We start from the raw sequence: 72089 nt of genomic DNA, 5'->3' as shown, positions 1-72089 counted from the left end.
AAAGTATTTAGGCCATGTGGTGGGTAATGGGGTTATTCGAACCGATCCGGAAAAAGTGTCCGCCATCACTGAGTTTCCTGCACCGAGATCGGTAAAACAAGTTCGCAGGTTTTTAGGCATGACAGGATGGTATAGAAAGTTTATCAGGGACTATGCATCTATTACTACGCCTATAACTGATTTGTTAAAAGGTAAAAAGAAATTTGTATGGACCGAGGAAGCCCAAAAAGCTTTTGAGGTTTTAAAGTCTCACTTGTGCTCAGCACCTGTTTTACATAGCCCCAATTTCTCGCAGCCTTTTTATATACACTGCGATGCCAGCAAAACAGGTATAGGAAGCGTACTGGTACAGAAGAATGCGGAGGGTGAAGAAGTTCCTATCGCCTTTATGTCGAAGAAACTCAACAAAGCCCAACGTAACTATTCGGTTACCGAACAGGAATGCTTAGCAGCAATGCTAAGTGTTAAAAAATTTAGACCATATGTCGAAGGACATGAGTTCACTATCATCACTGACCATGCGTCATTGAAGTGGCTCATGTCCCAGACTGATCTAAGTACAAGGTTGGCTCGGTGGGCTTTAAAACTTCAGGGATACAAATTTAACATTCAGCATAGGCGCGGTAGTTTGAACATAGTCCCTGACACACTTTCTAGGGCCAATACGGAGGACATGTCCGCTCTAGGTCTGCAAAGTCTGTCTGCCATTGATGTTGACTCTGGGTTCTTCGTAGACTTAAACTCTACGCATTTTAAGTCGGATGAGTACCGACACCTGCTGGACCAAATGGGAAGGAATAAAGAACAATTTCCCGACATTAGAATTGTGGACGGATATTTATATCGACGGACTGAACATGCGACTGGTGAACAGATTCACGATGATCTTGTATGGAAGCTTTGGGTACCGCGAGAATTAGTATCTGATGTGCTAAGGAGAGCACACGATAATCCGTTGTCGTCACATTGTGGAATAAATAAAACTCTAGCCAGAATCCGTCAATTTTTCTTTTGGCCCAACTTGGCCGTTGACGTTAAAGAGTACGTTAATAGTTGCGAGGTGTGTAAATCTGTAAAGCATCCGAATATAGTTCTTCGACCTCCAATGGGTAAGACCCCTGAAACCTGTAGGTTTTTCCAGAAACTCTATGTTGATTTTTTAGGTCCGTATCCCCGAACAAGAACAGGTCATATAGGCATCTTTATAGCTCTGGACCACTTCTCTAAATTTCCATTCCTTAAACCAATCAAGAAGTTTACCTCAGACATTGTCGTGAAGTACCTTGAGGGTGACCTTTTTCACACCTTTGGGGTACCAGAAACCATCGTATCCGACAATGGTTCCCAATTTAAATCGGTTGGTTTTAATCAGCTATTGAAAAGATATGGCGTTAGTCATGTTTATACGGCCATCCACTCCCCTCAGGCCAACGCTTCGGAGAGGGTCAATCGCTCTGTATTAGCTGGTATAAAATCCTACATTGAACCCAACCAAAGGAACTGGGACGAGTTGTTAAGTAGCATATGTTGCTCATTGCGTTCATCGAAACATTCGGCTATTGGTACCTCCCCCTATTATTTGGCATTTGGACAGAACATGATCACCAATGGTGCAGTGTACCCTTTACTTCGCCAGCTGGAACTGTTAGAAGACCGTTCTGTTAGGTTTGATCGGAACGATTCAAGGGACATCAGGGCTAAAAGGGCTGCTGAATCTGCTCAGAGGCAATTCTTGAGGAATGAGAAGGTCTACAATCTGCGTTCAAGGGAACTATCTTACAATGTAGGACAGGAGGTGTACCGTAGGAACTTTAGGCAAAGTAACTTCGAGCAGGGTTACAATGCGAAGCTCGCTCCTACGTTTCTTAAGGCGCGTGTAAGGAAGAAGATCGGTAATTCTTACTATGAGCTAGAAGATCTCAGGGGTAATTCAGTAGGAACCTACCATGCCAAGGACATCCGTCAATAGGTCGCTTTTGAATGTATTTGTTCGGCAAGTGGTATCAGCTTCTGGTTGAACACCCCGAAGTCTGATTTTGGCTGGGGGGATTGTAAGGGGTTCACTTGCCTGCTTGATTTTTCTTTGAAAAGGCCCAATCAAACTGGCTTGAATTGTTTCTATGATTGTGCTATTTGCCATCATACACGGCGCCATCTACATTTGAAGTTGCTAGCGATAAATCGATTAGATTTTTATGCCATTGGGCTGTTGAGTTTTTTTTCTTGCTTTGCTTACCACTAGCCTGGAAGTTCGTAGATCGGCTTCCGCGTCGAGAAGGTTTCATTACCTTGGAATTAACTTTACTCGGCCATTTTGTCATTAGATCCACACCAGTGAAGTTTTCTTAAAATTTAATTATATTTGGAGGAAGTCACAGTAATTTTTTTTCCTTTGTGTCTTAATATTTTTTTATGACTGATTCGGTGAATTTGCCAGCCAAATTAGTCCTATTCGGTGGTGGGAAAAAATTTCTTTTGATTTCTATAATCATACCGGATCTGATTGGGCAATTTTCCATTAAAAGTTTTTTTTATATAATTGGTATCGGTGCCATCTCGCAGAAGCGGTGAGTCTGTTTAATTCTGCCTGGCAGAGAAAGGGAATAATTTGATTTGTGTCTTTTATTCTCTCTTATTAGGATTGGCACCAAACTCTGAATAAAACTCATTTATAGAAAGGTGTCAAGAAGGCACTAGTTTATGTATTTGGATCACGCATTGAGTGCAGAAATACAGGAATGCCCAGCACTGGTAACGGCTCCCCACCATTCAGTCACATTAATTGAGCTTTAAGTATCAGATCGACCACATTGGAGAGTACATGTCATACAGTGCTATAAGATAAGAAGCAACAAGAATTAAATTTTTATGAAAGCCGTGTCTAGAACTCCCCGTGGTTTATTAAACTCGTTTGAAATTTGTGGGAGCTTGTGTAATTGGCCGCTAAAGATTACGAGAACTGGGAAAATTGTGATTTAATCTTGAACCATCAAGTAGTGCAGCAATTTGATGGTATGAAGGCGAAATTTGTAATACGAGAAGTACCCAAGAAATTCTGCAGACTGGCGTAAATATGCTGATTTTTGTGGATTTTTAGAAATGAGGAGGTTTTCCTATTTTCTTTTTTTTATAGTTTAATTAATAATTTTGGTCTTAAGCTGTTTTTTTTATTACATGTTAAACAACGTTTTGCCTCTTATATCTAAAGTTTTAAGTGCTTAATTAAATAACTTTTTATTTCCCCTTGCCTTATATCCATAACATATTAATAACATACATTACATCTGGTTACAAGCAAAACAGGTAAACGCACGAATGCACATACATATTTTTTTTTGTATCATACATATGTACATACACTCTGTTCTGCTTGTAGCTAGACTTTGACAACAATTGAAACATACAGTCAATAATAATTGTCGCTTTGCAGGTCAATGTCTATCAACATTGTAGCCGAAACACAAGCCAATAGATCGATATTGTCATATTCTGTAAATTACTCCCCCATACACAGCCACCAGCGCTCATCGAAAGGCCTTTCGACGTTGGAGCAACATTTTTTTTTGTATGGCATGCTGAATGTGAGTAATGTTTATTTATTCTCTTTATATTCTATATTGCAACTTGGGTGACAATATCTGTTTCTTGATGAGCGTTTAAACACATTAGAGTGGGTAATAATTTTCGGTTATGAAACATTTGGTTGAATATTTTTGCATATAAATTTTAAGACTTTTAGATGCTAATAAGTTAATTTGTTTTTTTTATATACTGGCACACTAAGTAATTTTTTTCCTGTTATAAAATTTAAGAATATGATTAAAGCCCAACTTAACTTACTAGTAATAACTAAAATACCATGAAAATTACTTATGGATTTAATAAACCTAAAATGGATTTGAACTAACTCGTTTAAGCATCCTGTTTGATTTGCCGATGGGCTAGATAGTTAGGCCACTGTGATGTTAGGGGTCTTAGGAACAAATTTGCATTTCGGTTGGCATTCCTATGACCAGGCTGGGAGGGCAATATGGACGAATCACCACCTTTACGTCTGTCCAAAGAAATGGACCAACGAAATCACTGCCTACATTTTCCCCCTTTATCCTCTTTCCTTTTTGCACGTATAAATAAAGTAATTTAATTGTAGCGAACAAATGGCTAGAGAAGCATCGAACCTATCCCTCCGACGAGCTAGTAGGCCGGTCCCATATACGTGCGCTAGCTTCTAGAACCACAAACTTCCTTCAGACTTTCGGTTATATGCTACATTTTTTTAAAGCATGTGTACTTTTGTGGAAGTAAGCCACAAAAGCGTCCGTAAACGCTTTTTAACAAGTCTTCAATACTGCCTAACGCTGATTGTACAATTAGGTTCAGAGTATGAGCAAAGCACCCTATCCATCGCCAATGTCCTACTCGAACAGCCGCCACCATATTTGCCGCATTATCTGTTGCTACAGCAGCTACAATATTTTATTGGCGACCCCAAATTCCTCAGCAAATCCTTTAATTAAACTTGCCATATTGTCGGCCGTATGTCTTTCGGTGTACTCCTCACAACCCAGAAGACTCGAATTCAAAACTGAATTTTTGTCTATATAGTGTGCAGTTATAGCAATATAACTAAATAGTATGCGATTTGGATGTCCATCCATCTGTTGTCAGACAAACTGCACAGGCGTCTTTTATATCTGTTTCGACTTTTTGAAGTAGTTCACTGTATTTGGCGTTCAGCATACCATTTGATAATGTCTTTCTGGTTGGTAGGTTGTACCCAGGACCAATGAGCTGTATCAATTTAATAAACTCTGGCTCTTTTATGTCACGTACCCCCATAGGAGGTCGCTCCACCTTTTCTCTGGAGTGGCAATTGATGCTGGCGGGCGCTGGCTGCTGGCGGTTGAGCTCCGGCTGTGGCTCAGTGGATGGGGCGCGGTTCTTTGCCAACACCTATTGCCAAAAAGGAGGGACAAAATAATTAAAATCAACCAGCTTGTGGATGGACAAATACAGCGGGTACGTAAACACTTGGAAATTAAACACACAGGACAATGTCTTTATCGGTTCGCTGGCATGCCGGTCTTCCATGGCATGCCTCGGCCTAACCCTCCCCAAACCATGGTGCTCCCGTGGCCCACTAAAACGGAGTACCCCAAAAGCTTACTCACCTGTTCATTACACCATTCCTTCCCCTTTCTTTAGTTTCCTATCCCCTCATGGGAAAGAACAAAAGCCAAAAATATTTCATTCTAACATTCGTACAAAAATTCGGCACTGCTTTATTTGGAGGTCACAACCTCCCTGATACTCTCAATTTTGACATTTATAACAAAGCTTGTAATGAGCAAAAAAAGGTAGTTAAGAAATTAAAATGCAAGTTATCAAAACTAACAAATTCTTCGAGAAATATTTAGTTTAGAGCAAAATCAGAAATTTGGATCAAAACTAGCAAAATAATTTTCAAACAAAATTTAAGGCTTTCAAATTTAATTTCTCAATCTTGTGTTTTTCAGGTTCCTGGTTCTAATGGCGACTGTTCCGGATAAATGCCAATGGAGTCCCCGGGTATTGTGGTCCTGGTGGCAGCCTCTGCGGCCAATAGGGTCCCTTTTAGGTTCTCGTTTGTCTGTCGCAGTCAGTTCTTATCTAAACAAGTAAGAAGGCGTTAAGTTCGGCCGGGCCGAACTTTGGATACCCACCACCTCGGGTATATATGTGAACCACATTTCGTCAAAATTAAGTGAAACATGCATACCTTATGCCCTATAGCAGCTCTATAGATATCATCCGATTTAGACCAAATGCTTATAAGTACAAGTCATTGTTCAACCGAGAGATCGGTTGCCCAACACAAGTCATTGTCCCAAATTTCGGCGACATCGGACAATAAATACGCTTTTGATGGGCCCAAAACCTTAAATCGAGAGATCGGTCCATATGGCAGCTATATCCAAATCTGAACCGATCAGGACCAAATTGACGAAGGATGTCGAAGGGCTCAACGCAACTCACTGTCCCAAATTTCAGCAAAATCGGATAATAAATGTGGCTTTTATGGACCTAAGACCATAAATCGGAGGATAGGTCTATATGGCAGCTATATCCAAATCTGAACCGATCTGGGCCAAATTGGCGAAGGATATCGAGGGGCCTAACATAACTCACTGTCCAAAATGTCAGCAAAATCGGATAATAAATGTGGTTTTTATGGAACTTAGACCCTAAATCGGAGGATCGGTATATATGGCAGCTATATCCAAATCTGGACCGATCTGAGCCAAATTGACGAGGGATGTCGAAGGGCCCAACAGAACTCACTGCCCCAAATTTCAACAAAATCGGATAATAAATGTGGCTTTTATGGGGCTAAGACCCTAAATCGGCGGATCGGTCTATATGGGGGCTATATCAAAATATAGTCGGATATAGCCCATCTTCGAACTTAACCTGCTAATGGACAAAAAAAGAATCTGTGCAAAGTTTCAGCTCAATATCTCTATTTTTAAAGACTGTAGCGTGATTTCAACAGACAGACGGACAGACGGACGGACATGTCTAGATCGTCTTAGATTTTTACGCTGATCAAGAATATATATACTTTATAGGGTCGGAAATGGATATTTCGATGTGTTGCAAACGGAATGACAAAATGAATATACCCCCATCCTTCGGTGGTGGGTATAAAAAGTTTTTTTTTTTTTTTTATTATTTTCTAGGGGTTTTCTGATGTGCTGCTTTCTCAGCACCGTAAGGTCAACATTGGCTGATGGGCAAGCAAATATCCTCTACTATGCACTACCTAACATAACTATGAGCTCATGCTTACATTAATGTATAGAACCCAACCAAAGGATAAGTAATAAAAAAAAGCTCGATTTTGTCCCTACCTAATTTTCTTTTTTTTCTCTTTTTTTTTTACAGAAAAAAACTTTTTTAACAAAATAAATCTGTTTAGAGTCAACCGTCTGTATGCCTGTCGGTTTATGGTCGGAGAAACTTTTTGGACTACCTTATGGACACTGGGGTATGCGACAGCGTCTAGGTCCCTCGGTGGAGTAGCGACAGGGGTTGTGGATATGCCAATTGCAGCAGCTGAAGTCTTTTATGTGTGTGGCAGTGGAGGTGGAGGAGTCTTGGCTTTAGCTTTTTTTTTAGACTTAAGTTTTTAGCTTTAAAATTTGCATTATTTGATTTGATTTTTTCCTATTTTCAGTGTTTTCTTCTTTAATAAATGTTTCTTTTTCTTTTAGGTTTTAACAACTTTACTTTCTCTTTTTAATTTTTCGATTTATTTTATTGTATTTCTTTTATTTTTCAGGTTCTTTTAAATCACTGAAAAATGTTCATAGGTATATATATATACACATATATATTGTTTTTAGAACTTTGCCTTATATTTTTAACTTTTTCTATAGCTTTAAGATTTTCACCAAAACCTTACATTTGTTGTTTTAAATTATTTCTTTAGTTTAACAACTTTGTTTATCTTGTGACACAGTTCAATAAAACCAAGTTAATTTTTCTTTTATTAATTCACTTGTGTTTCATTTTTTTATATTTACTGATGGCTCCACCTCCGTTTGCTGCCAAAACCCAATCGAAAAAGAACTTGTCATCCTCCACATACTGACCATCATGGTTCCCCCAAGCCATCATGTCCACCGGGGAACCATCATGAAATTTGCTTTTCCAAAATAGCAAAAACAAAAAACATATGTTTCTCTGAACTGTCGTTGTAGTGGTCACATTTGTATGTGGAGGTAACATATGGTGGTAACGCAGAGTTGTATTCCCTAGTTGCCATAAAAAACGCGACTGTTCAACACCAGATGTCGCTCTACTCCAATCAGACAAAGGGTGACACGCTACAAACCCAACCATCCTTTAGTCATCACTGTCATAGGATGGGAGAGAAAAACAAATTTCTTGCAGTGTATATTGTGACAAAACGCGTGAACGTACCTTTAGTCAAACCTATCTCAGTGGGTGCAGCCCCCTTAAGAAAATGTAATTTTCTTTGACGATTAAAAATGTCATCATATAGGAGAAAACGTAAACAAAGAATGAATGTAAAAAGAGAACAAGTTGACATCCTCAAAAAAAGTATATTATTCAGTGAATCCTGAGCTACAAGTATTTATATATTATTTTATTTATTAATAGATTGATTAAGAAATACAAAATAATACATGCATGTATATAATATTGATTCTTAAGCATACAATCTATATATGGCTTAGCACATATGCTGCTTGCCATGTTAAAATATTTAATCATTTATATAATTTTCAAACATCAAAACAGTTTATTATTAATTTTCTATATTTGATACAGCTTTCTAAATAAGAGTACAGAGAGGTAAGATTCGTGCCATTTAGTATGTTTAATGTTTCATTTTCTTCGAGACTTATTTTGTTAAAATAAAGTTTCCTAAATTCTTTCAAAATAGGACATTTTCCAATAAAATGTAAAGTATTTTCAGGTTCATCTGTGTTACAGATAGAACATATGCCAGTAGTGTTACTTCGAAATGCCCTGGAATTCAGATCAAGCAATCCACCTCTGGCTTTAATGATCAAGCTGGTAGCACGAGCAGAAAGATTCTCTGTCAGTGTTGGGATCATATTATAATCAAGATATGGGTAGAGATCGTGAAACTGAGAATTTCTGGCTGCCGATTCAAAACTATATCGTTCCTTTACATTCAAGGCATCAATTATTTCCCTCCAATAGGCGCATAAGGGCAATCTATTGTTGGCGGGCAGATAGTTCAAATCCTGACATAATTCCGACCACACTTTTGCCCAGGAAATATTTAGTTTAAGGATTTCCTCTGCTAGAATTCGAGGAAGTCTACTAACTTCTAGTTGAAGTACCCTCTTGATGTAAAGAAAATGAGTTTTAAGGGTGGAGGAGTATAAGGAGTATAGTCCGGATTCTAGATACAACATATAATTAGGTGTGTTGTTAGGTAAGTAAAACATCTTTTTAATGAAAAAACGAAACAACTTTTCAACATCATCATATTTTTCGTAACCCCATACTTGAGCAGCATAACACATGATAGACTTTGAACAAGAGTCAAATATTTTTAATTTATTATCGTGAGAGATTCTTGGGTTATTTATATATTTCGACCACGTGGAGTTAATAGCAATTTTCGATGCCGATAATTTGTTCTTTAAATGGTCTTTGAAAGACAAATTGTACGCGATTTCCACACCGAGATAAGTATATCTGTTAACTATTTCTATATCTTCATCGTTGTAGCGGAAACGAAGACCGGACGATATCCTAGTACTCTTTCTAAAAACCATAACTTTCGACTTAGTAAGGTTTACTTTTAAGCTCCATGTACTGCAATATTCCTGCAAAGTGTCAATCATAATCTGTAAATCTTTAGGTGTATCAGACAAGATCACAATATCGTCGGCATAGAGTAGTATCTTCACGTGTGTGTTCGCGATATTTATTCCTCCAGTTAGAGCATCGGGTAAGTCATTTAAATATAGTGAAAAAAGAACTGGGCTAAGAATACATCCCTGTTTCACTCCCGACTCTACAGGAAAATATTCCGAGTATGTATTTCCATCCCATACTCTGCTTTTAGTATTCTTGTACAGTAATGTCACTATCGATACAATTTTCGTTGAAAGTCCTAAAGATGAGAGTTTGTAGAACAGACTGTTTCTTGGGATAAGATCAAAAGCCGCGGAAAAATCAACAAAAAAGGCATAAGTGGTCTTACCTTTAGCCTGGTTCAACTTCACAATGCTAACTAAATTGAAAATGTTGTCAATCGTAGAATAATCCTTTCTGAAGCCAGCCTGAAATTCATTCAAAATACTATTCATTGACAACCAATTCGTTATCCTATTCAAAAGAATAGAGTTGAAAATTTTACAAACCGAATCAATAAGCGATAAGCCTCTGTAGTTGCTTGGTACGTTTACATCCCCTTTTTTGTGTAATGGAATCAGAATGGATTCAGTGAATGTGATTGGTATGTCTCCCTTAAGGAAGATTTGATTGAAAACGTATAACAGTTTTTGAAGGAAACATCTGGGAGCATGTCTGTAGAACTCATAAGGGATACCATCCTGCCCTGGGGACTTATTCGGTTTCAACTTCCTTATAACATTATATAATTCATAATATTCAATAGGGGAATCTAAGAGCGGGTCTACGAAAAACGGCATGCACCAACTAATTTCCTGGGATTGACCAGACTTATCCAAAAGCGAGCTGAAATATCGTTTGAACTCATTTGCATCAATGTTTCCTTTCATGCTGTTCGAACTGGTACTTAATGATTTAGATAGTTCCCACCATTCCTTGCTACACTTTACTTCGTCTAACCTCATCAAGTTGTTTTTTTTTTTTTTTTTTTTTTTTTTTTTTTTTTTTTAATGCAGTTTTATTACGACTGAGTTTGCACTCATCTAGTAATTTAATGTTAACAATACATATTCAATACTAGAATAGTTAACCTAGTATATAACATTTTAATGAGAAGTAGTTCAATAACTATACTCTAATTGTGTACAATCAAGGGAGTTTATGTGGCTAAATCTAAGGGTAAAGTTCTTTGAAGTCGCCTTGTGCTGGAATAGTTGCTGACAATATTGTTCAAGTCACTGTTTATATGACTTTGTAGCTTGAGGACATGTTTTTGTGCGTTGATATGAATTTCTTCAGCGATGGTTTTTACTCCCAAGTCCCGATGCAGGTCATTGTTGCGTATGAACCAAGGGGCGTTTACCATAGTACGTAGTATTTTATTTTGGGTCTTCTGTATAATATCCACCTCCTTCTTTGCAGCACAGCCCCACAGCTGTATGCCGTAACACCATATAGGTTTAATTGTTTGATTGTAAATCAGCAGTTTATTTTTAAGTGATATTCTACTATCCACTAATATCCAGTATACTTGACTGAATTTCATTTTAACTTCTTTGTTCTTTATCTTCACATGTTCTTTCCATTTTAGTTTTGTATCTAGGGTCATGCCAAGATATTTTGCCTTATTCACGAAAGGTACCACAGTGCCATTTAGATAAAGTGGAGTTTGAAGTATCTGTTTATTTGTAAACACAATGTGCGTTGATTTACTTTCGTTTAAATGCATTCTCCATTTTTTCATCCAGCTTAAAATACTGGAAAGAATAACTTGGAGCTTGTTTGTGGCTTCTTTTTCAGTGTCCGCAGTGGTGAGGACCGCCGTATCATCAGCAAAGGTTGCAATGGTTGCATCAGGAGATGTTGGAATATCTCTCGTATATAAGAGGTATAGTATTGGGCCTAAGACACTCCCTTGTGGGACACCAGCTCGAATTGGCCTCAGATTTGAGTATTGGGTTTCAATTTTTACTCGAAAGTGGCGATGGGTTAAGTAGGAAGCCAGAATTTGATAATACTCATGTGGTAGATCATTATGTAGTTTGCACAAAAGCCCTTCATGCCAGACCTTATCAAATGCTTGCCCAACATCCAAAAATACTGTTGAACAAACGCGCTTATCTTCAATAGCTTTTTCTGCTACATCTACGATGCGGTGAACCTGTTGAATGGTTGAATGTGCAGTTCGAAATCCAAATTGATGGCTTGGGATGAGACGTCTATTTGTTATTAGTGGTACAAGTCTCTTTAAGAGCAGTTTTTCGAATATTTTCGACATAACAGGTAGCAGAGATATAGGCCGATATGAGGTTATTTGATGGTCTGGTTTGCCAGGTTTCGGGATTATAATAATTTCGGCTACTTTCCATTCTAGTGGAACATACTGCAGTCGGAAACATGCGTTTATAATAAATAATAGATTTTTTAGAGCTGTAGCTGGAAGCTTTTTAAATATCTGTCCTGTTATTAAATCGTAACCAGGCGCTTTTTTAGCACTTATATCTTTTGCTATTACATTCTCCAACTCCCTTAGTGTGGCTGGTTTGATTGTGAGATGGTCCGATTTTTGGGTTTTGCTGGTACCTTCGTTATTAGATCTGTCTTCCAGTGGTTTAAATATATTATAGAAATGATCTGCAAATAATTCAGCTTTTTCATCAGCTTTACGAATCCATGTTCCATCGACGTTTTTGATTGGAGGCATTTTTGGTGAAGCTTGGTTGAATTGCTTCGTTGCTTTCCACAAACTGTAGTTGGTTGCTTTGGTTGAAGACAAGTTTTCTAGGTGCGACGACATAGTTTTATTTTTAGATTCACTTGTTAATTTCTTAAGATCATTAACAAGACGGTTTAAGGCGGCTTTATTTTCTGCCGTCCTTTCTCTTTGCCACTTCTTTCGTGCTTTTCTTTTCTTTGATAATAAAATTCTTATTTCTTTCGGAAACGTAGGCGTATGATATATTTTATTCAAATTTTGGGTAGGAGTACTTTCCCATGCAGAAATTTGAATGGCTTCAATAAATTTCGCTAGCTCTTCATCAATTTGGGCTTCTGTCTTGAGACTGGTATTTAAATGTATTTTCTCCGATAAAGTATATTTGAAAAAGTGCCAGTTTGTTTTTTTGTTTATAAGAAAATTTGGAGGATCCATTTCAATGGCGCTGTCACTTACAGTCAGTATTACAGCAGAATGATCAGATGATGATAACGCTTCTGAGTTTTCAATAAACACATAATTTTTAGGTATATTTTTTATGATGAAAAAATCAATCAAGTCAGGTATAAGATTTCCGTTCGAAGGCCAATACGTTGGTTTGTTTCCCGAATATATCTCGCATTTAAGAGATCTACATGCTTTGTATAGTTCACATCCCTTTGGAGAAGTGAGTCTTGAACCCCAGACTTTATTTTTAGCATTAAAATCGCCACCCATCACGAAATGGTTGTTACATTTTTTCAATGTTTCTATATACTGTTCACTTTTAATATTGTGCCTTGGAGGAGAATATAGTGCGCAAATTTTGAAATAGTTGTTGTGTTTAAGTTGAACCGATACGCACGCTATTTGAAACATGACGTCCTCAATCTTTTGCTCCTCTTGATGTTTGATATTTTCTTTTATTATGACCGAAGCTCCTCCCCTGGGTTTTAAGGAAGGATGAAAGGCGTTATAGATCTTATAACCTTTGATAGTTGCAAACGAGTTTTTAATTAAATGGCTCTCTGATATGAGTAGTATATCAATTTTTTCATCATATAGAAAACATTCAATTTCATTTAATCGGCGCAATAAACCATTGCAATTCCATGTAGCGATTCGTAGCATAGCCATTATTGTGGATTAGAATTAATTGAATTAACGACTATAGCGTTTAATTTATCAATCAATTTTTCACTCAGCTTAGCTTGGAAATCTAAGCGTTGATTAATTTTTTCCATGTTTTTCAATATTACACCCAGTATTGTTGGGGTTTCTTCATAAGAAGCATTCAAATTTTTGGCGTCTAATACACCAGAGTAGCTCTTTGTTTGAGAGATTTGGCGACTTGTAGCTTGCACTGACTGCTGCAATGTTTGTTGGTTGGATGTTTGAATTTGTAATTGTATCGGATTTTGGAGTACTTGCTGGTTTGCTCCGTTATTTGAGACGAGAGGTTCCACATTATGTTTATTTGTATGGATATCTTTGACGGATCGAGATTTATTTCTGAGTTTTTGAAGCTCTTTTGCAACTTCACAACCTCTATAACTGGCAGGATGATTACCTTTGCAGTTAATGCATTTAGGAACTATAGATTTTGGCATTTCGCAATTTTCTGTGTCATGTTTTCCTGCACATTTTACACATCTTGCTTCCCTCTGGCAATAGCTTTTGGTGTGATTGAAGCCTTGACAGCGTTTACACTGGGGTATTAGTTTTGTTTGAGGTCTTACTGCTTCAATTTTAACTTTAACTTTAACTCATCAAGTTGTTGTTAAAATATTCCAACTTCTTTTCACTACACAGCCTTCGAAAACTTTTCCTTGATGAGTAATAGAGCCTCCTATTGTTCTCCGTATTCATTCTTTTGTACAATTTTAGCCTTCTGTACATAACAGACCGTGCACGGAAGCAAGACCAATCAAACCATCTTTGCCTAGGTTCAAAAAATTTTCTATTCCTCCTGTGGATATGAGCCTGTCTAATTGCCCGGGAAATGCTCTCGACCATAACATCAACAGGTAAACTATTTATTTGACCTAGATCAAGTAGCATGGAATTAAGTTTTCGTACATACTGTGCTTTATATATTCCTTTCCAATAAAGACGGTGTTGAATGTTGTTATCGCCTCCACTGCCCATTAGCCTAGGAATTCTGATTTGAAGGCACAAAGGCATGTGGTCAGAATATGGTTTAGGGGGAATCACAAGTTTCTCGACATAATGAATGAAAGTAGTGGAACAGATACAGTAATCAATAACAGAGTTACCCATTACACCGCAGAAACTGTATTCTCCCTCAACGTCGCCATCTATCCTACCATTTAATATAATACCGCCAATGTTCTCAACAATGTTCAATAGTTGTTTCCCACGAGAGTTTGTAGTTATATCTTTGGACTTTCTAACGGAATTAATATGAGAAATACCACGAATCATGTTGTTGTCTAAAATCTGGACGTTGCCAATTCTGGCATTCATATCTCCCATTAGGCAAAAGTTTGTTGGGCCAAGATCCAATAAAAAGGAGTCAAATTTTTCAGCCTCATGCTTCCAGCTAGTACAGTTTATGTAGATGGGAATTAAATAGACTGTGTTACCGCAAATATTTAAAGATAGAAATGGATAAGAGTATGACGTTATAAAGTTAGCTTTGAGTGAGATTTTTAACTCTTTTTTGAATCCATAGAGGCCTCCTCCACTTGCTCTACCAAATCTATTCATTTTAATTGCGTCCACCCAGTGTAGGTAGTAGTTTTTGAGGTATGACGAAAAGTTTGATCGTTTATTTGCAGTTACATGTGTTTCAAATAAAAGGAAAACATCAAAATTATTTAAAAAAGTTACAAAATTACCAGAATTGAGACAACTTTGTAGATTTGAAACATTATAAGATAGTATATGGCACGAATCAAACTGCTATTGTGTGAAAGAACCTGAGCTTACATTACTTGAATTAACTGGTTTTTGACAGTGAACTTCAAAAGAACAATCTGTATCTGCTAGAATATTGTTGAGATAATCTGCCTCACGTTGAGAAGGTGCAAGTATTTTACCATCTCCCCAAGTGTATCTTATGTCGTCAACGAAAATACAGAATTCACCTAGACGAACTTTTATATTGTTTTTGCTACTGGATAGTACTTTAGACAGTTTTCTTAGATTGTATCTATTCATCTGTTCAACGGCAGTATAATCTTTTTGTATATATATAGATTTTCCATTTAGTTTTGTCCTTGAATCGATTACACGCTGCGCTTGTCCATAAGTATCAAGAGAGAAGATAAAGGATTTGCCAGACGATAACATTCTTGTTTTCACGATATCAACTTCCATTTTCAAATCATCTTTACATATTTTTTCAAATCTCTTCTTAGCTGATAAGGTGCTTTTACACGAAAGCCCACTCACCACAACATTTGCCGACCTGCTTCGTCTATCTATTTGTTCAATTCGGTTCGTAAGCTTCTCTACCTCGATTTTCAACTTAGAGTTTTCAACTTTCAAGTCTTCCACTTCTTGCTTAATTGCAGCCACATCCTCCTTCTTGGCAACGTCCTTCAATTTGTCGTCCAACATATCCCCCAGCTTGCTCCATGAGAAAACATCTTTGTGGTCAGAATTCATGCTTTGGCACGGCGAAAATTTTTTCGGTGTATGATTTGCCTGATCTGGTGATGTTGATAATAACGTGCGCTTACTATTCATCTGGCAACACAGTACAACATATGATCGACGATAACGATAAAATACTTCAGCTGGCACTTGTTATCGATTAACAGCCTTTCGACAAGTATGATAGAATAGTACAGCTGATGTTTACCTTTTGCCTTGTCTGTGTTAGTGAAGAAGAACTGAGCTACAAGTATAAACGTGCTTAATCATTTTCATTGATTTAAAAGAACTTGAAAAAAAAGAAATCGAAAAGTTAAAAAGCGAAAGTAAAGTTGACTCTCAGTTTAGTTTTAATAAAATTCACATTATTTTTCTATTTTAGCTTCAGCACACACAACCATTTTGGAGCAAAGACGAGAACTCATTTTTCTGTGTCAATAAGAAACATGGTGGTTTCCTTTAATAAGATGATAATACTCTTAGGTAATGTAAACCAAATGTTACCTATAATATCATATAAACCGATCTACCAATTTCAATTTCTGAGCCTCTGTAGGGAGCATTTATTACTCGATTTGCCTGATATTTTGGAGGTGGTATTCTATGACTTTAACAGCCAAGATAAGTCATAAAAATTTAAAGAATTTGTCGACGCTGCCAAACTTAACGCGCTTTTACTTGTTTTTCTGTTCGTTTTATTTATAATTTTTTTTTCTGATATTATGGGAGAAATTCAGAGAGTCTATATTAAACTCTGTTTTGGGAACAAGGCATGGTTTGGATCGGACCCCAAAGACAGTTGCTAGTTTACAAAAGGCTCTTGCAGCCCTTGCTTCAACCAAGACCCACGGAAGCTTTTTACCATGGAAGGATGCATCAAAACCGATTTTTAGCATTGTGTATATGGCAGGTCCGAATCCTGATATAGCTTCCAAGTAAACCTGATATAGCTTCCAAGTAAACCATTCTCCCGATTTTGTTTCTTGAACCCCTTGAGCTTGCAATTCTTATCCGATTTGGCTGAAATCTTACAAAATGGCTTTCCCTACGACCTTCTATAGCTGTACTCATCAATTAGTCAATAACCTGATTTAATAGTTCTCTCTCTCTAGTTCGATCTCTTCTAGAAGGAATTTCCTACCAAAATTTAAGATAAATTATTTTCCTACTCTATTTGCAACACATCAAATTATACATTTTCAAATATGCAAAGTATAAGTGTGAAATGATGAAATCACTACTCTATTGGCTTAAGTTCAAAGGTGGCCTTTATGGTGATATGGCACCATTCATTCCGTTCTCCCAATAAGAAATCTTGAGTTCATAAGAGTCGTATATGCCTTTGTCCCGATTTCAATGAACAATTGTGCTGAGTTTGGATAAACCGGGTTTGTTCCCAGAGACACGCTTTTACTACCCATTTTCGCCGTTATCGTAAGTTGCATACACCCCTCAATACCTGAGTATTTGTCAGATCTGAACATATTTGTATGCATTGTCCTATTTTCCGATTGAAGGCATTAAACAGTTGCATTTTTAACGCACAAAAGATCCCTTAACACTTGGTCCAGTTACTCCCAATATCAAAACTTACGCCCTTTTTTCTAAAATTTAAAGCTGCGAGACGCCATGTATCAAAATCCATTGATTTATTCTGCACTCTTAACGAATACACACAGAGTTAAGAATGATTTTGGAAACAAAAACTTTTGTCGAAAAAACGACGAGGAAATTTGTTAATTATCCTGCAACAGTTTTGTTTGAATTTCAACGACTCAAAGTTCAAATTTGTTATTGAAAGGCACTCTTTGCTAGCCAACATTAACAACAACAATATATTGCTATAAGCAAGAAAAAAAAAACATTTAACCAGCCACCACAAGTGCTTGGCTGCACAGCTTCCGTGTGGTGGTGTGTTTATTTTCTTTGTTCGGTTGGCGCTGCTTGTGTCGTTCGTTTACTGCTTTGCTCGCGGGTTTTTTCTCTGTCACTCTTTCTCTATTATAACCCTTAAATCCAAATTTAGTCATTTCTCTCCACCGCGTGATTTGAACTCATCTCTGCATATGCAGTAGTCTTGCCCACATCCTCTAGCCTACCGACATCACACCATGTTCATGTTGAAATATATATATATATTACTACAAATCGGACGAACATTAATATATGGGAGCTATGTCCAAATCTGAACCGATTTTTATGAAAATCACCCGTAATGTCGGGAGTCATAAGAAAATCCTTTCTGCCAAATTTCGAGAGAATCGGTTAGCAGTTATTGCAGTATTACTTCAAATCGGACGAGCAAATGTATGGAAGCTATATCCAAGTATGAACCGATTTTTTCCAATTTCAACACGCTTCGTCTTTAGGCCGAAAAACATGCCCATACCAAATTTAAAGACGATTGTATGAAAATTGCGACCTGTATTTCGTACACAAATTAACAAATGAACATGGAAATTTATAATACCCTGTACCACAGTAGTGGTGTAGGGTAAAACCACTCTCAAAAATTTTTTGATTAATAGCATGAGAGTCTTGTGTCTTTTTTTTGGTTCTGTTATGCACGCCCATTTTTTCAGTAATTAACTTGGCATTTATATGTTGGAAAAACTTACTAAAAACTGAGAACAGCCTACCAACCTATAAAGAGAATAAAAAACTACCAACTTTGGCAGGAACCTATCAAAAACAACAACACTGGACTCAATTTTTATCGGGTTTGGTTGAAATTTTGTATCCATAGTAGGTATGGTTCGAATCGGTCCATTTTTAGATATAGCGTCCATATACAGATGCAATAACTTACGTCCCTGGTAGCCGCTATGTAATCTTCTGTTAATACTTCAAACGTTGTGTTCTGTCAATATGTTATTGATTCTCGTAGTTTGTAATCGAAACTGAATTAAAAATTTATATTTGCTTTTCAAAGGTAACTTAAAATCAAAAACAAATGCTATCTTGAGATAAGAAAAACATATCTCTCCATTACATTTTATACGACCCATTATTGTGTTGGTGGTTGTTGTTGTTTGTATTACAACATAAGAAAAACTATGGCATAATAAGTTTTAATAAGCTTCAAAATTCTAAAATGTTTTAACCATATCTCTATGCCGGTCGGTCCGTCAGTGGATATCACGGACAAAATTGGGACATTGAGATATATGCACAGATGCGCCGATTTAGTGGTTTAATACAATAATTGGAACAGTTGCATTGCATTAGGGAGCCCGAGTTATGAACCAAATATGGACAAATTCGGCACGGACATTGAGTGGTGTAATAAGTGCAAGTCATTGTTCAATTTTGTAGAATTTTTGGTAGCTATATCCGGATGTCGAAAAGCCGCACATAAGTCACTGTGTCAAATTTCAGCGAAATCGGATTATAATTGAGCCTTTTATGGGGCCAAGACTTTCAATCGAGAGAGATCAGTCTATATGGCAGCGATATCCAAATCTGAACCGATCTGGGACAAATTGAAGAGGGATGTCGAAGGGCCTAACACAACTCACTGTCCCAAATTTCGACGACATCTAACAATAAATGCGCCTTTTATGGGCCCAAAACCTTAAATAGAGCGATCGGTCTATATGGCAGCTACTAGTTGGACAGGGCCCGCTACGCTGCGCCTTCTTTAACTCTCTAATATCTTTTTAGGGTGGGAACACTACGCCCTGAATGTGAATATCGAATCTAATTTTGTATGTCAGATTCCTAATCTACTCCCGAATACCTTTCATTTAAGCTCCACATTGATATGGATGACCGATTTGTCTGCTTTTAGACATTTTGGGGTTAGGGCGACTTCCTGGGTACTTGGACCCATTTTTTAATACCATATTCGCATTCTACTTCAATGCCTTTCATTTGATATCCATATTGTCTTTATCGGTCCACATGTGATTTTGGTTGGTGTTTGTGGGGTAACGGGAGGGTCCGCCCCCTTCCGATGTCAAGAAATTGTATAGCCTAGGTCTCCTTCCAGCCCAACCTTTAAAATCTGTTAAAACTTTCAAGATAATCGGTTCAGCCGTTTTTGAGTCCATACGAAACAAACAAACACAAATTAATTTTTATATATAAAATCGGGCAATAACTGTGACTTTTATGGACCCTCACCGAGATAATTTTTTCTACGCCTAAACTTCAATTAATCGGATAAGAATTGGGCGATCGGCTTATATGGGAGCTATAGCAAGTTATGAACCGATTTGGACCATACTTGGCACAGTTGTTGAAAGACGAAACAAAATACTTCACAAAGAATTTCGCCTAAATCGGATAATAATTGCGCACTCTATAGGATCAAGAAGTCAAGATCGATTTATGTGGCAGCTATGTCCGATTATGAACAGATTTGGATCATAATTATCACCATAAGACATAAGCCAACTAAAGAGCGTGGTATGGAAAACAATTACAAGTTTTGTAAGCAGCATGGAATTCCTGAATTCAAAGTAACTTTTTAGTATTTAGAGCGCATAAAAAGCCGATTACTGGCTTAGGTGTGTGTCCATAGTGGCATGGGGCGGATTAATATCCCCACGCTCTTTTCAACCTAACCTAACCTTATCTAGCACAATTGTTGGAAGTCATAACAAAACGCTAAGTGCAAAATTTCTGCCAAATCTGATAAAAATTGCGCTCTCTACAGGCTCAAGAAGTCAACATCCGAGACGGTTTACATGGCAGCCATAGCAGATAATGAATCGATTGAACCGTATAGTTTTCTGAAGTCACAACAAAACCCTACGTGCAACATTTCAGCAAGATTCGTTGACAACTGCGCCCTCTACAGCCTAAAGAAGTCAAGATACGAGATCGGTTTACATGGCAGCCATAGTAGATTATGAATCGATTTGAACCGTAGAGTTTTTTGTGTTGTGACTTCAATACGTGCAATATTTCAGCTACATTCGATGACAACTGTGCCCTCTACAGCCTCAGGAAGTCAAGATCCGAGATCGGTTTATATGGCAGCTACATCGGTATATCAACCGATTTGAATCATACTTAGCACAATTCTTGAAAGTCATAACAAAACGCTACAAGCAAATTTCAGCCAAATCGTATAAGAATTGCGCCCTCTAGAAGCTCAAGAAGTCAAGATCCCAAATCGGTTTTTATAGCCGCTATATCGGATTATGTACCGATGTCGACATTACTTAGCACAGCTGTTAAAAGTTCAAAACAAAACACCGCGCGCAAAATTTCAGTCACATCGGATGGGACCGAGACCGATTTATATGGAACGGAAGTTATATTAGATTATGTACCGATTTGGTCCGTGCTAAGCGCAGATGTTGCAAGTACATAAAAAATACTGCGAGCAAAATTCCAGCCAAATCAGATGAGAATTGCGCCCTCTAGTGGCTCAAGAAGTCAATATCCGAGATCGGTTTATATGGCAGTTATACCAAAACATGGACCGATTTGGACCATTTAATTTAAGTGGGCCACTAGAGGGCTCAATTCTTATCTGATTCGGCTGGGTCTTGACTTCTTGAATCTCTAGAACGCGCAATTCGTATCCGATTTGGCTGAAATTTTGCATGACGTATTTCATTATGACTTCCAACAACTGTGCTTTGTACGGCTCAAATCGGTCCATACGCTGATATATCTGATACAGCTGATCTTGAGTTCTTGAGCTTCTAGAGGGCGCAATGCTTTTCGACTTGTCTGAAATTTTGCATGATTTGTTTTGTTATGACTTCCAACAAAGGTGTCACGTTTGGTTGAAATCGGTCTATAACCTGATGCTGCTGCCATATAAACCGATCTTGGTACTTGACTTATTCAGCCACTAGAAGGCTTAACTCTTATCCGATTTGACTGAAATTCTGCATGCGGTGGTTTGTTATGACTTCCAACACGTATGGTTCAAATCGGTCTATAACCTGATATAGCTCCAATATAAACCGATCGCTCGATGAGCCTTTCATGAGCCCCTATAGGACGCAATTTTTATCCGAATTGGCGGGATTTTTTCACAATAAGTTCTTCTATACTCTCCAACATTTATTTAATTATTGTCCGAATTGTTCCATAACTTGATATAGTTCCCATAGCATAGAAATTTGTATCTATTATCCTGTGTTTCCATGAGAAGAAATACAAGGCATAGAACTCGACAAATACGAGCCATGGTGGAGGGTATATAAGATTCGGCACGGCCGAACTTAGCAAGCTTTTACTTGTTATATGCAGGACTAGCTAAGCCCGGCCCGCTTCGCTGCGCCTTCATTTGCACCACGTACGGAGGCCACAGTAGCGCAGAGGTTAGCATGTCCGCCTATGACGCCGAACGCCTGGGTTCGAATCCTGGCGAGACCATCAGAAAAAAATTTTCAGCGGTGGTTTTCCCCTCCTGCCATGTAAAACTTCTCTCCAAAGAGCTGTCGCACTGCGGCACGCCGTTCGGTCTCGGCTATAAAAGGCCCCTTATCATTGAGCTTAAATTTGAATCGGAAAATTCTTTACTTTAAAGATTTGTTTTTGAATTTTTATGTATTTTTTTAACGACCGCAACGAAATTCCTATATTTTATTTAGTTTTATTTTAAGAACCGGTAGGTTGTCATCAACTTTGACCACTCTGTTCTCTATTTGTTCATGTAGGAGTTGCCATTCAGATCAAATCGGAAACAGCCAGTAGAGGGCGCTAAAGTAAATGTTATTACCACTTACTTGGAATGGCTTAACGCCTACAACATTGATCATCATATGGTAGTTGTCTTTGTGACTATTAAATATTCTTCATTTAGTCCTTTTTTAATCAATTCAAATTGCCATATTAATCGATTTTCTGGTCTAAGGAACTAATATGACAGTCTATATCTATGGTAGGCCACATTTGCGCTGATGAGTACATGACCACCTGTACCGCTGAACGCTTGGGTACTAAGCCTGGCGAGGACATTAGAATAAATTTTGTGATGGTCATCTCCACACTATTGGTGGCGACACTTCTTAGTATTAAAATGTAATACTTTCGCACAAAAACGTATTGCCCAGCGGCAAATCGTTTGAACTTGCCTAGGAAAGAAAGGTCCTTTCTCGATGAGCTAAAATTTGAATAGGAAAATCTGATTGGTATGTGAGATATATACCTGCTTTTACTGTGGTGGCCGCAGTTGGGCTAAGGTTTGCATCTCCGCCTGTAACGTCGAACGAATCGTCAAAAATGTTGGGAGTATGGCGGCCTACGTTGTTTTTTGTCCCTAAATTATTTAAATCATACAGTGTCTTATTAGGTCATTGTGATTGATCGAATGTTTTGGATTGAGATGGTCTTCCAGATGTAGAACCAGAATAAAGATATCACATTCGCAGTCCACAACCGCATGTAATCTCTTGAACACCATATTGTCGTAATCGGTCTATGCAGCCGATTGCTGGGGTACGTCTATAGGAGGATCGTGTGCCACACCCTTCTGCCACTTGAGCACAAATTAGAATTTCGCACTCCACTCAAAAATATGTATGATTTGATTACCGATTGTCTTAATGGGACAACATAAACATATTTTAGGCGCTTTTAAAAGGTGAAACATCACCAAAATAATTGAATACAAATTTTAATGTCATACTCGTAATCTACTCCTAAATACCTTTTATTTGAAACCCACATAGCCACGTTCAGCTAATAAGCCCATTTAGGGAACTTTTTGGCGGTTGGGGCTACCCCCAATTACTTGGATCCCCATTCCGATATCAATTAATTATATAGTCTATTGTTCCTTCCAGACCAATCTATTTATTGTAAAATGTGAAAATTTCAAGAAAATCGACATACAAACAAACTCAAATTTATTTTTATATTCATATATGTATAGACTAATATATATATACAGGATTCACTGAATCCTGATATATATACAGCGGTCAAAAAAAGTATAAGGGTGAGATAATACAAGAGAGGGTTTCTGCTTTGTCTTCCCCGTACCGTAAAATAACATGCGTTAAAGACACAACATTTTCCATGTGTTCCAATTGGAATCACATTGAGGGTTGCAACATTTTCGGGTTATTCTGTTTTGATTCGGGCATTCGTTCGAACATTTTTCGTATTTTGCTTTGTTTCTTTGCAACCGAAAGTTGGAATAAAAGGAAGAACGAAATATCGCAAGCAACTCAATCGTGTTGTGTCTTTAACTTTTGTCACTGGCCATGCCGTATTTCGCTCTAATGCCAACTCTTTTAGTTTCTCACCCTCTTTGTACTTATCATACATGAATCAATATGTCAATTGATTTGACGTTTTTTCTATTTGTTGATGTTTGTGTCGAGAGTGAAATTGTTGCGTTGGTAACTGTTGTTGCTTTTAGTTTTTTTTTTTTTTTGCTACGCGGGGCACTTCCGTTAGGCTAGGAACGTTGCCTACGTCCCTGGTTTGTTCTCTCATCATGGGTTCATTTTCATTTGAGTTTGGTTGGTTTGGCGGTGTATCTGAGGTTCTTCCTTTTCTGAATTTGCGCCAACAATAAATAAATAATAATAAAAAAAAAGAACTGTTCTCGTTGTTTTGTATACGGTTGTGTTTTTTGGCCGCTCCTGATTGTTTTGCTGCAAAGTCAAGCTATACGTTCATACACATCACTATAGGCGCTTCAAACTATAATACAACCTTGGCTGTTTCATCGATGACGAAATTGGTCCTTATTGAAGAATAGTTCTACGCAATTTTGCATTTATTTTTTCATCTTATTTGCAAAACTATTTCTAAATCACTGGAAGGCGCCCACATTTTTCACTAACACAAGGAGTAAAATACAAACAACAGCTGGACTGCTCTATCAAACCTATAACTGCCGGACAAATCGATAATCATCATACAGCTGGTAAAAGAAATAATCGTTATCGAAAAACACAGGGTGCACTGCAATACTAAATGAGCAGCAAGCGCACTCTTTTATCGACATCACCTGATCATAAAGAGCATACACCAAAAAAATACGCGCCGTCCCTAAATATGAGTGTAAGCAGTCATCAAGACGTGTTTACATGGAGCAAACTATGCGAAGTCCTGGACGACAAATTGAAGGGTGTAGCAAAGAAAGAAGATCTGACGGATATCAAACATGAAATTGAAGAATTAAAACATGAGAATTCTAAATTAAAGGAAGACATAAAGAAATTAACAAACCGTCTAGAACTAGTTGACCAGAAATCGAGAACCACAAATATCATGGTGAGTGGACTATCCTGTAATAATATCCCGGCCGCAAAAAAGAAGCTCGCCGACATCTGTAAAGACGTGTTGAATGTAGATGTTACCGTCACATACACCAAAATGCTATCCTCTGGAAAATCTTTTGTGTTTACACTAGGTACCGCCAGCGAAGTCCAAAGGGTTTTAAATGCTAGAAGTAACCTTAAGGGACAAGCAATTTTTATTCAGAAGGATTACACTGCAGCTGAACAGTCTATTAGATACAATCTCAGGCAAGTTAGCAAAGTAATATCTAAGCATAAAAAAGATGTAAAAGTACGGCTTGGTGAATTTTGTATCTACATCAACGATAAACGCTTTACTTGGTTCAATGGAAAGATACGTTCTTCCGCTACAAACGATGTAAAATTTCTAGAAGATATATTAGCTGAATGCGGTTTTAGTTGTGAGGTTGTTTGCAACGAAAACGTAGTATTAAATAAAAACGATAACAATCCTTATGTACAATAGCTAGCTGATTCGTGCCATATAATAGCTTATAACGTTTGTAACCTTGAAAAATCGCTAAATTTTGGAAACTTTATAACCTTTTTAAATAAGTTTGATATTTTCTTTTTGTTTGAAACCCATGTTGTTGCTAATAAACAAACTTATTTCTCATCATTTTTCCAAAATTATTGTCTACACTGGGTTGAAGCAATTAAAATACATAAATCGGGTCGTGCTAGTGGAGGTTGCCTATTCGGTTACAAAAGAGAAATGAAAAAGAAATACAAGCTAAACTTTACCGAATGCAATAGCCATACAATGCTATCTGTGAATATTGACGGAAATTTATTCCAACTTATCCCGACCTATCTGAATAGTACGAGCTGGAAGAACGATGCAGATAAGTTTGTATCATTTTTGAGCAGTCTAAATCCAACCAGCTTCTGTATTATGGGAGATCTAAATGCAAGAATAGGTGAACAACAAGTCCTGGACGAAAATATAATCAGGGACCAACCTCATATAAATGTAATTAGGTGCTCTAAAGATAAGAATATAAATACACAAGGGAGACGGCTTTTGAATATGATTGAGGACATAGGTGGTATTGTGGTAAATGGAAGGACTTTAGGTGATTTGGATGGAAAACTTAGTTTCTTTGGTGTAATGGGAAGCTCATTGATAGATTACTGCATTTGCTCATCTGATTTGTTGCAATATATTGAGAATTTTGCAATACTTGCTAAGCCGTTTTCAGACCACATGCCCATCTGTCTCCAGCTTAAAATCCCAAAGCATTCTAGCAATGTGACTAAACAGAATGATACTAGAAGACTTTATTGGAGCGATAGAAATATGACTCAATACGGGTTAAATCTGGGTAACACCCCAGTGAATGGATACTACCGTGCAGATATGTCTGTGGACGACATGATCTGCGGTATAACGCAAAAGATTAGACAGGCACATGTCAAAAACACAAACAGGAAATTTTTTGAGCCTAAACAGCCGTGGTTTGATTGGACATGCTTCCGTTTGCGTTCAGTAATGCGCAGGAACCTTAAAGCGTTTAGGGCTCTCCATACTGATGTTAATAAGAAAAGATATTATTCATCGAGAACCAAGTTTCAAAGACTATGTAGTAGGAAGAAATTGGAATATTATAATGAGAACCTCAGAAGACTGGACAGAGTAACGAGTAGCAAGGATTGGTGGAACTTGTCGAATTCATTGAAGAATAGATCACAAAATTCAAAAGGAAATCTTAATGCTGATGATTACATGGTACATTTTAAGGCATTACTACTTAACCGAAAGGAATCCGAGAACATACACTGGTGTTTGCCTTATTACGTCGACCCATTCCTTGACTCTCCCTTTGAACTGTGTGAACTATTCTTTGTTATTAAAGGGCTTAGAAGAAATAAGTCTCCAGGGCTGGATGGAATCCCTTATGAGTTCTATAAATACGCTCCTCGCAATTTTCTAGAAGAAATATTGGCTGTCTTCAACACTATATTCCTTAATGAAAGGATTCCGTTATCTTTCAGAGAATCTACCTTGATACCGTTGTTTAAAAAAGGTGACGTTAACATTGCGGCTAATTATAGGGGACTCTCACTTCTAAACACTAACTGTAAGATCTTTAACTCTTTGCTTTTGAATCGGATATCTGCTTGGATAGAAAGAAATGACATTCTAAATGAGTTCCAGTCTGGGTTCAGAAAAGAGTACTCCACGCTTGACAATATATTCAATCTGGTTAACATTGTTAATTTGAATAATTTGAAGAACAAGGCTACCTACGCTTTCTTTGTAGATTTCTCATCTGCTTTCGATCTGATCCCCAGAAACAGCTTATTTTATAAATTGTCAAGCTATGGACTCTCTACGAAGATTGTGCGGATATTGCAACTATTGTATGAAAATACTACGAGTAAAATCTGGGACGGAAATGCATTCTCAGATTACTTTTCGGTGGAAACAGGAGTGAAGCAGGGTTGTACACTCAGCCCAGTACTGTTTTCTTTATATGTTAATGACTTACCCGATTCTTTACCAGGAGGTGTGAACGTAGCAGATACTAACATTAAAGTTCTTTTGTATGCAGACGACATTGTCATTCTGTCTGAAACTGCAGAAGGGTTACAAGATATGATTAACGTTCTTGAGGAGTATTGTTTGACATGGAGTCTGAAGGTAAACCTTGCCAAATCTAAGATACTTATTTTCCGGAAGGGCACAAGAGTCGCTAGAAACTTGAATTGGCGGTTTGGGAATCAGAATATCGAAATTGTGAATAGTTACACTTACCTTGGTGTCGAATTAAGTTACAACTTATCTTTTAGAAAACATCTTCAGAACAAGCTCACTGCGTCTAAAATGGCGATAAATTCTACTTGGTCAAGATATATTAATCACCCAAAAATATCGAAGGCTAATAAACTTAAAATTTTTGAATCGTGTTCAAAGTCTATAATGTGTTATGCCGCAGAAATTTGGGGATGTGTAAGATATGAGGACGTGGAGAAATTGTTTAGATTCTTTATTAAGAAAATGTTATATCTGCCTAACAATACGCCTAACTACATGTTATATCTGGAAACTGGATTCAATTCACTTTTCTGTTCTACATTGAAGACACATTTTTGCTACATTGACAGAGTACTCCAACTAGACTGTCGACGATTACCACGTATTCTTGCGCTGAAGATCATAGAACTGAATATGTCTTGGGCAGAAGAATGGTCCAATATATGCCAATCTCTGCAATTTTCTTTGCACTACAACGCGACACATATACCCTCGTACTGGAAAGAAGTTATAGAACTACTTAAATCAAAGGAGAGATTAGATTTTGAGGTTAGGGCAAAAGGCTCACAGTTCCATGACCTTTACCCACAGCTTGAATACACCAGGATACCGGAACTCACTGCGAACTTATCTTCACGTGCTACAAGTATCATTGTAAAGGCTAGAGGCGGGTTACTTAATTTAAATGCTAGATCTTTCAGAGACAATACCGATGGCGTTTGCTCAATTTGTAACACAGACGAAACCGAGAACACCTTCCACTTTATCGGCTCGTGCCCAATATACACAAATCTCAGAATTATTTACTTTAATAAGCCCACACTTAATGTAAACGAAGTAATAAGCATATTGAATGGCACGAATTTTTTATCTCTATACAAATATTTAGAAAATTGTATCAAATATAGAAACTTTATACAAAATGAATTTAACTTTTAAAATAGCACTTTCTCTTTTTTATAGTCTCCAATATGTAAACAACTTTATATAACATAGATTAACATACTATAATCAGCCAACCTTTGGTAATATCAATGAATTATATGGCTAACAGCATTCTTGCTATGCCAGCTTTATAGATTTACAACAACACTGAATTTCAAACCTCTATCATTGTGTACTCAAAAATCTATTAATAAATAATAATAATAATAATAAATAATAATAATAAAAAGAAGAACGCAACTATTGAAGAGAACGGACGTGTTTCAATAAGCTCCTCGAAGTTTCAATTATAAAAAGAATTTTAGTGTCTGTGCTATAATCTAAACGCTAAATATCCACTTTCCTCTTCAGTGGCAACACTGAATGATATTCAGAATATAGAAAAAACAATCAAAATACACAAAATAAAATAAATAAATATAAACAAATCGTTTGCCTTCTGCTACATACATACATATATGTGCTCTGCCGAAAAATAAGATAAATCTCTACCGATAGATAACTCTCAACATAAACTCTCATTTATCTTTCTGTTTTCACTCCGCGGATACGAGAACATAGAAGCACAAATTAACTTAAAAAAAAAAAAAAAAAAAAAAAAAAAAAAAAAACAAATATTAACAACAACAATAACATCATGTCGTCGGCATCGTCACCAAGCTGTGTCTCACCAATAACCGATAGCTGTTTAAGGAATGAGATAAATAAACAAGTGCAGTCCGCGCCAAAAAGACCAGCAATCGATACTCTCGCAGTCTCACAAACAACTAAAACTCCGAAGCTATCTGAGTACGATTCCAACTCACGTCTTTGGCATATTATTGACAAACAAATGACAAAACATAATGAATTGATTTGCAATAAAATAGATGAGAAAATTAAAGAGAGTGAAAAGAGAATAGTACACATTTTTGAAACTAAATTTGATGCTATGCAAAGAGAGATATGTGATTTAACTAAAAGGGTAGAACAACTGGAAACAGTGTCGGCTGACGTTATTATGCTTAAAACCCAGCTGAATCAAATGAAGATGGAAATAGATAAACGCGATAATGCCTTAGTAGCTTCTGACTTACGCATAAGCGGAATTCCATATATTGAAAATGAAAATCTGGCAGAAATTTTCTATAACATATGCAACACCATTAATATTAATCCGCCTAAATTGAAATCCATTCACCGCCTGAAAATCACACAACAAACTAGAAGTAACCCAGATACGACTATACTTGCCAAATTAGAATCGCCATATGAACGTAATTTTATGTTAAAATCAGTTTTTAACTGCGTGCGTAACCTAAAACAGCCATTAAAACTTTATATGCTAAACATGCCAGATCTTAATGCAAACTCACCGTTCTTTGTTAACGAAAACTTGACTCCCAAGAACCATAAACTTTTCCTTCAAGCCTTGGTACTCAAAAAACAAAAAATAATTGCCTCCGTCTTCACAAGGCGTGGATTGGTCAACATAAAACTTTGTGGTTCGGATCGTTTATGTCAAGTAACATCCATCACCGACCTGAATAATCTCCAAACTTATTCAGGACACACATTGGATAATAACCAGAATAGTAATATATCAAAAAACTAGGAAATATATTTGGACTTACACAATTTATCTGTCTTAACTTTGCCAATAGCTTTATAGTTCATTTTGAAAGTCATAGATATAATACCTCTTCTTATTATTATATATATTGTTTTATGTTGTTTGCGAATAAATATGCCTATGTTGCTGATATATTAACGTATTTATATGAGTGCATCCTATGATAATGGTTGGAGTTCCAAATGCAATACACATGCTATGATTCGTATTCTTTCAAGTGCGACAAGCGGTCTTAAAGTAGTTCACATAAATGCACAAAGTTTAAATAAAAAAATTGACGAATTTCGTTACATTTTTCAAAATTCATGCGTTGATATAATTTGTGTATCGGAGACATGGTTTCGAAACGATATATTAAGTCAAGCCTTCAATATACCGGGTTACCGGCTATACCGCGCCGATAGAGAAGGGCATGCGGGAGGTGTTGCAATTTACGTAATTAACCATATGAAAAGCAGGGTAATAGACAAATCGACGCAAGGTAACTCCATAGAATATATGTTTTTAGAGTTAGAGAGTGGAAGTGAGAAAATGCTGATTGGAAATGTATACAGACCTCATAGAAATGTTGACATCATGCCACTTATTTCAATCTTATCTACAATTACTTTGGAATATGAAAACATTGCCATAACGGGCGATTTTAACAGTAACATACTACATGAACAGTTTTTGGTCGATGAAATGCAATCTATTGGTCTCACACTGGTTAATTCTACTACTCCCACTCATTTTACAGCCTCCTCTAATACATTATTAGATCTTATTTTCAGAAACAGGCAATTGGAATATTTGTTATATGAGCAACTTTCGGCTCCAGTTTTTTCAAAACATGATTTGGTCTTTTGTTCTCTCGATGTTTTTAATCACTCCAATCCTTCAGATGAGACATATACCTATCGCGATTTTAAACGGATTGATATTGATTTGATGGAATACCGCCTGTCAACCATAGATTGGGATAGAATGTATAGCTTTCAAACCGTTGATGACAGACTATCCTTCCTACAGGATAGAATATTAGATCTGTACAACGAACTAGTTCCATTGAGAACGAGAAGAAAGACAACTCGCGAGAAACCCTGGTTCACAAATGACATTAAAAGATCTATGGAAGAACGTGACATAGCATATAGCAGATGGAAGCGTTTCCGACTGCCAATTCTTCATATGCAATATCGACAACTTCGGAATGGAGTGACGGAGAAAATAAGGCAGGCTAAATATCGTTATTTTGAAGGGCGATTTTCAGAGTCAATCGATTCTGGTAGTAAGTGGAAGGTAATACGCGAAATAGGTGTTGTAGGAAAAGAGCGAGATGTTAAGGTCCACGAGAATGTGGACGAGCTTAACAGTCGTTTCACAAACATTTCATTCCAGCCGGGGGACTTGAATTACTACAGCGGGATTACTGGGCAGATCGATGAAGGCATGTTTGGATTCACCTGTTTTAGCTCTGGAGAGGTATTGAGAGCTCTAAATGGTATAAAGTCTAACTCCATTGGACTGGATGGTATAGATCCCAAGTTCGTTAGAATGATACTACCGACATTACTTCCGCATATCACGAACCTCTTTAATTGGATAGTGACGACATCTACTTTCCCTTCTGGCTGGAAATACGCTAAGGTAATACCAATTCCGAAGGATGCGAATGAATATAGGCCCATTGCTATTTTACCTTTCCTCTCGAAAGTGTTAGAGCGTCTTCTCCATGATCAAATGAGTAACTTTTTATCGAATAACAATCTCATGACGGATAGACAATCGGGTTTCCGCCCGAAACACGGATGCATAAGTGCGCTTCTCGATGTTTCAGAAGACATTCGCTCGAGTCTGGACAAAGGTCATATGGCTTTCCTATTACTTCTAGACCATTCTAAAGCTTTTGACGCTGTTAGTCATGAGATATTGCTTTTTAAACTGGAAAATATGTTTAAATTTTCCAGTCCAGCTATTCGCCTTATGACGTCCTACCTCCACAATCGGCAGCAATCGGTGTACAATGAAGACTGCCTTTCTGATTTCCTGCCTCTAGTGCGGGGAGTACCACAGGGATCTATTTTGGGGCCATTGTTGTACTGCATTTATGCAAACGATCTGCCTGAACGATTGCACTTTTGCAGAATACATATGTATGCTGATGATGTGCAGCTCTACGCCAGCTGTGACTCATCTAAATCTGATGAATGTATAGAAAGGATTAATGGAGATCTCAAGATAGTGCACGATTGGGCTAGGGCCAATGGTCTAAGCATCAACTCTCGGAAATCTAAATGTTTGATTGTCCATAAACGCGCCCTAAATCCAGTTGTTAATAATCCACTAGTATTAGGCGGATCTAATATTGAAGTAGTAGAATCAGCCAGGAACCTTGGCATTACATTTAATAAACACTTGACGTGGACGAATCATGTTAACATCTCCACCGGTAGAGTATACGGAATGCTGAGGAATCTGTGGCATTCGCATTTTTTCACTCCTTTTCATATTCGAATGACACTTGCTAAGACCTACCTAATACCTACGCTCTTATATGGTTGCGAACTTTTTGCCAAAACTGACAGTGCCTCGATGAGAAGATTAAATGTAACATTCAACAATATTGCGAGATATGTTTTTGGGAGAGGAAGACGCGACAGAATATCTGAATTTTCCAGACAAATTTTTGGGCTTTCATTGGAAAATCTACTAAGTTTCAGAGTGATTACAATGCTACATAAGATAATTACCAAGCAAGCTCCTAGTTATCTTCTTGCTCGATTAACTTTTTTCAGTTCTAACCGGGGAAACCGAATCATACAGATACGGCATAATAGACAACTATCTGAGAATCACTTTTTTATCAATTCGATCCGCATTTGGAACCAACTACCACCAACAATTCAAACTACCAGCAACATACGGCAGTTTAAGTCATTATTACATACTCATTTAAATTCAAACTAAATTTTATTAACATAATGCAAACCAAATTAAAATTATAGTTGTATGTCTGAAAAATAGATTGTAAATTAATATCACTTATTTGTTTAATCTCTTTTACTCAAAATTTACCTCATCATTTCTTTTATACTTTGTTATTATTATTATATTTTACCTTCATTTCAAATCGTATTGTTAACCAATTATATTGTTAAACCGAGTTTTAACAGCGTTAAATGAATTTATTGATTTATTGAATTATAACATGAATAGATGCATAATATACTATTATAAGCTTCCCATTAAATTTTTAAATATGAATTAATATAGAAATCCCGCATTTTATAAGAATAGCTGGGAACTCTTTATCCATTCAATGAAAGGAGCTTTCGCTCAAACGGATAAAGAGTTCCCAGGCTTGAGTAAAAATAAGAATAAATTGCTGAATTTAAGAAAAAGGGCTTCAGTCTTTACGGCTGCAACTTCACTTTTGAAACAGAGACTGAAGCGGTAAGAGGAGAAAGCTGTCAATAAAACCACCATAACCTGAAGCAAAACACTTTGCCTTTTTTTTCTTATATTTTCATGTTGGGGTTTTACTTACAATCTGTGAGTACAACAACGATTTACATACAGTCCACTTACAGGAATCTCACAGGATTGTACATGGTCCTTCGAACCTTTACGAGGAACTTGACATACTCAAAGGAATTGCAAGTGAAAATCTTTACGAGATTCTAAATTTTATTTTATATTACGCAAACGCTATGCCAAACAAGAAGAGGTGAGTTAAGATTAATGCAAGAGTATTTGAATGGTGTGAGTTGGAGTTTATGGTTTAAAAAAAAGAAAAAAAAAAAAATTCTACTTGTGCTATACGATAACCCGATTAAAAGTCAAAAACCCAGTCAAGAAGCTTTATCGAAAGAAAAAGCTGCAGTACTTATGTACGTACCCAAATCAGATCTTAACCTCTTTAGAAGAAATATTTGCATACATGTGCTTGAGTAAAAATAAGAATAAATTGCTGAATTTAAGAAAAAGGGCTTCAGTCTTTACGGCTGCAACTTCACTTTTGAAACAGAGACTGAAGCGGTAAGAGGAGAAAGCTGTCAATAAAACCACCATAACCTGAAGCAAAACACTTTGCCTTTTTTTTCTTATATTTTCATGTTGGGGTTTTACTTACAATCTGTGAGTACAACAACGATTTACATACAGTCCACTTACAGGAATCTCACAGGATTGTACATATATATTTACCACATTGTACACCAATACTATTATATAAGATTCTATGTTTAGTATTGGTAATAATAAATAAAATAAATAAATAAATACCAAAAAACGCCACAAACGCCACAAACACACATTGCAGTCGTTGCATTCGTCTTAACTGTTGCAGGCGACACGGTCATTGCAGTCGTCTTAGCTGTCGGTGCAGTCGAGTAGATCGGGACGGGTATGGTAGTATGATGACCAAAATTGTGCTCCAGTGATTCATTTTTCCAATTGCTTCTGTTGTTAGTATTGTTTCGTACCTTTACCACTGGCCTTGCTTCTGAATTTGAAACGAGGAGACATGTTATGGCTGCAAGAAAAAAAAAAATATATATATATTAGTCTATATATGAATATAAAAATGAATTTGAGTTTGTTTGTACAGCGGTCAAAAAAAGTATTCATCATTAGCAAAATTGATAATAAATTCACTTATTTTGGGTAATTGAAGAAAATTTAAAGTAAACAAATAATGCAGTTTTATGCAATAGTTTATTTTTCGTAATATGTTTTAAAATAAATTCAAAAAATAAATTTAATTAGCGCAAAAAATGCAATTTTATATAATAACACCAAAAACAGAACAAAAAAAGTATTCATCATTGATGTGCTATCATCAAAGTCAAATTCAAATATTATTTGGGAATCCCCCTTTTCTGTTTTATTTAGTAAAGGAGGCTTTGCCCTTGACAGCAAATATTTAATTTCATTGAAAATATAGTTTTTGTCAAAATGGGTCGTAAGCAAAACGAGGTTTCTGATGAGGTAAAAGTTTTGATAATAAAACACCACAGGAATGGTTTAACTCAAAAAACTATCAGTGAAATATTAAATAGACCACGATCTACTATACAATCCATCATCAGAAAGTGGACAGAAACGAAAACTGTTGACAATAAACCAAGATCTGGTCGACCAAAAGCACTTTCAGTTGGAGATGTGCGTTGGCTAGTGCGGCAAGTTAAGAAAACTCCGAAGACAAATGCGACCATTCTTCGTAAAAACACTATGGAATATTTAGGGAAGGAAGTTACTACACAAACAATTCGAAATACACTCAAAAGGCATAGTTACAGAGGAAGAAAATAAACCGAGTGAAAAGGCTAAACTTCGCAAAAATGTATGTAAAACAGCCCGAATCATTTTGGAAAACAGTCATTTTTGCAGACGAGAGCAAGTTTAATCTTTTTGGGTGCGATGGAAAGGTCATAGTGTACAGAAAACCAAATACAGAGCTTGAAGAACGAAACACAGTTGCTACTGTAAAACATGGTGGAGGTGGTTTAATGGTTTGGGGGTGTATGGCGGCTTCAGGAGCGGGAAATCTTGAAATTATTAATGGAGTAATGGATCATAAGTATTACATTGACATTTTAAAGAGGAATTTAAAAGATAGTGCTGTAAAACTTGGGCTTGGTAATAACTTTCAATATTATCAAGATAATGACCCCAAACATTCTGCTTTAAATACCAAGATGTGGATGCTGTATAACTGCCCCAAAGTCATTAAAACTCCTCCTCAAAGTCCCGACTTGAACCCAATTGAACATCTTTGGGAACATCTCGAACGCAAATTGAGAACGCGCAATTTTTCGAGCAAGAGTCAAATGCAACAGGTGATAATGGAGGAATGGACTAATATAGACCAAAATATAACCGCTAAATTAGTCCAATCGATGTCAAACCGTTTAAAAGAAGTTATAAGACGCGGTGGTCGAATAACAAAGTATTAATTTTTTTAAATTATGTTATTTATTTTTTTGTTTTTTTGCAATGATGAATACTTTTTTTGTTTAATTTTTTGTGTTCAGCTGTAAAATGGCCCTTTTTGTTCCAATAAATACTATTTTTTTCTTTAAAAACAATGAAATTGTGTACATATATATCACACAAGCACTACTGCATCATTAGTTTAATATGTTTTTATTCCAATTGTCTTTTGTAGACTTATTAAAAAAAAAACATTGAATGATGAATACTTTTTTTGACCGCTGTATTAGTCTATATATGAATATAAAAATAAATTTGAGTTTGTTTGTATGTCGATTTTCTTGAAATTTTCACATTTTACAATAAATAGATTGGTCTGGAAGGAACAATAGACTATATAATTAATTGATATCGGAATGGGGATCCAAGTAATTGGGGGTAGCCCCAACCGCCAAAAAGTTCCCTAAATGGGCTTATTAGCTGAACGTGGCTATGTGGGTTTCAAATAAAAGGTATTTAGGAGTAGATTGCGAGTATGACATTAAAATTTGTATTCAAAAGCGCCTAAAATATGTTTATGTTGTCCCATTAAGACAATCGGTAATCAAATCATACATATTTTTGAGTGGAGTGCGAAATTCTAATTTGTGCTCAAGTGGCAGAAGGGTGTGGCACACGATCCTCCTATAGACGTACCCCAGCAATCGGCTGCATAGACCGATTACGACAATATGGTGTTCAAGAGATTACATGCGGTTGTGGACTGCGAATGTGATATCTTTATTCTGGTTCTACATCTAGAAGACCATCTCAGTCCAAAACATTCGATCAATCACAATGACCTAATAAGACACTGTATGATTTAAATAATTTAGGGACAAAAAACAACGTAGGCCGCCATACTCCCAACATTTTTGACGATTCGTTCGACGTTACAGGCGGAGATGCAAACCTTAGCCCAACTGCGGCCACCACAGTAAAAGCAGGTATATATCTCACATATCAATCAGATTTTCCTATTCAAATTTTAGCTCATCGAGAAAGGACCTTTCTTTCCTAGGCAAGTTCAAACGATTTGCCGCTGGGCAATACGTTTTTGTGCGAAAGTATTACATTTTAAAACTAAGAAGTGTCGCCACCAATAGTGTGGAGATGACCATCACAAAATTTATTCTAATGTCCTTGCCAGGCTTAGTACCCAAGCGTTCAGCGGTACAGGTGGTCATGTACTCATCAGCGCAAATGTGGGCTACCATATATATAGACTGGCATATTAGTTCCCTAGACCAGAAAATCGATTAATATGGCAATCTGAATTGATTAAAAAAGTACTAAATGATGAATATTTGATAGTCACAAAAACAACTACCATATGATGATCAATGTTGTAGGCGTTAAGCCATTCCAAGTGAGTGGTAATAACATGTACTTTAGCGCCCTCTACTGGCTGTTTCCGATTTGATCTGAATGACAACTCCTACATGAACAAATAGAGAACAGAGTGGTCAAAGTTGATGACAACCTACCGGTTCTTAAAATAAAACTAAATAAAATATAGGAATTTCGTTGCGGTCGTTAAAAAAATACATAAAAATTCAAAAACAAATCTTTAAAATAAAGAATTTTCCGATTCAAATTTAAGCTCAATGATAAGGGGCCTTTTATAGCTGAGACCGAACGGCGTGCCGCAGTGCGACAGCTCTTTGGATAGAAGTTTTACATGGCAGGAGGGGAAAACCACCGCTGAAAATTTTTTTCTGATGGTCTCGCCAGGATTCGAACCCAGGCGTTCGGCGTCATAGGCGGACATGCTAACCTCTGCGCTACGGTGGCCTCCGTACGTGGTGCAAATGAAGGCGCAGCGAAGCGGGCCGGGCTTAGCTAATCCTACATATAACAAGTAAAAGCTTGCTAAGTTCGGCCGTGCCGAATCTTATATACCCTCCACCATGGCTCGTATTTGTCGAGTTCTATGCCCTGTATTTCTTCTAATGGAAACACAGGATAATAGATACAAATTTCTATGCTATGGGAACTATATCAAGTTATGGAACAATTCGGACAATAATTAAATAAATGTTGGAGAGTATAGAAAAAATCCCGCCAATTCGGATAAAAATTGCGTCCTATAGGGGCTCATGAAAGGCTCATCGAGCGATCGGTTTATATTGGAGCTATATCAGGTTATAGACCGATTTGAACCATACGTGTTGGAAGTCATAACAAACCACCGCATGCAGAATTTCAGTCAAATCGGATAAGAGTTAAGCCTTCTAGTGGCTGAATAAGTCAAGTACCAAGATCGGTTTATATGGCAGCAGCATCAGGTTATAGACCGATTTCAACCAAACGTGACACCTTTGTTGGAAGTCATAACAAAACAAATCATGCAAAATTTCAGACAAGTCGAAAAGCATTGCGCCCTCTAGAAGCTCAAGAACTCAAGATCAGCTGTATCAGATATATCAGCGTATGGACCGATTTGAGCCGTACAAAGCACAGTTGTTGGAAGTCATAATGAAATACGTCATGCAAAATTTCAGCCAAATCGGATACGAATTGCGCGTTCTAGAGATTCAAGAAGTCAAGACCCAGCCGAATCAGATAAGAATTGAGCCCTCTAGTGGCCCACTTAAATTAAATGGTCCAAATCGGTCCATGTTTTGGTATAACTGCCATATAAACCGATCTCGGATATTGACTTCTTGAGCCACTAGAGGGCGCAATTCTCATCTGATTTGGCTGGAATTTTGCTCGCAGTATTTTTTATGTACTTGCAACATCTGCGCTTAGCACGGACCAAATCGGTACATAATCTAATATAACTTCCGTTCCATATAAATCGGTCTCGGTCCCATCCGATGTGACTGAAATTTTGCGCGCGGTGTTTTGTTTTGAACTTTTAACAGCTGTGCTAAGTATTGTCGACATCGGTACATAATCCGATATAGCGGCTATAAAAACCGATTTGGGATCTTGACTTCTTGAGCTTCTAGAGGGCGCAATTCTTATACGATTTGGCTGAAATTTGCTTGTAGCGTTTTGTTATGACTTTCAAGAATTGTGCTAAGTATGATTCAAATCGGTTGATATACCGATGTAGCTGCCATTTAAACCGATCTCGGATCTTGACTTCCTGAGGCTGTAGAGGGCACAGTTGTCATCGAATGTAGCTGAAATATTGCACGTATTGAAGTCACAACACAAAAAACTCTACGGTTCAAATCGATTCATAATCTACTATGGCTGCCATGTAAACCGATCTCGTATCTTGACTTCTTTAGGCTGTAGAGGGCGCAGTTGTCAACGAATCTTGCTGAAATGTTGCACGTAGGGTTTTGTTGTGACTTCAGAAAACTATACGGTTCAATCGATTCATTATCTGCTATGGCTGCCATGTAAACCGTCTCGGATGTTGACTTCTTGAGCCTGTAGAGAGCGCAATTTTTATCAGATTTGGCAGAAATTTTGCACTTAGCGTTTTGTTATGACTTCCAACAATTGTGCTAGATAAGGTTAGGTTAGGTTGAAAAGAGCGTGGGGATATTAATCCGCCCCATGCCACTATGGACACACACCTAAGCCAGTAATCGGCTTTTTATGCGCTCTAAATACTAAAAAGTTACTTTGAATTCAGGAATTCCATGCTGCTTACAAAACTTGTAATTGTTTTCCATACCACGCTCTTTAGTTGGCTTATGTCTTATGGTGATAATTATGATCCAAATCTGTTCATAATCGGACATAGCTGCCACATAAATCGATCTTGACTTCTTGATCCTATAGAGTGCGCAATTATTATCCGATTTAGGCGAAATTCTTTGTGAAGTATTTTGTTTCGTCTTTCAACAACTGTGCCAAGTATGGTCCAAATCGGTTCATAACTTGCTATAGCTCCCATATAAGCCGATCGCCCAATTCTTATCCGATTAATTGAAGTTTAGGCGTAGAAAAAATTATCTCGGTGAGGGTCCATAAAAGTCACAGTTATTGCCCGATTTTATATATAAAAATTAATTTGTGTTTGTTTGTTTCGTATGGACTCAAAAACGGCTGAACCGATTATCTTGAAAGTTTTAACAGATTTTAAAGGTTGGGCTGGAAGGAGACCTAGGCTATACAATTTCTTGACATCGGAAGGGGGCGGACCCTCCCGTTACCCCACAAACACCAACCAAAATCACATGTGGACCGATAAAGACAATATGGATATCAAATGAAAGGCATTGAAGTAGAATGCGAATATGGTATTAAAAAATGGGTCCAAGTACCCAGGAAGTCGCCCTAACCCCAAAATGTCTAAAAGCAGACAAATCGGTCATCCATATCAATGTGGAGCTTAAATGAAAGGTATTCGGGAGTAGATTAGGAATCTGACATACAAAATTAGATTCGATATTCACATTCAGGGCGTAGTGTTCCCACCCTAAAAAGATATTAGAGAGTTAAAGAAGGCGCAGCGTAGCGGGCCCTGTCCAACTAGTAGCTGCCATATAGACCGATCGCTCTATTTAAGGTTTTGGGCCCATAAAAGGCGCATTTATTGTTAGATGTCGTCGAAATTTGGGACAGTGAGTTGTGTTAGGCCCTTCGACATCCCTCTTCAATTTGTCCCAGATCGGTTCAGATTTGGATATCGCTGCCATATAGACTGATCTCTCTCGATTGAAAGTCTTGGCCCCATAAAAGGCTCAATTATAATCCGATTTCGCTGAAATTTGACACAGTGACTTATGTGCGGCTTTTCGACATCCGGATATAGCTACCAAAAATTCTACAAAATTGAACAATGACTTGCACTTATTACACCACTCAATGTCCGTGCCGAATTTGTCCATATTTGGTTCATAACTCGGGCTCCCTAATGCAATGCAACTGTTCCAATTATTGTATTAAACCACTAAATCGGCGCATCTGTGCATATATCTCAATGTCCCAATTTTGTCCGTGATATCCACTGACGGACCGACCGGCATAGAGATATGGTTAAAACATTTTAGAATTTTGAAGCTTATTAAAACTTATTATGCCATAGTTTTTCTTATGTTGTAATACAAACAACAACAACCACCAACACAATAATGGGTCGTATAAAATGTAATGGAGAGATATGTTTTTCTTATCTCAAGATAGCATTTGTTTTTGATTTTAAGTTACCTTTGAAAAGCAAATATAAATTTTTAATTCAGTTTCGATTACAAACTACGAGAATCAATAACATATTGACAGAACACAACGTTTGAAGTATTAACAGAAGATTACATAGCGGCTACCAGGGACGTAAGTTATTGCATCTGTATATGGACGCTATATCTAAAAATGGACCGATTCGAACCATACCTACTATGGATACAAAATTTCAACCAAACCCGATAAAAATTGAGTCCAGTGTTGTTGTTTTTGATAGGTTCCTGCCAAAGTTGGTAGTTTTTTATTCTCTTTATAGGTTGGTAGGCTGTTCTCAGTTTTTAGTAAGTTTTTCCAACATATAAATGCCAAGTTAATTACTGAAAAAATGGGCGTGCATAACAGAACCAAAAAAAAGACACAAGACTCTCATGCTATTAATCAAAAAATTTTTGAGAGTGGTTTTACCCTACACCACTACTGTGGTACAGGGTATTATAAATTTCCATGTTCATTTGTTAATTTGTGTACGAAATACAGGTCGCAATTTTCATACAATCGTCTTTAAATTTGGTATGGGCATGTTTTTCGGCCTAAAGACGAAGCGTGTTGAAATTGGAAAAAATCGGTTCATACTTGGATATAGCTTCCATACATTTGCTCGTCCGATTTGAAGTAATACTGCAATAACTGCTAACCGATTCTCTCGAAATTTGGCAGAAAGGATTTTCTTATGACTCCCGACATTACGGGTGATTTTCATAAAAATCGGTTCAGATTTGGACATAGCTCCCATATATTAATGTTCGTCCGATTTGTAGTAATATATATATATATTTCAACATGAACATGGTGTGATGTCGGTAGGCTAGAGGATGTGGGCAAGACTACTGCATATGCAGAGATGAGTTCAAATCACGCGGTGGAGAGAAATGACTAAATTTGGATTTAAGGGTTATAATAGAGAAAGAGTGACAGAGAAAAAACCCGCGAGCAAAGCAGTAAACGAACGACACATGCAGCGCCAACCGAACAAAGAAAATAAACACACCACCACACGGAAGCTGTGCAGCCAAGCACTTGTGGTGGCTGGTTAAATGTTTTTTTTTTCTTGCTTATAGCAATATATTGTTGTTGTTAATGTTGGCTAGCAAAGAGTGCATTTCAATAACAAATTTGAACTTTGAGTCGTTGAAATTCAAACAAAACTGTTGCAGGATAATTAACAAATTTCCTCGTCGTTTTTTCGACAAAAGTTTTTGTTTCCAAAATCATTCTTAACTCTGTGTGTATTCGTTAAGAGTGCAGAATAAATCAATGGATTTTGATACATGGCGTCTCGCAGCTTTAAATTTTAGAAAAAAGGGCGTAAGTTTTGATATTGGGAGTAACTGGACCAAGTGTTAAGGGATCTTTTGTGCGTTAAAAATGCAACTGTTTAATGCCTTCAATCGGAAAATAGGACAATGCATACAAATATGTTCAGATCTGACAAATACTCAGGTATTGAGGGGTGTATGCAACTTACGATAACGGCGAAAATGGGTAGTAAAAGCGTGTCTCTGGGAACAAACCCGGTTTATCCAAACTCAGCACAATTGTTCATTGAAATCGGGACAAAGGCATATACGACTCTTATGAACTCAAGATTTCTTATTGGGAGAACGGAATGAATGGTGCCATATCACCATAAAGGCCACCTTTGAACTTAAGCCAATAGAGTAGTGATTTCATCATTTCACACTTATACTTTGCATATTTGAAAATGTATAATTTGATGTGTTGCAAATAGAGTAGGAAAATAATTTATCTTAAATTTTGGTAGGAAATTCCTTCTAGAAGAGATCGAACTAGAGAGAGAGAACTATTAAATCAGGTTATTGACTAATTGATGAGTACAGCTATAGAAGGTCGTAGGGAAAGCCATTTTGTAAGATTTCAGCCAAATCGGATAAGAATTGCAAGCTCAAGGGGTTCAAGAAACAAAATCGGGAGAATGGTTTACTTGGAAGCTATATCAGGTTTACTTGGAAGCTATATCAGGATTCGGACCTGCCATATACACAATGCTAAAAATCGGTTTTGATGCATCCTTCCATGGTAAAAAGCTTCCGTGGGTCTTGGTTGAAGCAAGGGCTGCAAGAGCCTTTTGTAAACTAGCAACTGTCTTTGGGGTCCGATCCAAACCATGCCTTGTTCCCAAAACAGAGTTTAATATAGACTCTCTGAATTTCTCCCATAATATTACCCAGTCAGAAAAAAAAATTATAAATAAAACGAACAGAAAAACAAGTAAAAGCGCGTTAAGTCATAGAATACCACCTCCAAAATATCAGAAATTGAAATTGGTAGATCGGTTTATATGATATTATAGGTAACATTTGGTTTACATTACCTAAGAGTATTATCATCTTATTAAAGGAAACCACCATGTTTCTTATTGACACAGAAAAATGAGTTCTCGTCTTTGCTCCAAAATGGTTGTGTGTGCTGAAGCTAAAATAGAAAAATAATGTGAATTTTATTAAAACTAAACTGAGAGTCAACTTTACTTTCGCTTTTTAACTTTTCGATTTCTTTTTTTTCAAGTTCTTTTAAATCAATGAAAATGATTAAGCACGTTTATACTTGTAGCTCAGTTCTTCTTCACTAACACAGACAAGGCAAAAGGTAAACATCAGCTGTACTATTCTATCATACTTGTCGAAAGGCTGTTAATCGATAACAAGTGCCAGCTGAAGTATTTTATCGTTATCGTCGATCATATGTTGTACTGTGTTGCCAGATGAATAGTAAGCGCACGTTATTATCAACATCACCAGATCAGGCAAATCATACACCGAAAAAATTTTCGCCGTGCCAAAGCATGAATTCTGACCACAAAGATGTTTTCTCATGGAGCAAGCTGGGGGATATGTTGGACGACAAATTGAAGGACGTTGCCAAGAAGGAGGATGTGGCTGCAATTAAGCAAGAAGTGGAAGACTTGAAAGTTGAAAACTCTAAGTTGAAAATCGAGGTAGAGAAGCTTACGAACCGAATTGAACAAATAGATAGACGAAGCAGGTCGGCAAATGTTGTGGTGAGTGGGCTTTCGTGTAAAAGCACCTTATCAGCTAAGAAGAGATTTGAAAAAATATGTAAAGATGATTTGAAAATGGAAGTTGATATCGTGAAAACAAGAATGTTATCGTCTGGCAAATCCTTTATCTTCTCTCTTGATACTTATGGACAAGCGCAGCGTGTAATCGATTCAAGGACAAAACTAAATGGAAAATCTATATATATACAAAAAGATTATACTGCCGTTGAACAGATGAATAGATACAATCTAAGAAAACTGTCTAAAGTACTATCCAGTAGCAAAAACAATATAAAAGTTCGTCTAGGTGAATTCTGTATTTTCGTTGACGACATAAGATACACTTGGGGAGATGGTAAAATACTTGCACCTTCTCAACGTGAGGCAGATTATCTCAACAATATTCTAGCAGATACAGATTGTTCTTTTGAAGTTCACTGTCAAAAACCAGTTAATTCAAGTAATGTAAGCTCAGGTTCTTTCACACAATAGCAGTTTGATTCGTGCCATATACTATCTTATAATGTTTCAAATCTACAAAGTTGTCTCAATTCTGGTAATTTTGTAACTTTTTTAAATAATTTTGATGTTTTCCTTTTATTTGAAACACATGTAACTGCAAATAAACGATCAAACTTTTCGTCATACCTCAAAAACTACTACCTACACTGGGTGGACGCAATTAAAATGAATAGATTTGGTAGAGCAAGTGGAGGAGGCCTCTATGGATTCAAAAAAGAGTTAAAAATCTCACTCAAAGCTAACTTTATAACGTCATACTCTTATCCATTTCTATCTTTAAATATTTGCGGTAACACAGTCTATTTAATTCCCATCTACATAAACTGTACTAGCTGGAAGCATGAGGCTGAAAAATTTGACTCCTTTTTATTGGATCTTGGCCCAACAAACTTTTGCCTAATGGGAGATATGAATGCCAGAATTGGCAACGTCCAGATTTTAGACAACAACATGATTCGTGGTATTTCTCATATTAATTCCGTTAGAAAGTCCAAAGATATAACTACAAACTCTCGTGGGAAACAACTATTGAACATTGTTGAGAACATTGGCGGTATTATATTAAATGGTAGGATAGATGGCGACGTTGAGGGAGAATACAGTTTCTGCGGTGTAATGGGTAACTCTGTTATTGATTACTGTATCTGTTCCACTACTTTCATTCATTATGTCGAGAAACTTGTGATTCCCCCTAAACCATATTCTGACCACATGCCTTTGTGCCTTCAAATCAGAATTCCTAGGCTAATGGGCAGTGGAGGCGATAACAACATTCAACACCGTCTTTATTGGAAAGGAATATATAAAGCACAGTATGTACGAAAACTTAATTCCATGCTACTTGATCTAGGTCAAATAAATAGTTTACCTGTTGATGTTATGGTCGAGAGCATTTCCCGGGCAATTAGACAGGCTCATATCCACAGGAGGAATAGAAAATTTTTTGAACCTAGGCAAAGATGGTTTGATTGGTCTTGCTTCCGTGCACGGTCTGTTATGTACAGAAGGCTAAAATTGTACAAAAGAATGAATACGGAGAACAATAGGAGGCTCTATTACTCATCAAGGAAAAGTTTTCGAAGGCTGTGTAGTGAAAAGAAGTTGGAATATTTTAACAACAACTTGATGAGTTAAAGTTAAAGTTAAAATTGAAGCAGTAAGACCTCAAACAAAACTAATACCCCAGTGTAAACGCTGTCAAGGCTTCAATCACACCAAAAGCTATTGCCAGAGGGAAGCAAGATGTGTAAAATGTGCAGGAAAACATGACACAGAAAATTGCGAAATGCCAAAATCTATAGTTCCTAAATGCATTAACTGCAAAGGTAATCATCCTGCCAGTTATAGAGGTTGTGAAGTTGCAAAAGAGCTTCAAAAACTCAGAAATAAATCTCGATCCGTCAAAGATATCCATACAAATAAACATAATGTGGAACCTCTCGTCTCAAATAACGGAGCAAACCAGCAAGTACTCCAAAATCCGATACAATTACAAATTCAAACATCCAACCAACAAACATTGCAGCAGTCAGTGCAAGCTACAAGTCGCCAAATCTCTCAAACAAAGAGCTACTCTGGTGTATTAGACGCCAAAAATTTGAATGCTTCTTATGAAGAAACCCCAACAATACTGGGTGTAATATTGAAAAACATGGAAAAAATTAATCAACGCTTAGATTTCCAAGCTAAGCTGAGTGAAAAATTGATTGATAAATTAAACGCTATAGTCGTTAATTCAATTAATTCTAATCCACAATAATGGCTATGCTACGAATCGCTACATGGAATTGCAATGGTTTATTGCGCCGATTAAATGAAATTGAATGTTTTCTATATGATGAAAAAATTGATATACTACTCATATCAGAGAGCCATTTAATTAAAAACTCGTTTGCAACTATCAAAGGTTATAAGATCTATAACGCCTTTCATCCTTCCTTAAAACCCAGGGGAGGAGCTTCGGTCATAATAAAAGAAAATATCAAACATCAAGAGGAGCAAAAGATTGAGGACGTCATGTTTCAAATAGCGTGCGTATCGGTTCAACTTAAACACAACAACTATTTCAAAATTTGCGCACTATATTCTCCTCCAAGGCACAATATTAAAAGTGAACAGTATATAGAAACATTGAAAAAATGTAACAACCATTTCGTGATGGGTGGCGATTTTAATGCTAAAAATAAAGTCTGGGGTTCAAGACTCACTTCTCCAAAGGGATGTGAACTATACAAAGCATGTAGATCTCTTAAATGCGAGATATATTCGGGAAACAAACCAACGTATTGGCCTTCGAACGGAAATCTTATACCTGACTTGATTGATTTTTTCATCATAAAAAATATACCTAAAAATTATGTGTTTATTGAAAACTCAGAAGCGTTATCATCATCTGATCATTCTGCTGTAATACTGACTGTAAGTGACAGCGCCATTGAAATGGATCCTCCAAATTTTCTTATAAACAAAAAAACAAACTGGCACTTTTTCAAATATACTTTATCGGAGAAAATACATTTAAATACCAGTCTCAAGACAGAAGCCCAAATTGATGAAGAGCTAGCGAAATTTATTGAAGCCATTCAAATTTCTGCATGGGAAAGTACTCCTACCCAAAATTTGAATAAAATATATCATACGCCTACGTTTCCGAAAGAAATAAGAATTTTATTATCAAAGAAAAGAAAAGCACGAAAGAAGTGGCAAAGAGAAAGGACGGCAGAAAATAAAGCCGCCTTAAACCGTCTTGTTAATGATCTTAAGAAATTAACAAGTGAATCTAAAAATAAAACTATGTCGTCGCACCTAGAAAACTTGTCTTCAACCAAAGCAACCAACTACAGTTTGTGGAAAGCAACGAAGCAATTCAACCAAGCTTCACCAAAAATGCCTCCAATCAAAAACGTCGATGGAACATGGATTCGTAAAGCTGATGAAAAAGCTGAATTATTTGCAGATCATTTCTATAATATATTTAAACCACTGGAAGACAGATCTAATAACGAAGGTACCAGCAAAACCCAAAAATCGGACCATCTCACAATCAAACCAGCCACACTAAGGGAGTTGGAGAATGTAATAGCAAAAGATATAAGTGCTAAAAAAGCGCCTGGTTACGATTTAATAACAGGACAGATATTTAAAAAGCTTCCAGCTACAGCTCTAAAAAATCTATTATTTATTATAAACGCATGTTTCCGACTGCAGTATGTTCCACTAGAATGGAAAGTAGCCGAAATTATTATAATCCCGAAACCTGGCAAACCAGACCATCAAATAACCTCATATCGGCCTATATCTCTGCTACCTGTTATGTCGAAAATATTCGAAAAACTGCTCTTAAAGAGACTTGTACCACTAATAACAAATAGACGTCTCATCCCAAGCCATCAATTTGGATTTCGAACTGCACATTCAACCATTCAACAGGTTCACCGCATCGTAGATGTAGCAGAAAAAGCTATTGAAGATAAGCGCGTTTGTTCAACAGTATTTTTGGATGTTGGGCAAGCATTTGATAAGGTCTGGCATGAAGGGCTTTTGTGCAAACTACATAATGATCTACCACATGAGTATTATCAAATTCTGGCTTCCTACTTAACCCATCGCCACTTTCGAGTAAAAATTGAAACCCAATACTCAAATCTGAGGCCAATTCGAGCTGGTGTCCCACAAGGGAGTGTCTTAGGCCCAATACTATACCTCTTATATACGAGAGATATTCCAACATCTCCTGATGCAACCATTGCAACCTTTGCTGATGATACGGCGGTCCTCACCACTGCGGACACTGAAAAAGAAGCCACAAACAAGCTCCAAGTTATTCTTTCCAGTATTTTAAGCTGGATGAAAAAATGGAGAATGCATTTAAACGAAAGTAAATCAACGCACATTGTGTTTACAAATAAACAGATACTTCAAACTCCACTTTATCTAAATGGCACTGTGGTACCTTTCGTGAATAAGGCAAAATATCTTGGCATGACCCTAGATACAAAACTAAAATGGAAAGAACATGTGAAGATAAAGAACAAAGAAGTTAAAATGAAATTCAGTCAAGTATACTGGATATTAGTGGATAGTAGAATATCACTTAAAAATAAACTGCTGATTTACAATCAAACAATTAAACCTATATGGTGTTACGGCATACAGCTGTGGGGCTGTGCTGCAAAGAAGGAGGTGGATATTATACAGAAGACCCAAAATAAAATACTACGTACTATGGTAAACGCCCCTTGGTTCATACGCAACAATGACCTGCATCGGGACTTGGGAGTAAAAACCATCGCTGAAGAAATTCATATCAACGCACAAAAACATGTCCTCAAGCTACAAAGTCATATAAACAGTGACTTGAACAATATTGTCAGCAACTATTCCAGCACAAGGCGACTTCAAAGAACTTTACCCTTAGATTTAGCCACATAAACTCCCTTGATTGTACACAATTAGAGTATAGTTATTGAACTACTTCTCATTAAAATGTTATATACTAGGTTAACTATTCTAGTATTGAATATGTATTGTTAACATTAAATTACTAGATGAGTGCAAACTCAGTCGTAATAAAACTGCATTAAAAAAAAAAAAAAAAAAAAAAAAAAAAAAAAAAAACAACTTGATGAGGTTAGACGAAGTAAAGTGTAGCAAGGAATGGTGGGAACTATCTAAATCATTAAGTACCAGTTCGAACAGCATGAAAGGAAACATTGATGCAAATGAGTTCAAACGATATTTCAGCTCGCTTTTGGATAAGTCTGGTCAATCCCAGGAAATTAGTTGGTGCATGCCGTTTTTCGTAGACCCGCTCTTAGATTCCCCTATTGAATATTATGAATTATATAATGTTATAAGGAAGTTGAAACCGAATAAGTCCCCAGGGCAGGATGGTATCCCTTATGAGTTCTACAGACATGCTCCCAGATGTTTCCTTCAAAAACTGTTATACGTTTTCAATCAAATCTTCCTTAAGGGAGACATACCAATCACATTCACTGAATCCATTCTGATTCCATTACACAAAAAAGGGGATGTAAACGTACCAAGCAACTACAGAGGCTTATCGCTTATTGATTCGGTTTGTAAAATTTTCAACTCTATTCTTTTGAATAGGATAACGAATTGGTTGTCAATGAATAGTATTTTGAATGAATTTCAGGCTGGCTTCAGAAAGGATTATTCTACGATTGACAACATTTTCAATTTAGTTAGCATTGTGAAGTTGAACCAGGCTAAAGGTAAGACCACTTATGCCTTTTTTGTTGATTTTTCCGCGGCTTTTGATCTTATCCCAAGAAACAGTCTGTTCTACAAACTCTCATCTTTAGGACTTTCAACGAAAATTGTATCGATAGTGACATTACTGTACAAGAATACTAAAAGCAGAGTATGGGATGGAAATACATACTCGGAATATTTTCCTGTAGAGTCGGGAGTGAAACAGGGATGTATTCTTAGCCCAGTTCTTTTTTCACTATATTTAAATGACTTACCCGATGCTCTAACTGGAGGAATAAATATCGCGAACACACACGTGAAGATACTACTCTATGCCGACGATATTGTGATCTTGTCTGATACACCTAAAGATTTACAGATTATGATTGACACTTTGCAGGAATATTGCAGTACATGGAGCTTAAAAGTAAACCTTACTAAGTCGAAAGTTATGGTTTTTAGAAAGAGTACTAGGATATCGTCCGGTCTTCGTTTCCGCTACAACGATGAAGATATAGAAATAGTTAACAGATATACTTATCTCGGTGTGGAAATCGCGTACAATTTGTCTTTCAAAGACCATTTAAAGAACAAATTATCGGCATCGAAAATTGCTATTAACTCCACGTGGTCGAAATATATAAATAACCCAAGAATCTCTCACGATAATAAATTAAAAATATTTGACTCTTGTTCAAAGTCTATCATGTGTTATGCTGCTCAAGTATGGGGTTACGAAAAATATGATGATGTTGAAAAGTTGTTTCGTTTTTTCATTAAAAAGATGTTTTACTTACCTAACAACACACCTAATTATATGTTGTATCTAGAATCCGGACTATACTCCTTATACTCCTCCACCCTTAAAACTCATTTTCTTTACATCAAGAGGGTACTTCAACTAGAAGTTAGTAGACTTCCTCGAATTCTAGCAGAGGAAATCCTTAAACTAAATATTTCCTGGGCAAAAGTGTGGTCGGAATTATGTCAGGATTTGAACTATCTGCCCGCCAACAATAGATTGCCCTTATGCGCCTATTGGAGGGAAATAATTGATGCCTTGAATGTAAAGGAACGATATAGTTTTGAATCGGCAGCCAGAAATTCTCAGTTTCACGATCTCTACCCATATCTTGATTATAATATGATCCCAACACTGACAGAGAATCTTTCTGCTCGTGCTACCAGCTTGATCATTAAAGCCAGAGGTGGATTGCTTGATCTGAATTCCAGGGCATTTCGAAGTAACACTACTGGCATATGTTCTATCTGTAACACAGATGAACCTGAAAATACTTTACATTTTATTGGAAAATGTCCTATTTTGAAAGAATTTAGGAAACTTTATTTTAACAAAATAAGTCTCGAAGAAAATGAAACATTAAACATACTAAATGGCACGAATCTTACCTCTCTGTACTCTTATTTAGAAAGCTGTATCAAATATAGAAAATTAATAATAAACTGTTTTGATGTTTGAAAATTATATAAATGATTAAATATTTTAACATGGCAAGCAGCATATGTGCTAAGCCATATATAGATTGTATGCTTAAGAATCAATATTATATACATGCATGTATTATTTTGTATTTCTTAATCAATCTATTAATAAATAAAATAATATATAAATACTTGTAGCTCAGGATTCACTGAATAATATACTTTTTTTGAGGATGTCAACTTGTTCTCTTTTTACATTCATTCTTTGTTTACGTTTTCTCCTATATGATGACATTTTTAATCGTCAAAGAAAATTACATTTTCTTAAGGGGGCTGCACCCACTGAGATAGGTTTGACTAAAGGTACGTTCACGCGTTTTGTCACAATATACACTGCAAGAAATTTGTTTTTCTTTCCCATCCTATGACAGTGATGACTAAAGGATGGTTGGGTTTGTAGCGTGTCACCCTTTGTCTGATTGGAGTAGAGCGACATCAGGTGTTGAACAGTCGCGTTTTTTATGGCAACTAGGGAATACAACTCTGCGTTACCACCATATGTTACCTCCACATACAAATGTGACCACTACAACGACAGTTCAGAGAAACATATGTTTTTTGTTTTTGCTATTTTGGAAAAGCAAATTTCATGATGGTTCCCCGGTGGACATGATGGCTTGGGGGAACCATGATGGTCAGTATGTGGAGGATGACAAGTTCTTTTTCGATTGGGTTTTGGCAGCAAACGGAGGTGGAGCCATCAGTAAATATAAAAAAATGAAACACAAGTGAATTAATAAAAGAAAAATTAACTTGGTTTTATTGAACTGTGTCACAAGATAAACAAAGTTGTTAAACTAAAGAAATAATTTAAAACAACAAATGTAAGGTTTTGGTGAAAATCTTAAAGCTATAGAAAAAGTTAAAAATATAAGGCAAAGTTCTAAAAACAATATATATGTGTATATATATATACCTATGAACATTTTTCAGTGATTTAAAAGAACATGAAAAATAAAAGAAATACAATAAAATAAATCGAAAAATTAAAAAGAGAAAGTAAAGTTGTTAAAACCTAAAAGAAAAAGAAACATTTATTAAAGAAGAAAACACTGAAAAAAAAAATAGGAAAAAATCAAATCAAATAATGCAAATTTTAAAGCTAAAAACTTAAGTCTAAAAAAAAGCTAAAGCCAAGACTCCTCCACCTCCACTGCCACACACATAAAAGACTTCAGCTGCTGCAATTGGCATATCCACAACCCCTGTCGCTACTCCACCGAGGGACCTAGACGCTGTCGCATACCCCAGTGTCCATAAGGTAGTCCAAAAAGTTTCTCCGACCATAAACCGACAGGCATACAGACGGTTGACTCTAAACAGATTTATTTTGTTAAAAAAGTTTTTTTCTGTAAAAAAAAGAGAAAAAAAAAGAAAATTAGGTAGGGACAAAATCGAGCTTTTTTTATTACTTATCCTTTGGTTGGGTTCTATACATTAATGTAAGCATGAGCTCATAGTTATGTTAGGTAGTGTATAGTAGAGGATATTTGCTTGCCCATCAGCCAATGTTGACCTTACGGTGCTGAGAAAGCAGCACATCAGAAAACCCCTAGAAAATAATAAAAGAAAAAAAAAAACTTTTTATACCCACCACCGAAGGATGGGGGTATATTCATTTTGTCATTCCGTTTGCAACACATCGAAATATCCATTTCCGACCCTATAAAGTATATATATTCTTGATCAGCGTAAAAATCTAAGACGATCTAGACATGTCCGTCCGTCTGTCCGTCTGTCTGTTGAAATCACGCTACAGTCTTTAAAAATAGAGATATTGAGCTGAAAATTTGCACAGATTCTTTTTTTGTCCATAAGCAGGTTAAGTTCGAAGATGGGCTATATCCGACTATATTTTGATATAGCCCCCATATAGACCGATCCGCCGATTTAGGGTCTTAGCCCCATAAAAGCCACATTTATTATTCGATTTTGTTGAAATTTGGGGCAGTGAGTTCTGTTGGGCCCTTCGACATCCCTCGTCAATTTGGCTCAGATCGGTCCAGATTTGGATATAGCTGCCATATATACCGATCCTCCGATTTAGGGTCTAAGTTCCATAAAAACCACATTTATTATCCGATTTTGCTGAAATTTTGGACAGTGAGTTGTGTTAGGCCCCTCGATATCCTTCGCCAATTTGGCCCAGATCGGTTCAGTTTTGGATATAGCTACCATATAGACCTATCCTCCGCTTTATGGTCTTAGGTCCATAAAAGCCACATTTATTATCCGATTTTGCTGAAATTTGGGACAGTGAGTTGCGTTGAGCCCTTCGACATCCTTCGTCAATTTGGTCCTGATCGGTTCAGATTTGGATATAGCTGCCATATGGACCGATCTCTCGATTTAAGGTTTTGGGCCCATCAAAAGCGTATTTATTGTCCGATGTCGCCGAAATTTGGGACAATGACTTGTGTTGGGCAACCGATCTCTCGGTTGAACAATGACTTGTACTTATAAGCATTTGGTCTAAATCGGATGATATCTATAGAGCTGCTATAGGGCATAAGGTATGCATGTTTCACTGGATTTTGACGAAATGCGGTTCACATATATACCCGAGGTGGTGGGTATCCAAAGTTCGGCCCGGCCGAACTTAACGCCTTCTTACTTGTTTAGATAAGAACTGACTGCGACAGACAAACGAGAACCTAAAAGGGACCCTATTGGCCGCAGAGGCTGCCACCAGGACCACAATACCCCGGGACTCCATTGGCATTTATCCGGAACAGTCGCCATTAGAACCAGGAACCTGAAAAACACAAGATTGAGAAATTAAATTTGAAAGCCTTAAATTTTGTTTGAAAATTATTTTGCTAGTTTTGATCCAAATTTCTGATTTTGCTCTAAACTAAATATTTCTCGAAGAATTTGTTAGTTTTGATAACTTGCATTTTAATTTCTTAACTACCTTTTTTTGCTCATTACAAGCTTTGTTATAAATGTCAAAATTGAGAGTATCAGGGAGGTTGTGACCTCCAAATAAAGCAGTGCCGAATTTTTGTACGAATGTTAGAATGAAATATTTTTGGTTTTTGTTCTTTCCCATGAGGGGATAGGAAACTAAAGAAAGGGGAAGGAATGGTGTAATGAACAGGTGAGTAAGCTTTTGGGGTACTCCGTTTTAGTGGGCCACGGGAGCACCATGGTTTGGGGAGGGTTAGGCCGAGGCATGCCATGGAAGACCGGCATGCCAGCGAACCGATAAAGACATTGTCCTGTGTGTTTAATTTCCAAGTGTTTACGTACCCGCTGTATTTGTCCATCCACAAGCTGGTTGATTTTAATTATTTTGTCCCTCCTTTTTGGCAATAGGTGTTGGCAAAGAACCGCGCCCCATCCACTGAGCCACAGCCGGAGCTCAACCGCCAGCAGCCAGCGCCCGCCAGCATCAATTGCCACTCCAGAGAAAAGGTGGAGCGACCTCCTATGGGGGTACGTGACATAAAAGAGCCAGAGTTTATTAAATTGATACAGCTCCTTGGTCCTGGGTACAACCTACCAACCAGAAAGACATTATCAAATGGTATGCTGAACGCCAAATACAGTGAACTACTTCAAAAAGTCGAAACAGATATAAAAGACGCCTGTGCAGTTTGTCTGACAACAGATGGATGGACATCCAAATCGCATACTATTTAGTTATATTGCTATAACTGCACACTATATAGACAAAAATTCAGTTTTGAATTCGAGTCTTCTGGGTTGTGAGGAGTACACCGAAAGACATACGGCCGACAATATGGCAAGTTTAATTAAAGGATTTGCTGAGGAATTTGGGGTCGCCAATAAAATATTGTAGCTGCTGTAGCAACAGATAATGCGGCAAATATGGTGGCGGCTGTTCGAGTAGGACATTGGCGATGGATAGGGTGCTTTGCTCATACTCTGAACCTAATTGTACAATCAGCGTTAGGCAGTATTGAAGACTTGTTAAAAAGCGTTTACGGACGCTTTTGTGGCTTACTTCCACAAAAGTACACATGCTTTAAAAAAACTAAATGACACACAAACAAATATGGATATTCCTCAGCTAAAATTGAAGCATGATGTAGTAACCCGATGGAATTCAACTTTTGATATGTTGCAGAGCATGGTGTCCATAAAGGATGCAGTTATTACAACTTTATTTCTGTCAAGTCCAGAACTAGCATTTCCACTTAATGAATATTGGGTTGCCCAAAAAGTAATTGCGGATTTTTTAAAAGAAAGTAAATGCATTTTTAATAAAACTTAGAATGAACTTTAATCAAATATACTTTTTTTGCACTTTTTTTCTAAAGCAAGCTAAAAGTAACAGCTGATAACTGACAGAAGAAAGAATGCAATTACAGAGTCACAAGCTGTGAAAAAATTTGTCAACGCCGACTATATGAAAAATCCGCAATTACTTTTTGGACAACCCAATACAAATCTGAACCGATCTGGGCCAAATTGCAGAAAGATGTCAAGACGCCTAACACAACTCACTGTACAACTGTTGAATGACATCGGACAATAAATGCGCCTTTTATGGGCCCAAAACCATAAATCGAGAGATTGGTCTCTATGGAAGTTATATCCAAATCTGAACCGATCTAGTAGAGTGGCCTTTTATGGATCCAAGACCTTAAAACGAGTGATCGGTCTTTATGGCAGCCAGATTCAGATCGGGGCTAATTTGAAGAAGGATTCCGAGTGAAAACTCGCTGTCACAAATTTCAGCCAAATCGGCTAATAAATGTGGCTTTTATGGGCCTAAAACCTTAAATCGGCCGATTGGTCAATATGGGAGCTATATCAAGATGCAGTGCGATATAGCCCAACTTTGAACTCAATCTGTCAATGGACAGAAAAAGAATCTGCGCAAGGTTTCTGCTCAATATCTCTATCTTTAGTAGACTGCAGCGCACAGTGGGCCAAATGGCAAAAAAATTGGAAATAAGTCTACAACTTTTTATCTGTTGATTTTAGCCATACAAAATGTTCTAGACATTTGTAGAGGAGGACATAGGCTTTCAGAAAAGTGCTGTTGTTGGTCCATATCTTTAATACAGGGTGAGCTACAGGGTGTCAAAGTTGACCACTTTTGACTTCTCCAAGCTTCTGGGGGCCATAACTTTTGATCTACTCAACCGATTTACATGATTTAGGACTCTAGAGAAAGAGCTTGACAAGATCTAAAAAACTTATGCATAAAGTACCATGCCATCGTGTACTGTTAAGGAGTTATGAATTGTTTAATTTTAAAATATGAAAATTTGGCCTTGGTTTTTTTCAGTGTTTTTTAAATAACTCCGTCAATTTTAAAGCTATAAACTTCATACTTCACACAAATTATGCCAGCATATGTGTGCATAAAATACAAATGGAATCACGTGAATATCTTTGGCGGTTTAAAAATGGCATCGTTTTCAATATGAAAAATATTTTTTTTGTCAAAAAATTGCAAAATTTTTCAAAAAAGATACTCCCATTTCCTTTAAGTTTTCGCAAACTTTGGCCGTCAAAGCATTATCATTTCTTTCCATTTTCACAAAGTCGAGGTATTAAGAAAAGTTTTAAGTGCTAATTTGGCTAATTTCGATATCAAACAACACCGTTATCTTAAGACCAAAATGGCCAATTTTTTTACTAAACTTCAAAAGTTTCTCACTGGAAAAAAAGTTCCACGGGGATTTTTTCGCTTTTTTTGAACTTAAATGAAAGCTTAAAATGTTCCCAACATTTTAAGGTATGTCTCGCCATATCCTAGCCATAAATGAGATCGTAGCGATCAAAATACTGAAAAAAGTCAATTTTCAAGTAGTGCTATATTCATTGCTAAAAAACAAGTATTACGTCACATTTTATTGCAAAGATGTTAAATAAACTTTTATTTGGTAACACTTCTTCTACAAAACACAAAAAGAATCATGGAAATATCTCTATTCTATTCCATTTTATGGAACCGGCAATAAAAAAGTCAATTTTTCAAAAAAGTCGAATTTCCCAAATTTTGTTTTTGTTGTCCTAATTGCACATGACACACTATAGCCATATTTACGCAACATACCTTATCGTAAAGGAAATTTTCATACCTTTCCAACAATGTATAAAACATTTCTCAACTCGGATTCTATCTACTCTAAAATTCATTTACACTTCATTAAACTCTATATAAAAATGTCTATTTGTGAAATGGAACCTTATATGGGGCCTACACTAAAACATTGATAGATTTGCCCAGGGTTTACAATACAAATGTGTTAGAATAAAAAAAGGTCTCCTGCCAAAGTTTAAAAAAATTGGAATAAAAATATGTGTTTTAGAGCGAAAACACTTCGCATCGGCGTGCGTTTGTATAGTACCTACATCTATTTTTAATGTAAGCTGATGATTTTTGAATAAAAAGTAACCTAGAAATATACCTGCATATATATATATATTTGTGTTAAGATTTGATGCAGACAAATGTTACCTGTTTCGCTATGTCGAATTCCCAGGAAATCCACCGTATCAATGAATGTGAAAAAACCTACCCATAAAAAATTCATTGTCATTTTTTTTAACCAAATTCGAGTCCAGGTAAATAATTATAGAAGAGTAAGTAAAAAGAGGCACTTTGGACCCCTTTTTACGATTGCGTCTGATACCTGAAATGGGTCATTAATTGTGAATATATTGCATAAATATTTGAACAAAATCCAAATTTTCTTCATTATATTTTGTAGAGGCGTAAAGGACATTTATAAGTTATGGAAGTCATACTGAAGTATTCCACTCTTTCGAAAATTGTATGGGACATCAAAAATGATTCCAAATCATACACGGAGTCATTTAAGGAACTTGTTTACACTTTGGACCACATATATGGAATAAGGCTAAATAAAGACGCTTTAGACAAACTTGAAAAATTCTACAAATCATTTGAGAGAAGGTTGCCAGAATGTTCATTCGCAAAAATCAAGTTTTTCAAAATGTATGAGAAGTGGCTGAAATCGGATCTACTTATTGAAATTAAACCGCTGATTCCCGGCCGGCCTAGCAAAGCATACGACGAAGTTACGGAGAAAACCAAAAAGAAAAAACAAGAGGAACTATTGGCGGCACATCCGCCAAATTTAATAAAAGATACGTTCAAAACAGCATTGTTAAAAACACAACCAAAAAATGTTGGACGAATTGTCGATGTTTTACCATTAGCATCTCCGAAAAGGGTAAAGAGAATGGTAGAAAGTATTCCAACTCCAAAATCGACTACAGAATTCACGGAGGAAGATGCACTGGCCCTGATTTTGAACCTAGGCCTCTCAAGAAACAAATACTCAACAATGAGGAAGGCTCTTCGTGAAAAAGGATGGGGTTGTTTACCCTCAAAACATAAATTGTACAACACCAGGACGAAAATGGTGCCATCAAATATATACGTGGACGAATTAAAAGCAAGAGTGAAACTTGCTGATCTTGTTGAAAATACAGCTGTTAGAATTATTTCTAATTTTACTGAAGAACAGTTGAACACATGTAATAATTCCGAAGTGGTTTTGATCAGCAAATGGGGTTGTGATGGATCATCTGGATTTTCCGAATATAAGCAACAAACAGAAATAGATGCCAACTTCGCATCAATTTTCATGGCATCATTAGTACCATTGAGAATGAGATTGTACAAGGACCAATCTTCATCATCGAAAGAAAATGCATTTCAAGATATATGGATAAATAGAACACCTGGGTCAAAATATTTATGTCGCCCAATTCGGTTTGAGTATACAAAGGAAGACCGGAACACAACACGATCTTTGGTGAACGAAATAAAGGAAGAAATTGCTGCATTACCCATGATTGTTATAAACCAATTGGGAAGAAATATAAAAGTTTCGTTTCAACTACAACTCACTATGATCGATGGAAAGGTGGCAAACGCATTAACTGGCGTTATGTCCAATTTGAGATGCAATATTTGTGGCAAGAAGAATGGGCAATTCGAGGACAAGTCTGATGAAAATTTAGTAAACGAAAATGCGCTCAATTTCGGTATTTCGCCCCTGCACTGTAGAATTCGATTCATGGAGTATTGTTTGCATTTATCGTATGACCTTAAATATCGGACTAGCCCTGGAAACCGCGATGTCTCTGCTAGAAACAACCAAGATCTTCACAAAATGAGGCAGGAAGAGAAGAATCGAATCCAGTTGGAGTTTAAACAAAAGGGACTTATAATAGATAAACCTCTTTACGGATACGGAAGCACAAATGATGGCAACTCGGCAAGGCGGTTTTTTGAGGACCCCGTATCGACATCTAAAATAACCGATCTTGATGAACACTTGCTAAGACGATTCAAAGTGATTTTGGCTGTAATCAATAGCAAAAAGATGATAAATTCAACCAAATTTGAAGCTTATAGTAATGACACAAAAAACATTTTATCTGATTTATATTCGTGGAAAGCTTTAACACCGACAGTACATAAAGTCTTACATCATGGCAAGGAAATTGTGGAATACAACATACTTCCGTTAGGAGAACTTACAGAAGAAGCTCAGGAATCCCGTAATAGAGATGTTAAACAGTTCCGGCTTTTCAATACCCGAAATAGCACCAAATTTAACCAAAATTATGATTTACTTCAATATTTATTGTTATCGTCTGATCCGGTACTATACAGCATCAGAACTAAATGGCTACCAAAAATATGTGACGATATAGATAAGGACGATCCCGATGCCATTCAAATTAAAGAGCTTTTAAATTTTGATACCTTAGATTATTTGGTAGAGAATAAAATCAAATAATACAAAACTAAAATGCTTTTTTATTTTGGGAGTAGCTAATATACATATAAACGCACGCCGATGCGAAGTGTTTTCGCTCTAAAACACATATTTTTATTCCAATTTTTTTAAACTTTGGCAGGAGACCTTTTTTTATTCTAACACATTTGTATTGTAAACCCTGGGCAAATCTATCAATGTTTTAGTGTAGGCCCCATATAAGGTTCCATTTCACAAATAGACATTTTTATATAGAGTTTAATGAAGTGTAAATGAATTTTAGAGTAGATAGAATCCGAGTTGAGAAATGTTTTATACATTGTTGGAAAGGTATGAAAATTTCCTTTACGATAAGGTATGTTGCGTAAATATGGCTATAGTGTGTCATGTGCAATTAGGACAACAAAAACAAAATTTGGGAAATTCGACTTTTTTGAAAAATTGACTTTTTTATTGCCGGTTCCATAAAATGGAATAGAATAGAGATATTTCCATGATTCTTTTTGTGTTTTGTAGAAGAAGTGTTACCAAATAAAAGTTTATTTAACATCTTTGCAATAAAATGTGACGTAATACTTGTTTTTTAGCAATGAATATAGCACTACTTGAAAATTGACTTTTTTCAGTATTTTGATCGCTACGATCTCATTTATGGCTAGGATATGGCGAGACATACCTTAAAATGTTGGGAACATTTTAAGCTTTCATTTAAGTTCAAAAAAAGCGAAAAAATCCACGTGGAACTTTTTTTCCAGTGAGAAACTTTTGAAGTTTAGTAAAAAAATTGGCCATTTTGGTCTTAAGATAACGGTGTTGTTTGATATCGAAATTAGCCAAATTAGCACTTAAAACTTTTCTTAATACCTCGACTTTGTGAAAATGGAAAGAAATGATAATGCTTTGACGGCCAAAGTTTGCGAAAACTTAAAGGAAATGGGAGTATCTTTTTTGAAAAATTTTGCAATTTTTTGACAAAAAAAATATTTTTCATATTGAAAACGATGCCATTTTTAAACCGTGAAGTATGAAGTTTATAGCTTTAAAATTGATGGAGTTATTTAAAAAACACTGAAAAAAACCAAGGCCAAATTTTCATATTTTAAAATTAAACAATTCATAACTCCTTAACAGTACACGATGGCATGGTACTTTATGCATAAGTTTTTTAGATCTTGTCAAGCTCTTTCTCTAGAGTCCTAAATCATGTAAATCGGTTGAGTAGATCAAAAGTTATGGCCCCCAGAAGCTTGGAGAAGTCAAAAGTGGTCAACTTTGACACCCTGTAGCTCACCCTGTATTAAAGATATGGACCAACAACAGCACTTTTCTGAAAGCCTATGTCCTCCTCTACAAATGTCTAGAACATTTTGTATGGCTAAAATCAACAGATAAAAAGTTGTAGACTTATTTCCAATTTTTTTGCCATTTGGCCCACTGTGCAGCGTGATTTCAACAGACAGACGGACGGACATGGCTGAATGTCTTAGATTTTTACGGCGATCAAGAATATATGTACCTCATAGGATCGGAAATGGATATGTCGGTGTATTGCAAACGGAGTGACAAAATTTATATAATCCCATTCTTCGGTGGTGGGTATTGAAAGGATGCTACGCATAATAAGCGCTTAGTTATGGCTTACCAAAGTCAAAATTTGCGGAAAGATGGTAGCAAAATTGAGCATAATTTTCATATAGGATGGGGGTATACTATCAATCAAGTCATACCGTTTGTAGCACCTCGAAATATTCGTCTAACATCCCATAAAGCGTTTATATATTTTTGATCATTTCGTTGTTCTGAATCGGACTATCCATGTCCGTCCGTTCGTCTGTCGAAATCCCGATAGAGTTCGAATGCGTGAAGCTAGCACGGATACATAATATCGATGTAGATCGTTGGGGATTGCAAATGTGGCCACATCGGTTAAGATTAAGATATAGATCCTATATGAACCGAACTCCAGATTTGACATCTTGAGGCCTTCCAAGCCGCAGTTTTTGTCAGATTTGGCTGAAATTTTTGAAATTTCCATATAAACTGATCTCCCATAATGTTCTGTTATGACTTCCAACAACTGTGCCAAGTACAGTCCAAATCAGTCGATAACCTAGCATAGCTCCCATATAAACCGATCTTTCGGTTGCCTTTGTTTGGTTCCTAGAAGCTTTAATTTTTGCTGGTTTGACAAAGTTTGGTATGTATTGTAGACTAAAATTATGCCCTTCAACTAAATTTACTTTGTATACATTTTTAGGAGAATCCATGGTGGTGGGTTTCCATGTTTTTACTTGTTTTTTTTTTTTTTTTTTATTGAAATAATCTAATTCTTTTTTAGGTTATCTAAAATTTTAAAATGATTTCACTTGAACTTTAATATCTATACCAAATTTAATCAATCTTGCAAGCATGAATCATTTTAATGGTAATAATCTTATCATTTTTTTCAGGTTATCGAATATTTTGAACTTGTTCTACCCACCACCATAGGATGGGGGTATACTAATTTAGTCATTCCGTTGGTAACACCTCGAAATATTGAGCTGAGACCCCATAAAGTATATATTTCTGGATCGTCTCGACATTCTGATGCGATCTAGCCATGCACGTCCGTATGTCTGTCTAAATTACGATAGTGGTCGAACGCGTAGAGCTAGCCGCTTGAAATTTTGCACATATACTTCTAATCGACGCAGGTCGTTGAGGATTGCAAATGGGCCATATCCGTTCAGTTTTGGATATAGCTCCCATATAAACCGATTTGACTTCTTGAGCCCTTACAAGCCGCAATTTTTGTCCGATTTGGCTGAAATTTTGCATGCGATGTTCTGTTATGAATTCTTACAACTGCGCCAAGTGATATAGCTGCCATATAAACCGATCTCCCGATTTGACTCCTTGAGCCACGGGAAGCCGCAATTCTGGTCCGATTTGGCTGAAATTTTACACGTAGTATTCTTTAATGACTTCCAATCACTGTGCCATGTACGGTCCGTCTATAGCCTGATATAGCTCCCATATAAACCGATCTCCCGATTTGAGTTGTTGAGCCCTTACAAGTCGCAATTTTTGTCCGATTTGGATGAAATTTTGTACATACTGTTCTGTTGTGACTTCCAACAATTGCACCAAATACGGTCCGAATCGATCTATAACCTGATGTAGCTTCCGATTTTACTTCCTCCGCCCTTACAAGTCGCAATTTTTGTCCGATTTGGCTGAAATTTTGCATTTGTTGTTATGTTATGACTTCCAAAAACTGTTCCAAGTACGGTCTTAATCGGTCCATAACCTGATATTGCTTCTATGTAAACCGGTATTTCGATGATCTTTGTTCGGTTCCTAGAAGTATGTAGAAAATATAAAATTATGCCCTGCAACTGAATTTATTTTGTATAAATTTATAGCAGAATCCATGGTGGTGGGTTCGGAAGATTCGGCCCGGCCGAACTGAGCGCGCTTTTACTTGTTGTAAATTAACGTCTAATATTTAATTTCAAGTTATTTGAGTTAGTACTTTTGTCATTTTATAACAATTGAATTCACTTCTCACATTCTTTTGTATTCGTTATTTCATAATAATTTCTAGCGCAACGAGAGCCACCTTATTCTTTTTTTCCCTTTGTTATTTTATTACGTTTGTTTTGAATTCACCCTAAAAGAGTAACTAACACAACATTGTTTTTGTCAAGTTCATCAGCAGTTGAACGATCATAGCAGAACACACGTATGTGCATACATACTTATGTATATTCGTTTTTTGGCACATACATACGCACATAACAACGCATATTTTTCTATGTCCATCATTCTGTTGCTATTTGTCGCTCCTCTGCTGCTAATGCCAGAAATGAGAAACCGCTAGGCCTTTGGTGGTTTGCTTGCAGTTTATCAGAATAAAGCATTGCTATTGACTTATTCAAGGAAAATACAATTTTTGTGATTTGGTCACAGATCGGGAGGCAAATTAGAAGAGAGGTTAAATTGAAGTGGTTGGTGTAATTACCATACAAGTTAAAGAAAAACGTTTCTATGAGACAAGATAAAACTGAACAAAACGCAATTTCTAAGAGAACTACAGGATGTAAATGAAAACAGCGACACCTATAGCTGGAGACGAAATTCATGAAGGAAGAAAACGGCTTACTTTGGGGCTGGTCAATTATTCCTGGGACAACATTTGAAACATTGCTGCCATAAAGAGCCAACAGTGCAACAGACAAGCGCTAAGAGACAAGCGGTAAGAGACAAACACTAGAAGAGGTAAATTGCAAATATTGCCCATGACCATTCCACTAAGGAACCGGGGCAAACTTCTCACATATCAATGAGTGCAGTCCGATTCAAGTTTAGGCTCAATTATAAGGGGCCTCTTTTTTATAGCCGAGTAGTCTGAACGGCGTGCCGCAGTGCGACACCTCTTTGGAGAGAAGTTTTACGTGGCATAGTACCTCACAAATGTTTCCAGCATTAGGAGGGGAAAACCACAACTGAAAATTTTTTTCTGCCGGTCTCGCAAGAATTCGAACCCAGGCGAACATGCTAACCTCTGCGCGACGGTGTCCTCCACATTAGAAGAGGTATCAGATACAATTTTAATCCACGGAGTAAGTACATTAACATACTCGAGCCAAACGCGTGAGCAAGGAACTTGCCCAGTCGCATATTGGGAAAATTCCGGCGTTGTCAAAACGGGCAAACCCCAAACAAAGTGTATGCCGGGCCAAATCTTGGATTAATTTATACAAAATAAATTAAGTTGAAGGGTCAAACCAGCGAAAATTAAAGCTTCTAGGAACCGAACAAAGATAATCGAGAGATCGGTTTATATGGGAGCAATACTAGGCTATAGACCGTAGTTGGCACAGTTGTTGGAAGTCATAACGGAACACCCCATGGAAGTCATAATAGAATACTATGTGCAAAACTTCAGCCAAATCGGGAGATCGGTTTATCTGGGAGCTATATCAGCCTATAGACCGATTTGAACCGTTCTTAGCACAGTTATTGAAAGCCATTAAAGAACCCTACGCAAATCCGACCAAAATTGTGGCTTCCAGAGGCTCCAGATCGAAGATCAAATCGGGAGATCGATTTATATGGGAGCTATATCAGGTTCTTGACCGATTTGGTCTGTGTTAAGCACAGTATTTAGGAGTCATAACAGAACACTATGTGCAAATTTTCAGCCAAATCGAACTAAAGTTGCGGCTTCCAAGGGCTCAAGAAGTCAAATCGGGAGATCGGTTTATATGGGTGCTAAATTCAAAGCACAACCGATATGGCCCTTTTGCAATCCCCAACGACCTTCATCAACTAGAAGTATACGTGCAAAATTTTAAGCGGCTAGCTTTACGCGTTCGACCGCTATCGTGATTTCGACAGACGGACGGACGGACATGGCCAGATCGAATCAGAATATCGAAACGATCCAGAATATGTATTCTTTATGGGGTTTCAGATCAATATTACGAGGTGCTACAAACGGAATGACTAGATTAGTATACCCCCATCCTTTGGTGGTGGGTGTAAAAAAGGACAATTCTTAATCTTGTTTTCGAGATGGTTAGGTTAGGTTTAAGGGGCTGTCTGCCATCAGACTCACTTAGACGTTTTCGTCCATTGTGATACCACAGGAACAGAAGAAGGAAGATGTCTTGTTGTTGCTGTATGAGTGCGTTCCACACCGATGCAGCCCTTCGCGCTGAAGTATTGGGTTGCCCAAAAAGTAATTGCGGATTTTTCATATAGTCGTCGTTGATTGCATTCTTTCTTCTGTCAGTTATCAGCTGTTACTTTTAGCTTGCTTTAGAAAAAAGTGTAAAAAAGTATATTTGATTAAAGTTCATTCTAAGTTTTATTAAAAATGCATTTACTTTCTTTTAAAAAATCCGCAATTACTTTTTGGGCAACCCAATACTTCATCAGGTAAATCCGGTACATATAACCAACTGCCATGCGATTGAGTAAGATGCCTTCTAGTTCCTACCGTTGAACCATGCAGATCGCTTTAAAAAGCCCAGTAACTTGCCAATGTTCACATCCGCTAAATTAGACAGATTCTCAAAGAAATAAGAACCTAAAGTGGAACTCCTTCTGACTGCTAGCGCGGGACACACACACACGCAGAAAGTGTTCCATAGTCTCTTCTTTGTCGTTGTCCTCACAGCTTCTGCAAAAGTCATTGCTGGCAACCTTTAGTCTGTCAGCATGTTTTTCGATTAGACAGTGAGCTGTCATGACGGACACAATGACCGAGACATCTGTTCTAGCCAATGACAGCAAAGCAGTAGACCTTTTCAAGTCTAGATTAGGCCACATAGTTTTAGAATGCTCACAGCTCCTCTCTTTGTGAGCATCTATCATTGGTTGCCCTTCGGGCCTGGAGCTGAAAAGAAAGCTTACATGTTGCCAGAGGCATACCCACAGATTCCAGTATTGATGGAATGTGTAGGGTAGTTCCTAGTCTAGCAAGCTCGTCTGCTTTAGAATTCCCCGGGATATTTCTGTGGCCTGGCACCCAGGACAGGTGAATTTTGAACAGTTCAGCCAACTCGTTGAGAGATCTGGGACAGTCGAGAGCGGTTTTTGTGTTCCGGAATACATTCTCCAGGGATTTAATGACGGTCTGAGAAGATATTAGTGATATTATATCTTAGCCATTCCACCACTCCCTTAATTGCAAGGACCTCCGCTTGACATACACTGCAGTGGTGGGGTAACCTTTTCGATATGACCAGTTCTAGATCTTTAGAGTACACCCCCAAGCCCACCTGGTCGTTTTGTTTGGAACCAACCGTATTACCAGGGACATCGTAGTTCCAATCGGTTCTATCAGGAATATGCGCCTCTGGTAGGGTATAATCCAGACTGCCTGGAACATCTGATATTGTATCGGCGATAACACAGTGTCCGTGGCGGCCACATGACCAATGAGAAAACTTCCTTAACCTCACGGCAGTGGTCGCTGCGATTTGGGTAGTCACAATGTCCAGAGGCATAAGATGTAGCATTGAATTCAGTGCATCAGATGGTGTCGTCCTCAGTGCGGCTGGATCCAGTTGAGTATTGAGCAGTAGGTGGACTTTTGAAGCGCCGTCCACCAGACCACAACACCATATTACAGCATTATAGGTCTGACAATGGCTCTATTGCAGTGGCCTTACTTGCCCTTTCCAAAATGTTTTACTTGGGGCTCTTAGACACATAGTGTCGAGGTGTTACAAACAGAATGACGAAATTAGTATACCCCCATCCTATGGTGGTGGGTATACAAAGCATGAAACAGTATTACCATTTCAATAAAATTTACATATGGCTAACATTTTATTGCACCACCGCTTATGGAGCATTTAAGTAAAATGCCAATGTTGAAATGTTTCTGGGGCTTTTCAAAGGATTTTTATCATCGTCTTCGAAACTTTCACTTGAGTGGATATGGTGTGTATGTGCCTTATGTCACAGCTGAAGCAACAAATGTTCTTAATTGCTGTCTCAATGCATGATGCTGCCTTTATTCCTTATAGCCATGAAAACTGTTAATAACCTATTGCTTTTGTAGCCATGTTGACAAGTCCTTCTGAGGATTTCGATAGTTCCATAGTTCATTTTTATGGCTTTCGTGCATGCACAGCGCATTATATCCTTTAGATTGTGTTAGTCATGGCCATGCCGAAAGTGGATATATTCGAGGGAAGATTATGGCATTTTTTCATCTCATCTTTGATCGCTGTACCGGGCATCGAACATCATACACTCACTGATGATGGCGATGTCCATCCAATGTGTTGTCTCAAATGGCCCGCAAAATAAATGTAATGTCTGACGTTTGTCTTTGCCATTAAAGGATATTAAAAGTAATTTAACCTTCTCGGCTTTCTCTCTTTAGCCCTGGAGTTTTTGGCGATTTTCGCCTAAGTAGATTGTTTGTTTCTCTACCAGACTGACGGCAGCGAGAACAACTATGGTGATGTTAGCAATGTGTTGTGTATGCATGAGTCTTCTTTGGCTTTTGGTTTGTTTCCCATTCAAACAGGACATTTATAAAGAGCACACTGTGAGTTTGGGAGTGTGTGTGTGTGTGTGTCGGTTTTATCTCAAAGGATGCTCTGTTTGCGCGCATACATATGGTTATGATGATGGCCTGAATTTTGTTTTACTCCATTACATTTTCAGTCCTTCGGTTGAAACTCTTCCAGCTTCCAGCCACTTCAGTTGCCCCTGGGCTTTGCAAAGCTTGTGAGTGTGTTGTACTGAATGTTTTTTGTTTTTGGGGCTGTTTGTTGAGGGAAAAGAGGCTTAATATTCATATACGAAATGTATATGGTTTTATGTTTATTTTTATGACATCATATTTGAGATAAACATGTTCATTATACTGAATTTTATGATTATTATTTTGTTGTTTTTCATTTTCTTCCTCAATTTTTGCTCCGCCATTTGCTTTCACTAATACGGCACACACACACACACACACACACACATGTGTTTATTATATGAAGCAAGGCTTAAGAACATCTTTAGGGACAATAGTTATTGCAACAATGTGCAAATCTGAACACCTTCCCTTTAAGATACGCGATATGTGTGACAATTTAAAAAAACTGACTAAAATTATTGGTTTGCCCAAAAAGTAATTGCGGATTTTTTAAAAGAAAGTAAATGCATTTTTAATAGAACTTAGAATGAATGAATTAACAGAAGAAAGAATGCAATTACAGAGTCACAAGCTGTGAAAAAATTTGTCAACGCCGACTATATGAAAAATCCGCAATTACTTTTTGGGCAACCCAATATATAGAATTTTAGCCCATAAGGAAACACAAAAGCCGGCCGGACTTGCTATTGACTATCCTGCACCACCGAGACCACGTACCACTTTTAGTGCATAGAACCTATAACAAAACCTGGTCAGACTTCAATTTTGAATACCTATTGAAATATCGAATAGAACCTTTAAAGATTTTCTTAAGATAGGACCTAAATTGTGAGTATTGCAGTGTTAAAAGCGTATATCGGCTAAAAGATGTATATGAGAGCTATATGTAAATCTGGGCCGATTTTGATGAAATTCTGCATACGTTTTGGGACGTCCAATCAAACACCTCATACTAAATTTTGTTAAGGCTGGACCAAAAGTGTGGCTTTTACAGCCTTAAAAGGCCACAACGGATGAAATCGGGAGATCTGTTTATATGGGAGTTATATCAGGTTATAGACCGATGCGGACCGTACTTGGCACAGTTGTTGGAAGTCTTAACAAAACACTGCAAATGTGCAAAATTTCAGCCAAATTGTACAAAAATTGTGGCTTGTAAGGGCTCAAGAAGTCAAATCGGGAGATCGGTTTATGTGGGAGCTATTTAAGGTTATGCACCGATTTAGACCGAACTAGGCACAGTTGTTGGAAATCGTAACAGAACATCACATGCAAAATTTCAGCCAAATCGGACAAAAATTTCGGCTTCCAGGGGCGCAAGAGTCAAATCGGGCGATCGGTTTATGTGGGAGCTATATCAGGTTATAGACCGATTCGGACCGTACTTAACATAGCTATTGGAAGTCATAACGGAACTCCACATGCAAAATTTCAGCCAACTTGGACAAAAATTGCGGCTTGTAAGAGTCCAAAAAGTCGAATCAGGAGATCGGTTTATATGGGGGCTATATCATGTTATAGACCGATTTGGACCATACTTGCCACAATTGTTGGAAATCGTAACAGAACATCACAGGCAAAATTTCAGCCAAATCGGACAAAAATTTCGGCTTCCAGGAGCTCAAGAGGTCAAATCGGGCGATCGGTTTATGTGGGAGCTATAACAGGTTATAGACCGATTCGGACCGTACTTAACACAGTTATTGGAAGTCATAACGGAACACCACATGCAAAATTTCAGCCAAATCGGACAAAAATTTCGGCTTCCAGGGGCTCAAGAAGTCAAATCGGGCGATCGGTTTATATGGGAGCTATATCAGGTTATAGACCGATTCGGACCGTACTTAACACAGTTATTGGAAGTCGTAACGAAACTCCACATGCAAAATTTCACCCAGCTCGGACAAAAATTGCGGCTTGTAAGAGCTCAAGAAGTAAAATCAGGAAATGGGCTTACATGGGGGCTATATCAGATTATAGACCGATTTGGACCGTATTTGCCACAGTTGGTAAAAGTCAGAACAGAACGGTACGTACAAAGTTTCGGGTAAATCGATTAAAAATTGCGGCTTGTAAGGGATCAAGAAGGGATCAAATCGGGAGATCGGTTTATGTGGGAGCTATATCAGGTTATAGACTGGAAGTTGTACCGCAACATCACGTGCAAAATTTCAGCCAATTCGGACAAAAATTCGGCTTCGGCTTTCAGGGCCTCAATAAGTCAAATCGGCAGATCGGTTTATATGGGATTTATATTCAAATTTGATCCGATATGGCCCATTTGTTTTTCCCAACGACCCACATCAATATAAAATAACTGTGCATTATTTCCAACGGCTGACTCTACGCGTTCGACCGCTATCGTGATTTCGACAGACGGACGGACGGACATGACTAGATCGAATCAGAATATCGAGACGATCCAGAACATATACAGTTTATGGGGTCTCAGATCAATATTTCGAGGTGTTACCAACGGAATGACTAAATTAGTATACCTCCATTCTATGGTGGTGGGTATAACAAGTTCACAATGTTCGATAACCTGAAAAATGATTAGATTATTTCTATGAAAATGATTCATGTTTACAAGATTAATTGAATTTGATATAGATATTAAACGTCCGTAACCAGTTGATTTTCAACATTAATGTGTTCATAATGTGAAATCAGTTTAGAATTTTAAGATAACCTAAATATGTATACAAAACAAATTTAGTTGAAGGGCATAATTTTAGTCTACATACCAAACTTTGTCAAATTATTATATATATAGCTATACTAGGTTATCGACCGATTTGGACCATACTTGGCACAGTTGTTGGAAATCTTAACGAAACACCATATGGAAGTCATAATAGAACACTATGTGCAAAATTTCAGCCAAATCGGACCAAGATTGTGGCTTACAGGGGTTCAAGAAGTCAAATCGGGGGATCGGTTTATATGGAAGCTATTTGCAATTTGAACCATACCTGGCTGAGTTATTGGAAGAATTAAGGAATACTTCTTGTAAAATTTCAGCCAAATCGGACAAAAATTGTGGCTTCCAGTGGTTCGAGAAGTCAAATCGGGGGATTGATTTGACTTCTTGAACCACTGGAAGCCGCAATTTTTGTCCGATTTTTGAACATAATTTTCTGTTATGATTCTCAACAACTGGTCCAAGTACGATCCAAATCAGTTTAGATAGCTCTCATAGTTTAGCAGAATCCATGATGGTGGGTTTCCACGATTCAGCCCGGCCGAACTTATCATGCTTTTACTTGTTTCGTCATTCTGTTTGTTACACCTCCAAATATTCGCCTAAGACCCCATAAGGTATATATATTCTTGATCGTCATGACGTTTTAAGTCCATCTAGCCAAGTCCGTTTCTCCGCCTGTCTATCTGTCGGCTAAAATTTTGAAAAATGACATCTTATTATTGTGAATGAGCCAAATCGGTCCATGTTTTGGATATAGCTGCCATATAAAACGATCTTGGATCGTAACTCCTTCTTAAGCCACTAGAGGGTACAATCTTATCCGCTTTGGCAGAAATTTTGCACTTTCCGGTTTGGC

At 37.1% G+C, this 72089-nt stretch overlaps 1 long non-coding RNA gene across 1 annotated transcript; it reads right to left on the bottom strand.

The window, feature by feature from the left end:
- Positions 1-34622: 34622 nt before the first annotated feature.
- Positions 34623-43940, bottom strand: LOC131995655 (uncharacterized). Its single transcript, XR_009397524.1, has 3 exons — positions 43853-43940; positions 43696-43796; positions 34623-34773 (listed from the first exon to the last, which is right to left on the bottom strand). It is a non-coding gene; the product is annotated as an uncharacterized LOC131995655 (long non-coding RNA).
- Between the last annotated feature and the right edge of the window lie 28149 nt (positions 43941-72089).

This window comes from Stomoxys calcitrans, chromosome 3 (genome assembly GCF_963082655.1).
Source record: "Stomoxys calcitrans chromosome 3, idStoCalc2.1, whole genome shotgun sequence".
NCBI lineage: Eukaryota > Metazoa > Arthropoda > Insecta > Diptera > Muscidae > Stomoxys > Stomoxys calcitrans.
Note: the sequence above shows the minus strand (reverse complement) of the source record. Positions and strands in the feature narration are given on the sequence as shown.